Source organism: Saccoglossus kowalevskii, chromosome 17 (genome assembly GCF_978046115.1).
Source record: "Saccoglossus kowalevskii chromosome 17, keSacKowa6.1, whole genome shotgun sequence".
In the NCBI taxonomy this organism is placed as follows: Eukaryota; Metazoa; Hemichordata; class Enteropneusta; family Harrimaniidae; genus Saccoglossus; species Saccoglossus kowalevskii.
Window position 1 is genome coordinate 14,558,882 of NC_140657.1, and position 72,089 is coordinate 14,630,970.

The following is a 72,089-nucleotide window of genomic DNA, read 5'->3' on the forward strand; positions in this document are numbered from 1 at the left end:
TTAGGCATGTATGAGAAGGTGAATGAGGAGTCACTTGTTTCAATATTAGGCATGTATGAGAAGGTGAATGAGGAGGTACTTGGTTCAATGTTAGGCATGTATGGGTAGGTGAATAGGAAGACTCTTGATTCAATACTAGCTGTACTGAGAAGATGAATATGTAGTCACTTGGTTCAATATTAGGCATGTATGAGAAGGTGAATGGGGAGGTACTTGGTCCAATATTAGGCATGTATGGGAAGGTGAATGGGGAGGTACTTGGTCCAATATTAGGCATGTATGAGAACGTGAATGGGGAGTTACTTGGTCCAATATTAGGCATGTATGAGAATGTGAATTGGGGTTACTTGGTTCAATATTAGGCATGTATGAGAATGTGAATTGGGAATTACTTGGAGCAATATTAGGTATGTATGAGAAGAGGAATGGGGAGTCACATAGTTCAATATTAGGTATACTTGAGGGGTGAATTACTTGGTTCAATTTTAGGCATGTATGGGAAGGTGAATTGGGAGTTACTGGTTTCAATAATAGGCATGTATGAGAAGGTGAATGGGAAGACACTTGGTACAATACTAGGTATACATGAGGAGAAGAACAGGGAGTTACTTGGTTCAAAATTAGGCATGTATGATAATATAAATGGGGAGTCATTAATCCAGTATTCGATCTGTGTGAGATGATGAATGTTGAGTCACTTGGTGCAAGATTAGTTATGAATAATTATGTGAATGAGGAGTCAATTGATTTATTATTCGGTATGTATGAGAACGTGAATGGAAGACACTTGGTGTAATATCAGGTATGCACGAGTATGTGAATTGGCAGACACTTGATTCAGCCTTTGGTCTGTATGAGAAGATGAATGGGAGTCAATTGGTTCAATATTAGGTGTGCACGAGAAGCTGGATTTGGAGTCACTTTAACATTAACATTAGATATGTATGACATGTGAATGACCAATTGATCTGGTTGTTGATTTATTTTAAATAAATCCACACAAGTCACTTTATGCTAATTGTAAACCGGACACACTTATTTTCATGAGTAGAGTTTAATTTATACAGTTGTATTCATATGCTAAGTGTAATTACTACAACTGTGGCAAATGTTGTAAACCACTATAATTGTAGATCGGACTTTGCACCTAAGCTAGGAGTGAGAAGCTTTAGTCGCAGCGCAACGTTTAGAGTTGATGTTGATGTGACGTTTTCCTTAATTACTGAAAAAACAAAGTCTGCAGAGGCGGCGGCACTAAATTTTACATGGAGGGGCGAGATCTGCTCACCATCCCTAAGCGGCTCCGGGGGCATGTAGCCCTTAAACACTTTGAAATCTAGACTCTCTGACACGCCATTTCCTGCATTTTGAGGGGCAAATTTGCTGACAGAAAGGGTTTCAGCATCATTTTAGTGGGGGTGATTTTGGACCCCCCCCCCAACATTTTTGTGAGAGGCAATCGCCCCTTCTGAAACTGCAGGTCAAAATAGTTTTGATGTTGTGGACGTCCTTCTTTTCAGCCTCGTCCCTAAAAAGCATTTATTAAGCAATGGATGAGAACGAAACAACTTGTAACTAGCTGAACGACGAGAGTATTTTAATGAGTTTCATTGGCGAAACAAGTAAAAATGTGTAAGATGGAACACATCTGCGCAAGGTAGCAGTGAAGAGAATACAACCCCCTTGTATTTTCATTTTAGAACTTGGTAAATGACAATTCTACTGGCTCTGGTACTACCAATGTTGCAACACCATGACATTCATTGCACATCCAGTCGGAATATATAAACTTCGAATTTGTCAGTACCCTGGCATTTCTTATGGAAATTGTAGTAAGTTCGCGTCAGAATCAGAGATTGCACAAATTTATTCATGTTACTAAAATAAATTGAGATAAAACAGTAACCTTTTCAGGTTGGGTTAGCCCTGAGTGACATAACAGTCACATGGTGTGGCGCTGTTCCAAACCATGCAAGTGTTCTTCTGTATTCCCCTTGTCATCATTCAAGATGTTCATAGCATCTTTACAAAGAAGCCTGCTACCTGATTGGTGGAAACGGCTTGGCGAGTTAGTTTTTTTTTTAAATTGCACCTAATGATCAAAACTGAATGAATAAGATAGTGCCCGAATAGGAGACTCTTTCGAGGATATAAAATCCGAGCAAGGTTGAATAATAAGCTTCAGTGACGTCACAAAGACGTAAACGGACGAGCAATGTCATTCAAATAGAGAACTATTTGATCCGGTTGTGTAGTCTTTCGTCATTTACGTCATAGATGCAATTCGTCGCTAGAGGGCGCAACTCATAGGAACGATGAATTGCACGCTAGCTACGTACGGATCGAGCGAAAACCTTCCCATATTCTGTCTGGCAGACGCCGTTGTTTGTTATTATCTAAAGGTCCACTTGTGTCGAGACTGATTGTTTCACTGTGTTCCAAACCCCGCCAAACACTTTGCTTCATCGCCAAAATCCAGGACATCGCTTTTACTATTTTGGAACTTAAAGCGGGAGGGTAGTCACCTGCGCACGCGCGGGAATTGATTCCCAAGCGACAATAACAACACACGCTGAAAACGCAAAGGCTCATGGGTAGACGCTTGTTTGTAAACAATGACACGCCATGGCCATCTGACGCATGCGCAGGTGACGACTCCCCCGCTTTAAACAGGCCTAAGGTCGCTATTGCATGATTTCAGCATAAATAGTGTCTCGTTAACTGTGAGATAGTAAATTGATATATACATACGTGGTTTCTGCTTTAATAACCCGTATTGGTGTCAAATGTTATCACTGAGAGAACAGTGAGATCCGTTATTAAAGTTAATCATTCATAGAGCAGTATTGGGTAACGGCACTAATATATGAACTATTTGTGGGAATTGTGGGGAATCACTGGCTTCACCTTGAAACCCAATTACTGTAGGCCGCGGTATGCACGAATTGTAGGAAATCATTGAATTCACCTTGAAACCAATTACTGTAAGGCGCAGTAATTCGTAACAGGAGCGAATACTATTCAAGAAGTATTCATCTCAGACAGCCGATCTGAAACTGGGAATGGACTTTACCTGACATGACCCATTTTTTGTGCGCTACGTTTTTGTATTTTTTATGCAGTTATAGTTGTTGACAATTGAAATTTACTTGCAAAACTGATTTCCAACCGGTTTACATGAATTAATGAATGAAGTAAAATCACATAACATAAGAATACATGGGTACGTTTGGCTAACGTAAACCCATTTTCCAACCTTGACTGATGACTGCCATTGGTGGTTGGGTGTCCAGAATTAACGCGTTCAGTTTACAGAATGTTTTGAACCTAAACAAATGTGACAGCACCGAAAAGAGTATGACGTCATCGGTCCAACAATTTTCAACCTCCGTGTGAAACAGTAACGTCACAATAACATCATTAATCACAAATTTTGAGAAAAGTTGTATAGGAACCAGCAAGTCAAACATGTTTTAGGAAGTATTATATGTTTAAAACAAATTTAAGTGTTAGACTCCATTAGAATAAGAAATCCGAGTGTCTTTTATGTCATAGTAAAACATCTAAAGAATCCAATGTTAGTGTATTCAGTATGTACATGTATTTGTTAAGAAACTCTGTGTCATAATACCACTAATTTGGATTCTGGATACATGATGACGTCATAATAATCCGAAAATTACGTTTTTTTCGCATATTTATATATGGCATTTTATGAAAATAAAACATCATCGGAAGCCCATGAACCAACCAATGACGAATTTAACATTAGCAATTTCGACAGCAAATACAGTTACTTTGCCGGGTGATAGAATGTGTTTGTATTTTTGTGATTGGCCCGACTCCCTCGAACTCGCTACAACCATGGCACCCTCACCCTCCTAGTTATATGCCGTTATTATGTGTGTTTTTTGTTACTTTAAACTGAACTAAATGAATACGCGTAAATTTGCGTCAAAATAGCCAATATTGGTAGCCAATAACAAACCATTCCACTCTTATCTTAGCGAACATGTGGTTTTTTTTTATGGTGCCAGTTAGTTAAACAATAATGAGGGTGTTCAGACGACATTTTACAAGTCAGAGTAGATTCTCCATGGATACGGTGTAGCTGGTAACCACCGCATGAGGGCGTGCTTGACGGTGACTGAAAACTTATTTCGTCAGGTATCACAATCTCATCGATGACGGAAATGGCCCACATGTTCGCGTTCTCGCCCAAAAAATCACTTTCACACACGATCTATTGATTACCATGATTGCATACCGTATGTCCCATGCAAAGAAAAGTAAAGCCCCGTGTAAAGCGTTGATGTAAATCACATGGACCGCAACGTGGGGATTAAAAAGACTGTTGTCTGTTTTTTATTTTTATTTTTTTATTAATCTATTTATTCAGTGGTAATTTAATTTTATCTGTAATTATATATAATATTTGTTTCTGTATATATGCACACCCCCGATTTAAAATGGCCAACTCCTAATTCGAGGGAATAATAAACCAGAGGAAACAAATTACGAACAAACATCCGTAAACTAATTTTTCAAAATGGCGGCTATGACAGCAGAACTGAGTGAAGGGGGGTTTGTTTTTGATAATTGCAGACGGTAAGTACACTTTTTTTCAATAAAATAATCAGAAATTGTTTTAATTATAATGCAGAGATTTTCCAATGAAATTATTTTGTCAATTGCGCATAGTCTAACTGAACTGGCGGTATTTTAAATAATGTGGTTATCCTACCGTGCTGCATGGATGAGTTGCACTTTTTTCTTTTGACAAACTGTGGGGACAACCACCACATGGCGAAATATGCCCAGTGATCCATGGGTGAACGTGGTTGGTCGTTGAATTGTCGGGGTAGTACAGATAGATAATGAATCTTTGATACTCTGCGATATTATCTATGGTCTGAACGATTATTTCATTTAGCAACAACTATTCATCAACTAAAAATGATCATAAATGGTCGTGCAAAACAAAACAAAATAAAGCAAAAAACAGGTGGCGAGGGGGGATTTTAGCTTACATAAAACTAAATAAAAAAGAGAAAAATGAATTTGCTCTTTTAAATTATCTATCTTGCATGATTTTTTTTTTTGAATTCTACATCTATGTATTTATCAAGCCCTGTGGACTGATTCAGTGATTGTAATTTATTTCATCTCAACAGAAATGCTTTTTTAGCACAGAAAGGTTTACCACTCCCAAAAGCTAGAAAAACTGGGACTACGATTGTTGGAATTGTCTTCAAGGTTAGTATTTACAATCTGCAATCAATACAGACATATCTAGATTGTCTCGTGACAATTTCTGCCCCACTATTTCTTGGTTTGTTGGCAATTTTCACTTATTAACAACAAAATTCATGAATTGTTCAAGATAAAATCATACAACATAATTCACAAACATTTCTTGTGACACAATCTTTTTCATTGTTTTTTAATATCGGTATCAAAGAATATCGTTGCTTCTAATGTCACAGAAACTTCGTCTAAGACCTCTAATATGTGTCATTACTATAGCAGACTGACCAATAAGTAAGGCCAACCCACAGCCCTTCAAGCCGATTCACCAGTCTAGTATTACCGGTATACATAGATTCGTAGAAGTCTCACCATAATAGACTGCATCTTGTCTACTGTGAAGGTGACTCATTTGCATAAATTGCTGTAAAAATACCAAAACTTATTACATCTCATAAAAATCTTGTTTGTGCAAGCATTTTACTTTCGATTTGATATTATTCAAATTTGCACCACCATAAAATACCTGATATAAATAGTGTCAAAATTCTCTGTGGCTATTCAAGTAAATAAATTAAATGCTGTGAAAAAGCATCTTCAGAAGGAACTACTTTAGTACTTAATTTCATTCTCATATAACTGATATAGCTGATATAGACAGTAAACTGCAGTACATTTGTAACAACAAGAATTCATGATGACATCATTTAAACTGATACACTAAGAATGATGACATCACAGTATTATTATTATTATTATTTATATAGCGCACTACACTGCATGTCAGAGCGCTGTGTACCAGTAATTATGTTACATGTACATAGTGCTTCATTACTGTAGCTCTAGCTTGGGATCATCTACCGGTAGATATAATTGGACTCGCATCTATGTCTCATGAATTATTATGTGTGCAATTCATGTTCATAATGATAAAAGAATGTTGAAAATAAGCTGCACTGTTGTGGCTCTAATGTAAGCAGTATATAAATAACGCACTGAAATTGCCATCTAATTGGTGGGTTCATATTTAGAGGTGTGATCAATACAGAGAATTGCTAGCATATCTAAATGCAACTTGTATCATTGGGGGTGGCACATAGATTGGCTTATAGGTGCTGTGAAACGAGACTACCTAAGAGAGAATCAATCTAGTGTGTGTAGTAATTATATGGAAGAACGAACGATACTGATTTCACCTGAAATAATAGCGCAACATAAACCAAAAAGATTGTCAACATAGCAAACATTATTTTAAATGAGAAAATGTTTGATTATGGACATGTGAATGTAATATTAATAACATTTCATTTTTTGTGTACATGCAGGATGGTGTAGTACTTGGTGCTGATACTAGAGCCACAGAAGATACCATAGTAGCTGATAAAAACTGTTCAAAAATTCATTATATTGCTCCAAATATATAGTAAGTAGTAAGCCTTAAGACATATTACTATTCTTATAAGTGCCGTTAATAATGTCATCGATGAGCACTTATAATGGGCCAATGTTTAACCCTTTTCCGGTCAAGTCGGTGAAAAACCGCCATCAATATGGGTATGCTAGAATTTACCACTCCAGCTAGCTAACTGGTTAAGTCGTTGAAAAACGGCCTGCTATTTAGGTTGCTCAGACGGTCAAGCGTTTATAATACGTAATACGTTGTACGGAACCTGATACATGTATTTTACACTTTTTACAATTATGGAGGGAGAGAATTTGTTTTCGATTCCGTCAAGTCAAATAAATTAACCAAGTAATAAAGAATGTAATTCTATACACTTGTCTGCTCATTTCACTATTTTACCGTCACAACGCGACGTTTGCGACGACGTAAAAAAAAAACGCCTTGACCACATTGCAAACTGCAGCATTACAACCGTAGTTGAACGACACGATTCACGATTATAACGGTAGTAACGTATTTTGACCAGCTTGGCAAATAGTCCCAGCACTTAGAATAAATAGCATGACGGATTCCAACGGCTGAGCTTGGAATGTTGCCAATCACCAACATAAAATGACCGGGACAGCTGGTGGGAAATATTCAAGTCCACGTAATTTCACCGTCTGAGCTAGCATATGCAATTCTATGTGTATGCAAATTGTAACCAATCCGTATTCGAAAAAATAACATATTTATTTACATAACAATAAATAATCAAATTGTGGATAGATGCAGTCTTGTGGACATGTGGTCGTTCAGTATAAATCTGGCCGAAGAAAGTGAGATAAAGCCCAGACTCGCAGTGTGTCTACTTTCCGACACGTACGTTAATATGCCGTCCTATACAGATAGGAAGTGTTTTATGAAGGAAAGAAGGAAACTGAAAAAAACACGTCAATCGTGCAGTGGCACGGGGAGTGATAAGTTCGACATTCACATGACAGATTTTTCACCAGCAAAGCCTGGGAAAAGAAAGAAATCCAAAGCAAAGAAAACATTTGACGTCGGTCAGTTACCAGCCGAACGTACCACTGATAATAGTGTACTCAAGAAAAGGCATAAAGAACAAACGCAAGTCGGAGACTGTTTCCTCTGTCAATGAACATGCGATTACAGAAGAAAGCTGTTTGAAGGACTGCAGGGGCAAACTAGGGGGCAAACCAGGAGGCAAACGTAAATCGAAGACAAACCGTAAAGTGGTTGAATCACCAGTTGCCGACGATGCAGATGCCGAAGAAATGGGAGTTGGTCACGCTGAAATACAACGTGCCGATTCGGAACCGTCGACATCCGCCACAACTACCAACACAGAAAAGCTAAAGATTCGCATTCCAGCTCAGCAGCCAATCAGCGACGGCCTAACGCTTAGATGACAATTTCGGTTTCAAATACCCCGGCTTAGTGTTCTAGGTTCTTCGCGTAATTAGGTGTTCGTATGCAAGGGATTTTTCCACACAAAAACGATGAATTAGGCCGAATTTTGTTATCGGTTGGCTTAATATAAGCCCGACGAGTCGTATTTTTGTGAAAGATTGGTATTTTTGTCCTGATTTGTAGGAATCTGAAAAACGCGTTTCACAACTTGTCTCTTATTTAGTTTTATGCTTCATTCAAGATGGCGGCCCCCATATAGTAAATATCGTACTTATTTTGTTATTGCGTGTGCGCCAGCTGACTGTGTCCGGACCCCACACAAAGAAGTTCGCTGATTCTGTTCCAAACTTTTTGGATTTTGGCAATCCAATGATGTATACTCCCACTGCATTGTCTTTGTGCATTCTTTGAGGTATCCTTGTAATAACCTCATATTACACTGAAAATGTGGCAGAAGTATTGCCTTATTAAATCAACTACTGAAAGCCTCCATGAATAGTTACAATGAATGGGAATAAATGGTGTCAGCAGGTGATGTTAAGGGTTAAATGGAGTTTTAAGAACCCAATTATTGAACAAAAACAACTGTCCTGCTTACAACCTGTCACTTAATTTTATTTGACTATCCGTTTCAGTTGTTGTGGAGCGGGTACTGCCGCAGATACCGAGATGACAACACAGATGATATCTTCTCAACTAGAACTGCATCGTTTATCTACTGGAAGAACTGCTAGGGTCTGTGTAGCTAATAGAATGCTCAAACAAATGTTGTTTAGGTAAGGTTGTGTTTGGTCACCTAATATGATCTCCATGTATGCATGGAACTGCTAGGGTCTGTGTAGCTAATAGAATGCTCAAACAAATGTTGTTTAGGTAAGGTTGTGTTTGGTCACCTAATATGATCTCCATGTATGCATGGAACTGCTAGGGTCTGTGTAGCTAATAGAATGCTCAAACAAATGTTGTTTAGGTAAGGTTGTGTTTGGTCACCTAATATGATCTCCATGTATGCATGGAACTATATTGTAGTTTATGGTGTATGCAATTTTTTTATGTGTTTGGGTTGTTGAGATAAATGTGGATTACAAATTGTCTTGCTGATGTACAAAATGTGGTGAATTTGTGGTGCGTCATGTATTTGTATGTGTGTGTGCATGCATGTGTCTGTTCTTTTGCATGTCATACTTAAGTAGAATGCTTAATTATTGGTGGTCGTTGCGCTGCGCATGTGCAACATTTCTGTTGATAAACTGATTTTCCCACAATCCAAAGCTCTCTTCTTATGGAAATCACAAGTATGAGGTTTCACCTGGGCGCGACTTGCACTAATTACTTTTGGTGACTCCTTTGATACCTTTAAATCACTTAAAAATGCCCCATTAAAGCTTGGTAACGTCTCAGTTTGTACTCGTTGATCTGCGCGACAGTCAAAGTCGCCATCTTTGTTTATATGAGACCATAAATCTTGCACATGCGTGGCGCGACGACTACCGTCCTGGCAAGGTATACAATGTTTGTTGTTGTTGTTGTCATCGTCGTGATCATTGACCATCATTGTGTGGGCAGAATAACTCTAGTGATTTTTATTTAATCTTTTCCGAATATTGAAATATTCTCTATCAATGAATAATCTTAGTGTAGTCTAAGTTTGGTACGGCTGGCTCGTATATTTTTGGAAATATTGGTGAAAATTTAGTTTGGAGTAGTTTGTAATTGCAGAATGTCTCTTTCTGATTTGAAACATGAAACCAATTTTGGTGTGACTATCGTGTATAATTTTCAGGATATACATGGAAATTTAGACTTAAAAAAAAGTGCTGAAGTGAGGACATTTGCACTGGTGATCACAAAAATCAGACATCAGTACTACATTCTCAAAGATCTGTTACTTTTAGATCACATAGTAACCAGATATGTTTTCTTTATATGATCGAAGAAATTTCGGCTGGAACAAGTTTTGAGTATGCGTTGCTTTAAATCAATTAAAGGAATGTGTTTGTCCGAATATGACCAAACAGAACCAGCGTTATATGGAGTACTATTGCATGGCTCACTCCTCTGGTTTCTCGTAGCATAACAAGGCAGGGCAGTACGAGGTATTCGATGAACGAAATGAAATTTCATTTTTTCTGTATGCGTTTTAATTATCCACAACTGCTAAGTTTTACAAGTATCATGTATCACACTAATGATAATGATTGGTAATTGTAGGTACCAGGGATACATCTCAGCTGCTTTAGTACTAGGTGGCGTTGATTCAACTGGTCCACATTTATACAGTGTCTATCCGCATGGTTCTACTGATATGTTGCCATACGTCACAATGGGTTCAGGATCATTAGCGGCCATGGCTGTCTTTGAAGACGGTTTCAAACCTAATATGGAGGTATGCGTTATCCACTACCATTCTCCAATCATCAACTGTATGTTGGGATTCAGTGATTCTTAACTCTCAACCATGCAACCATCTTCAATAATCAGTCGCAGCTTTAAAAAAATTACTCAATATTTTACTTACCAAGACAAAAATAACATTTAAATAATAACACATGTTGGTGAGGGTAATATCACGATTTGTTGCCTACCCAAGGGATGATGACCATTATATTGATGATGCACATTTGTGTATTCTAAAAATTGTCATGCTTTATCCAGTTAATATACATTTTTATAACTATGTTTAACGATTGATAGTATCGTGAAATCTGTATTAGAAGCTGCAGCTTCTATTAAAATGGTACAATGGAACAGAGGGGATGCGGTTTCTATTACAGTATCTACACATATGAGAAACTGTGAATTTTGGGCTCTCAAATGTTCAAAAAGAGTGGGTGTGGCTTCTATTAGGGATGTGGCTTCTAATACAGATTTAACAGTAGTTTGCATGCTAGGACATTGCCTCAAACAAACGAATCAATAAATCCAAAATATAGATGTTTACCCCACTCTGATCAAGTTATCTCACTGCACAATCCTATATAACAAATATGTTATGTGTTGTTTTAATAGCGTGATGCGGCTGTGACTTTAGTACGCAATGCTATAGCTGCTGGTATATTTAATGACCTTGGTTCTGGAAGTAATGTTGATGTATGTGTTATCACAAAGGACAAAGTAGATTATATCAGACCCTATGATGAAGCTAATAAGAAAGGAGTCAGGTTAGTAATAAAAAAGGAAATTGCAGACTTCCAAATCATAGTAGCATTTTTCCCAAGGTTTCTTTCAAACTTTCACATAATAATTAACACCTCTTTCATACAAATTAGCCATATTGCTGAGGAAAACACTGACTACTGTAAAATGACTAATTTTCACTGGGTTTGAATTTCACTGATTTACCATTTCAGGCATATTCAGTGTGTTTTAAATTCACGGTTTCGTCATTTAGATAATGTGTATTATGCTAAATTTTACATATTCACTGTGTTTTAATTCAGCGCATTTTTCCAGTCAGCGAAATAAGCTAAATTAAAACCCAGTGAATAATTACCCCCTTTACAGTATATAATGAATTTCATTGAAATATTTCTATTTTAGCTGGAATTTATTTTTGTATAATGTACATTTTCTGGATTTTACTCCCACTAAAGCATCCTATCAGCAAAAATAACAGAAGTAAAAATGTTGTTAGTAGTATTTTAGAATAAATTTGGATATCTGGACATTTTAATTCTATATTTTAATGTCCCCTATATTTTGTTATCAGTCTTAATGTTAGCAACTTGCGTCCCACCCATTTATGTAACCCAACCTTCCCAGAACCATATTCTCGGGGCGGACATCTGGGCATTTTCACCGCCTGGCAACCCGCGGCGGTGAAAACAAAGGCCCAAAACTCGCAGAAAACGGTACTTTGGGGTGATTGTTGAGACTCCTCTGAACAGTGCAACAAGATTAGCCCTACGTGTGTAACATATATAAATTTGATTGTTCGGGATTACTTCAAAGTTGAGTTTGTGTTGTTTTCTCGAATTTTCACCGGCTCGACCGGCGTTCCACAGCAACGCGCACAGAGCCCATAGAAATGCATGGTACAGTGGTGCGCGTCTTAGCAACGTGGAGCGTCTGTGACGTAGCTCCGCCCCCGAGGATACTGTAAAACATGTTGAAAAAGTGACATGCTATTTTAGTGAATTGTGGTAAAATGACGTAATAGCGAAATTTTGATTTAGTGAATCTCTCTTGTCATTGTTGATTTCTTTGTTTGGCGGCCATTTTGAATTGATAATAAAGTCATTGGCGACATCTTGAATTAGCGAATCAGTTCTCTTAATTTGCGAAAAAGACATGTTTTACAGTAATTACGTCTATAATACATGAGGGTCTAACACTTTTGAAGCTAACACCCTCTTGTGGCAAGTTTTTTTGATGGGGGAAGTATGTTGGAAAAAACCCCCTATGATTGGTTTGAACAGATTGTCTTCGAATGTTTGGCTGAGACAGGATTCACCGTATTTTTAGTATTCTCCAGAAAGCATCAAGTGTGTACAAGCCTAACTTGTACATGTACAGATGTATGTTGACACTTTATATCTGTTGTATCATTACAGGCAAGGTAATTACAAATACAAGAAAGGCACCACTGCTGTGTTGACTACACACATCAAAAAACTAGACATGGAGGTGACGAGTGAAAGAGTGGAAGCAATGGAAACATAATGAAAATGTTGCATAGTTTGTTGATATGATTATCTTTTTGAGTTTCATGTTGCTTTATGTATTTAATGAAGAGTTATAAAGTCATCCGATATAAAAGTTGAAGGCCTTAACACAATGTTTATAATAGCTTAGTTTAAAATCTATTGTGGTTGTTTTGGGAGGAACTTGTTTTCAGGAAATGCTGTTTGTATGAAGAACTGTCTCTTGCCCCAAGATGTTACAATGTATCTGATGTGACTTAATGAATGTACCAGGGTATCCAATTGTAATTTGGGGATTCTGTTAAACAAATTTGGAGTCCACCAGTAATTAAATCAAATTTCTGAAGACAAAAAACCTGATTTCCGATAGTAAAACAAATAATTGTGTTAACATTAGAATGGTTGACCATTTTGTGTATTGGGGGGGGGGGCATACATTTCCTTAGATCATGTTCCATATCATCTTCAACTGCTGTTGTGATTTAAGCTCAAGGTTCATGGTTAAGGTCTACATAATAGATTTGTATTTGTATCTGTCAACTCTTTTCATTACTATGAATAAACTCAAGACATTTATTTGATATACTAGAAGTTTTTTTGTGTTTAATCTTGTTTACATCAATACATGTCGAATTACAGTAGAATGCTACTCAATAGTAAAAGTAATGTAGTTTTAAATATGTGACATTTTATGTCATAAGGATGAAGAAAATAACAAACAATTATGTGATTATAGCAAGTTTTGTCTGTTTTACTGCATTTTATCATTGTTTTCATATGGCGAGGATATATCTCAAAATGTTGTACTGTGACACACAGTAAAAACCATGTGTACCGGTAAGATAAATTACATGGACTTGTGGAAGTCAAAGTCAGACCAAAGGTTAAATGTTATCATTGGGAGGACTTGTATCCTGAATATGTTGGCTTTCTTTCTGCGCAAAATTTGTAATGTTGAAGGGGAGCCATGCATCTATCTCCAAATGGAATATGCTATAAAAATTTAAGAACATCACTACACAATCCGTGAATAAGTATATGCAAGAGTTGACCTTCCCAAAACTTCTTGAAATGAGGAACTTGCATGTATGAATATTCGTGATCATACTCTTATAATATAAATAATAGACCTCCAGATCCTTGGAGCTTAATGGGCAGCATGTCTGTCAAATCAAAGCACTTGAGTTCAACCTTGGCATTTGTAGTCACAACTTTCTACTTAGCACAGTAAAACTTGCTTGGTGTTTTATCATTGTTGTCATATGATCTGTATTCAAGTCGTAGAGTGCTTTACGAAACACAGGCTTATAAAATGTTCTGGTAAGTTTTATCTACAATTCCTAGAACAAAGATTTGACTTGAAACAAGATTTAGTGTACATAAATACAACAATCTACATATTAATACAGCCTTAGTAATTAACAATCTCCATATGAATACAACCATAGTGCATTACAGTCTACATACGAATAGAGTGGTTTAAATATTGACATCAAACATACAGAATTATTTGTTATCTTCAAAAAAATCTCATTCCCATTGCCTATGAATTTGCATCACATCTTTTATTTAGTGTATTATGAGAAAACACATTTTGGCTATTCAGTATGTTTTGACTATACTCAAATTGACATAATCGTATTACGTTTTTATATTTCCGCATTATAGATACCTTTTGTATTAATTTCAAAAAATGGAATATAAGTGAAGGACAAAAATAGTCCACAGTTTTCCTACGATCTCTGCACTCAGTGTTTCTAACTTTATTTTAATTTTCACGAAAAACGAATGTTTAAATATTTTGAGTAGTTTGTCGATAGAGGGCGGACACAGCTCGCAACGTATTGTGGGATAGCGGAAATAGACGTAGAGCTCATTGAAATATCTCAGCTGGACATATCGATGGTATATGTTTTGGGGGTAATTTGCACTGATACCAGCGTTGTTGAAGGTTGATAGCAGTGACCAACTATACGAAACAACATTACATATATTCCGCTCCCAGCAAATATTCAAGTCGGAGGATATATTATCGAGTTTGTTGGTAAGTTGAGATTTATTATAAACATCATGTTGGTTGTTTTTCCCAGGGCTTTCATCGCTCGTCGTCGCCATGGAAGAAATTTACAGATGTATATGTGGTTTATTTACAATGTAACAAAATATACAGATTACATCAACATGTTTTATCAAATGTCTCTGTGATTGTGTTGCTTATATTGGCCTGTCGCATGTCTCATTATCAGCAGGAAAAAAAAAAACGTTTATGATGAAGTGGCTGACAGTCAATCGATATATTATTATATTATTAATGAGCCAGGTACCTGTACGCGATCAGTGTCATACGCAACTGACTAGAAAATAACTACGGATTACAGTCGAATTGCTTTCGTACGAATAACTTAAACACAAATTGTATATTATCAGTTTTGGAATGCCTCGCAACACATACCGAAAGAACGAACATTTAAACATTTTTTGCCAAAATTGTAATGTTTGAACGCCGCTGTATTTTAGTACAACAGGTTGTTTATATCATTGACCGTGTAGTAGACCGTGTCGAAATCCACTCTGCTTAAAATACAGAATAAAGGAAATCTTGGGGAGGGGGGGGGGGTAAGACAAATCATATCCACGCACTTGATGCATAGTACATATATTTACTTTCTGAATCGATTCTTAGATTAGGAAAGTCCAAACAAAATTGCTTACATGGTGACAGTTTTGTGTGTGTGTGTGGGGGGGTGGGGGTGGCAAGGAGGAATACCTGGTGCAGGTAACAGGAAATAAAAAAAGGCATTTTACGTTTTTACAGGAAATAAAATGAAAGTTCCATTTACAGTAAAAAATAGGTTTTTACACTTTACAGATAATGCGAATTCCCAATTACATTTTAATGATATATTTGATAATTTGTGTTTAAAAATCAAAATTGGAAATTGCGTAACATCCAAATTCCACATTTAATGTTGAAAATGCAATATACGCTTACAAAAAATAAGATCTTTGTACAAATTACAGATGAATAAAATAGCTGATTACATTTAACACCTTACCCCTGTCTATGATTTTATTGTTTTTATTTATTTAAATTACATTACTAGTATTACGAAAATAAAAACAATTGATTATAGCTTACAAAAATACCCCTTTCAATTACTCTCCCCCATAATTTTCATTGGTCCTACCCTATGTTCTCATGACCTTTCATATTCTACATATTAATACAGCCTTAGTAATTAACAATCTCCATATGAATACAACCATAGTGCATTACAGTCTACATACGAATAGAGTGGTTTAAATATTGACATCAAACATACAGAATTATTTGTTATCTTCAAAAAAATCTCATTCCCATTGCCTATGAATTTGCATCACATCTTTTATTTAGTGTATTATGAGAAAACACATTTTGGCTATTCAGTATGTTTTGACTATACTCAAATTGACATAATCGTATTACGTTTTTATATTTCCGCATTATAGATACCTTTTGTATTAATTTCAAAAAATGGAATATAAGTGAAGGACAAAAATAGTCCACAGTTTTCCTACGATCTCTGCACTCAGTGTTTCTAACTTTATTTTAATTTTCACGAAAAACGAATGTTTAAATATTTTGAGTAGTTTGTCGATAGAGGGCGGACACAGCTCGCAACGTATTGTGGGATAGCGGAAATAGACGTAGAGCTCATTGAAATATCTCAGCTGGACATATCGATGGTATATGTTTTGGGGGTAATTTGCACTGATACCAGCGTTGTTGAAGGTTGATAGCAGTGACCAACTATACGAAACAACATTACATATATTCCGCTCCCAGCAAATATTCAAGTCGGAGGATATATTATCGAGTTTGTTGGTAAGTTGAGATTTATTATAAACATCATGTTGGTTGTTTTTCCCAGGGCTTTCATCGCTCGTCGTCGCCATGGAAGAAATTTACAGATGTATATGTGGTTTATTTACAATGTAACAAAATATACAGATTACATCAACATGTTTTATCAAATGTCTCTGTGATTGTGTTGCTTATATTGGCCTGTCGCATGTCTCATTATCAGCAGGAAAAAAAAAAACGTTTATGATGAAGTGGCTGACAGTCAATCGATATATTATTATATTATTAATGAGCCAGGTACCTGTACGCGATCAGTGTCATACGCAACTGACTAGAAAATAACTACGGATTACAGTCGAATTGCTTTCGTACGAATAACTTAAACACAAATTGTATATTATCAGTTTTGGAATGCCTCGCAACACATACCGAAAGAACGAACATTTAAACATTTTTTGCCAAAATTGTAATGTTTGAACGCCGCTGTATTTTAGTACAACAGGTTGTTTATATCATTGACCGTGTAGTAGACCGTGTCGAAATCCACTCTGCTTAAAATACAGAATAAAGGAAATCTTGGGGAGGGGGGGGGGGGGTAAGACAAATCATATCCACGCACTTGATGCATAGTACATATATTTACTTTCTGAATCGATTCTTAGATTAGGAAAGTCCAAACAAAATTGCTTACATGGTGACAGTTTTGTGTGTGTGTGTGGGGGGGTGGGGGTGGCAAGGAGGAATACCTGGTGCAGGTAACAGGAAATAAAAAAAGGCATTTTACGTTTTTACAGGAAATAAAATGAAAGTTCCATTTACAGTAAAAAATAGGTTTTTACACTTTACAGATAATGCGAATTCCCAATTACATTTTAATGATATATTTGATAATTTGTGTTTAAAAATCAAAATTGGAAATTGCGTAACATCCAAATTCCACATTTAATGTTGAAAATGCAATATACGCTTACAAAAAATAAGATCTTTGTACAAATTACAGATGAATAAAATAGCTGATTACATTTAACACCTTACCCCTGTCTATGATTTTATTGTTTTTATTTATTTAAATTACATTACTAGTATTACGAAAATAAAAACAATTGATTATAGCTTACAAAAATACCCCTTTCAATTACTCTCCCCCATAATTTTCATTGGTCCTACCCTATGTTCTCATGACCTTTCATAGAGCCAGCTGACATTGTTGGTTACACCCTTTCAGTCCCGCCCCATTTACGTGGGATGTATGGGCCAAACTAACACACCCTTTTACAATGTACAAAAAATGTAGCCTTAAAGTAGCATCTGACGACAAACTATTGAATTCTTTCATTCATTGAAAAGCCAATATTAGGTTTGCAGACAGAGTTTAAGAAAGGAAATCCCTCCCCAAAGAATGTCATGTTTTGTATTCTATTGTTTATTTCAAACTGCATTCCTTCTTTGGTCACCTCAGAAAAATTGATGTGTGGTTACCATCTGAGGATAAATATGGTTTAGCTAATTCATTTTGAATTATGGGAATATTTAAGGTTTAAAAAAAAATATTCCAAAAATAATCTTGCATGTACCTGTGAAAAACTAACTTTATTTCCTCCCCATGATTTTAAATTGTCCGTCCCTTACTGAAAAATTCATGTCTGTTTCAAATTTGATTTCTTGAAATTAAAATTTTCATTTACACTACAGAAATTCAAATTTATGGACAATAAGGCCAGACTTTTATTATCCCTTGTTTCGCGAACCCGCCAAATGAACAGGAGCCGAAAATGAAATAAAAATATAATTTTATTTCAGCTTAATTTCTCGTACCCGCCGACTTGTAAGCGCAAAAAAATGATGATAAAATATTATTTTTATCTTCATTTTTTTTTTGCCCGCCACATAACAATTTTAAGTTGCATTTTCGTGGGAGTGTCATGATCAAAGTACCGAAGTCTCGCGCAGATGAGAAACAAGGTTATACATGGAATAAAATTTAATTTGATTTCTTCTTTCCGATCAATGATTTCACTGACAATTCTTTGAGAATCACACAAATCTAATGAAAAAAAAAAAAAAATTTTTTTTTTTTCGCCCTCCCCCCAAAAAATTTATAAAAGCTCGCGAAACAAGGAATAAAAAAAAGTCTGGCCTTATGAGCTTAAAACGTGCGGAACATTGTGGAATTATTTTCATTTTTTATTTGGGAATGGTTTTTAATCTACAAGAAAAGAACAAGCAGAGTGATGACTCTGTTCAAAATTTCTTTTAGTCAACAGAGCGAAGCAGTTTATATTACTAATTGTCTGGTGGTGAAAACTTTACATTTTCGACTTCTTCTTGAAAAGAGCTAATTACTTACTTTGATACTTAGTGTATATGTACCTTGAGTGGACCTCTCTCAGATTTTGTGATGATATCTTCAATCTCTAATTTTGATAAATATTTTAGTCATTTTTGGTAAAAAGTGCTATTTTTGACTTCTTTTTGAAAAGCCTGATTGCTTTGATATTGTGTATATATGGTCATTTTGTGATAAGTTTAATTTTCGAGTTTTCGTAAATATTTGTTCAACTAGGTATACAGCTGATCTATATCAGCTGACAGTCTGCTTGTCTCTTTTATTTGGTTTCATTTTATTCAGGTTTCACTGTCTAATAGAGTATATGCTAAAATATGAAAATAATATAAGCTGCATGTACTATACTTAAGTTAACCATTTATTAGTCAGTAACATATACTGTAGAATACTTTATTTTTGCTTGGAATTTATTTTCGCTGAAGGGATGATTCTGTGAAAATAAAATCCAGCAAATATACTTTTTTTCCTATATTTCACATTAAACTCATCAAAAAACAGTGAAAATAAATTCCATACAAAACGCCCAAAAAGCCTTTTGGCGAAAATTTATTGCAACGAAAATAAAGTATTCCACAGTATTTTAACACTGAGATGTGAATAATTATTATTATACATGTATCACGTGTGTAAGTTTGTCACACTAGTGGCGTTCACGATAGAGATCTTGGCACATGCCGAAACTTGTGTGCGAATGGTCGGGACCGAGTCGGCACGTGCCAAAAAAAAACTTGATCTCGGTCACAATAGATGCTTGTGGTCGAAACTCGTTACGTAAATTTAAGAGAACGTATGCTGATTCATACTAGTATGAAATGGCGATGACAGGAAATGCAGGTATACTCGTATATGTTTGTGTGCTGTAGTAATGAATGAAATGAATGCAAACCGTCGTCAGCGCCGCATATTTTTGTGCTGCTGCAATGTTACATTGACGTGAACAAATAATTGTTTTTTGAATCTTCTTTGCCGTTCGTGTGCATGATGACTCGTAATAAGTACCATAACAACAAATGGATATAATTTCAATATAGCAATTATTATTATCATCGTATGCGTATCGTTTTTTTATGTTTGGACCAAATAACATATTGATGAATGAGAGCAGAATTTCTACACGAGCCGAGTCGGTCCTACATGTAAGTGGGTTCCGAATAACGTGAACACAACTGCTGTAATCCCTCTGCAAATGTCGGCACGTGCCAAGATCCCCTAACGTGAACATAGTATATGATTGGTCATGTGGTGGTGAATAAAATCCATTATTGACTCAGATTCAAGTGACCTTGATTTCATTTTTACACATGCATAGTAGAAATTTGCAACAAACGTTGAATTTATGTTGTGTTAATTTATTTGATAAAAAATAACATACAGTTACGTCAGTGTCAGTCAATATACAGTTTTCATGACCCATACCCTGATGACCCGTACTGTAATTTTCTCTTCGGGTAATTAATACTGAATATTGATTTCCTCTTCAGGTTTGTTTTTAGCTCCGCTGTCGACTTTGTCGAGCGGAGCTTATCATATGAGTGATTGTCCGTCGTCGTCCGTTGTCGTCGTCGTCCGTCGTCGTCGTCCGTGTCAGTGTTTTACTTTTTCGACTTCTTCTTGAAAACTACAAGCCTGAATGCTTTGATACTTGGTGTATATGTACCTTGGGTAGACCTCTCTCAGATTTGTTCATTTCATGATGATATCTTCAATTCTCTAATTTTGGTGAATATTTTTGTCATTTTTAGTAAAAAGTGATATTTTCGACTTCTTGTTGAAAACCGCAAGTGCAATTGCTTTGATATTACATATATAGGTACTACATGTGGACCTCTCTCAGATTTGTTCATTTTGTAATGATATCTTTAATTCTCTAATTTTGGTGAATATTTTTGTCATTTTTGGTAAAAAGTGATATTTTCGACTTCTTGTTGAAAACCGCAAGTCCAATTGCTTTGATATTACATATATAAGTACTACATGTCGACCTCTCTCAGATTTGTTCATTTTGTAATGATATCTTCAATTCTCTAATTTTGGTGAATATTTTTGTAATTTTTGATAAAAAGTGATATTTTCGACTTCTTGTTGAAAACCGCAAGTCCAATTGCTTTGATATTACATATATAGGTACTACATGTGACCTCTCTCAGATTTGTTCATTTTGTAATGATATCTTTAATTCTCTAATTTTGGTGAATATTTTTGTAATTTTTGGTAAAAAGTGATATTTTCGACTTCTTTTTGAAAACCGCAAGTCCAATTGCTTTGATATTACATATATAGGTACTACATGTGGACCTCTCTCAGATTTGTTCATTTTGTAATGATATCTTTAATTCTCTAATTTTGATGAATATTTTTGTAATTTTTGGTAAAAAGTGATATTTTCGACTTCTTGTTGAAAACCGCAAGTCCAATTGCTTTGATATTACATATATAGGTACTACATGTGGACCTCTCTCAGATTTGTTCATTTCATAATGATATCTTTAATTTTCTAATTTTGATGAATATTTTTGTAATTTTTGGTAAAAAGTGATATTTTCGACTTCAAGTCCAATTGCTTTGATATATTATACATATAGGTACTACATGTGGACCTCTCTCAGATTTGTTCATTTTCTAATGATATCTTCTGTTCTTTAATTGCCATGTGCATTGCTAACAGCAGAGCTATCTCAGCCGACAGGCTGCTTGTTTATACATTTAATCCTAAAAAGGTTTACCATTCTGTAAAAAGCTGTATCTTCATTATAAAATTCACTATTTTTGTATTTTTCCTAGTATGAAGTAAAATATATCACCAACATTGAACATTTTTCAGGTTATTAACTTTTTTGAACAGTGGGGGTTACTACCGGTAATACAAAATTTCTCCCCTTCAGAAATAGATAACAAATGCACATTCCATTCATAATGAAGGAAATACCAAATTGCTTTCTTTATTGAACTTTATTACATGATGCACTAAATTGATTTGCAGTGCTCTATTCATTGCTAAAAATGGGATATTCACAGCCTTCATTGTGGATATGCAGTGTTGCAATTAATTATTCAATCTCAGTCGTTTTTATTAGTAAACTGTCATCTTTTGAGTATCAGAACAGATGCTAAATTAATTGAATCATTCTGGGTTTTTGCCAATCTGATTAAAATCAGATCTTATTGGCTTATTCTTTTTTCGTTTTATTCATTTTTTTTTATTTTACTCATATTTTTTCAATTTTATTTTTCTTAGTTTATTTTTCTGATTGTGAATGCCCAAGCTCTGAACAACCTCCACAGAAGATCTCGCTTGTGAGATTAGTCAACCAATCAGAGAAGGCGTATCAAAGTCCAAAACTGGCTATAATAAAAGGCTTCTCTAACTGGTTATTTATAAAGTTTGCGAAAGTACAATGAAAATCTCTTATGGAGGTTTGGCTTTCGCAATCAGACAAGTGCATAAAGAATTTAAATTTAAATCAAACACCAAAAATGGAATAATTATAATGAAAAGAATAATGTAAAAAAAAAAAAATTATGTCTTATTTTCCTACTAAAGCTTTATAACAAACTGATAATAATTTTTCGGAAAAAAACAACAAAAAAACACAATATAACAGTACCACAAATTTTATTGGTATGAATCTGTAAAATATCTTGATGTTTTATCGTTATCTTCTCCGTTGCTAAGCAATTTGGTCATTTAGATACCATGGCTACATAAATTTTACCCTTTATTAGTAGCTCAGATTCTTGTCGATAACTTAAAGCGAAGGGGTTGTCACCTGTAGACATGCAGGAATTGAGTCCCAAACGACAGTAACAATGCATGCTAAAAACGCAAAGGCTCATGGGTAGACGCTTGTTTGTAAAGAATGACACGCTATGGCCATCTAACTCACGTGCAGATGACGACTCCCCCGCTTTAAGTTACTGTATTTGCTCTGTTAGTAACGCATGCGATTTAAATTACAGGTGTGTCTATGGTCAAAATATGTAATATTTGGACGATTCAGTACACAACAAATGTACCAGTAATTTTTGTTTTATGCTTCTATTGGAGATGTGCTACTAATAAATCAATTACTGTAAAATACTTTATTTTCGATTGGAATTTATTTTCGCTATTTTCGCTGAAGGGGTGATTCCGTGAAAATAAAATCCAGCGAATATACTTTTTTTTCCTATATTTCACATTAAACTCATCAAAAATAAGTGAAAATAAATTCTATACAAAACACTCAAAAAGTCTTTTCAGCGAAAATTAATTCCAGCTAAAATAAATTATTTTACAGTAGAGTGTATTTAATTTAATGGCTGTCCAATGAATAGGGTTCCTTGTTTCCAACTTTTGATGAAGATCGCTTTCCAGGTTACAGCGGTTAAAGCAGCAAGTGGGTGTGTCAAGAGACACTGGTATACAAGTAGTGATGTCCTTGGGTGATTGAAAAAGATTGTCAACGTATTTCTTTGTTTAATAGACACTCGTCTGCTTGTCATTTTTAAAAATAACAAATCTGTGTATTACTGGTCTTGGTGTTTATAATACATCTATTGATGTGTTGTAAATTGACTGTGATTTCAAAAGGGTGTTTATATGTCTAAAATTGCATTGTACATAAAAGTTGAAATATTAATGACAAATTAGTGTATAGTTGAATGACAGCTTTTCAATTGTCAAAATAAGTGTCATGCTGCTGAAATTATGAAAAACTTGCACAGTTTGTAAAACCAATTACCGGTACTGTAAAATACTTTATTTTCGCTTGGAATTAATTTTCGCTATTTTCGCTGACGGAATGATTTAGTGAAAATAAAATCCAGCGAATATACCTTTTTTCCTATATTTTATACACAGTATTCAACTTTTCAAAAATCAGTGAAAATAAATTCCATACAAAACACCCCAAAAAAATAAAGTATTCTACAGTAGTTGATTTCAAAAACAAAGTACTATTATTTCTTAAATTTCTAGTAGTCCTGGTTGGCTACAAATTTGGGAAAAAAGTAGTCCCACGACAAGATTTGGTCTGTGTGACAGTGCGCCCTCTAACAGAACTCATTTTGTAGGGACCCCCCCCCCTCCCCAATATCAAGTTGAATCAGTCTTCAAGAAAAAAAAATTGTATGTTGTAGTTTTGCATACAACACATGAATTTACAAATTCCTTATAACTATAGCAACACAGGTTTTTCAAGATCACTATTTCAATGTACGATTATCTATTGTGTCATTTATGCGGCAGTGAATTACCACAACTAGTTGCGTTATAACAAATCTTTTCGTGTCAATGACATGTCATATTGACTTTGAGGGCACACTGCTGTACACCCTAGACTACTGGTAATTTTGAGCCTTGTATCATATACAATGGTTTACAATTGGTGTGATATGCAATAGATCATTGATTTGAAAGATGAGCATGGAATTACCAAACAAACACTTCAAGCCTTTTCACCAGAAGACTTTTTCGCCCAAATTTCTCTGCAGTCTTTTCTTGCATATTCTTCAATATTTCTGGAAATGAGCCATAATTTTAGGGCCAACAGACAAAATTTTAGTCAATTTTCAGTTTTTACACAGCAAATTTGGCTATTTTTTGTCACAATCTTCTGAGTTTGTGATGTAAAGAGGAAACTTGTGGCTAGAAATGTTAATGCAAATGAGTCTCTGAAAAAATTAATTAATTACTGTTTTTTTCAAGGCTGTACACAATATATTACTGTAGAATTTCACAGTACAATAATTTTGAGTATCTTCATCCACTAATTATGTAAATTAAGACAATTAGTTATTTGTTTCTCTGTCTGTCCTCGGTCATGTCATTAAGTTAAAACATAAATGAAATTCTCATTCTTACCGAAAACTAAAATTCAGTCTTCAAATACACCCAAACTAAAGTACTATAACATTTTACATTGAAATACTATTATTAAAATCAGAATTGTGAATGAATGTATTGTATTATGTGTGGTATAAATTGTCAAAGTTTATTTTGAATGGTCGATGGAAGGTGATTTAAAAATGGATTAGCCACTCGTCATTTTAGGGTTTGTTTACTAGAGAATACCCTGATGCTCTGTTGCTTTTCATATATTTTGCCATTTTCTTTATTGTGAATGCTATAATGTGAATGGCGATCTACAAAACTACCAAGGAACATTAAAATACGCATCTTCAACACAGTTGTCAAGCCGGTCCTCCTATATGGTGCAGAAATATGGAGAACTACTGTTGCCATTATTAGGAAAATACAGATCTTCATCAATACTTGTCTTAGGCGTATCCTCAGAATTTTCTGGCCTGAGGTAATTAGTAACCAAGACTTGTGGGAGATTGCTCATCAGCAACCCATTGAGGCAGAGCTTTTGCAGAGACGATGGCGGTGGATTGGCCACACCCTACGGAAACCAATGCCTAATATTACTAGACAGGCATTGACTTGGAATCCTCAAGGAAAAAGAAAGAGGGGAAAGCCTCTTAACTCATGGCGCAGAGACATGGAGGCAGATGTTAAGAAGATGGGCCGCACATGGAAAGAACTGGAGACGCTGGCTCAGGACCGCTCTGCCTGGAGGAACCTGGTTGACGGCCTATGTCCCAGGAGGGGCGATAGGCTTAAATAAAATAAAATATATAATGTGAATATTTTTTAATATAGAATATCTGTGAACATATCCCCCTACAGCATGTACCGTATACAAAATGGTGTTGATTGGATCAGTAAGTTATTTGGGGGGATTATGTTCAACATGGAGTGCCATCATGTGTGCAACTAGGTGACTTGGCATGGCAGTGATTGACTTTTTATTGGTCATGGTATTATAGTGCTGGAAATTGAGTAATTTATCATTGGTTGCTGTGGTAAAAAGCTCATATCTCAAAAGCTTGTGGTATATGTGTCTTGGTGTGGTATAGGCGTGGTGTGGATTACATATAAATATATAAATAAATGAAATTAATTCCTTCTATAGATATATTATAAAAGAGAAATCCAAAAGGTTGTAAGATCTATGTGGTGTAGATTACAAATAAATATTTTAAAGGTATTTTTAAAAAAAATTATATTTTTTGGTTCAAATTCTACAAAAAAATAGGATAGATTTTTCTGCATCCAATTTCTTATAAAATCATACGATAAGAGAAGGTTTGAAGTACTACTTACCTTGTAGTATCTTAATTGCTGACAGAGAATAAATCATCTATATTTTCTCTTCCACGTTTTGTCATCTAGCAAGTTGTCTCGTGTCTGTATTTTTCTGTACTTACCTTTTTTTGCCGATTCTGAAGTTTTAATATTTTTTATCTATTTGGAAGGATGACAAGGTAAACTTGGATGTGATAATTGTCTATTTAACAAATATCAACTTTAGAATTAAAAACAGTTTTAAATTAACATTTTGCTATTTGCACCTTCTTACCGTAGTCATGAAAGAAATTGTCAGTTTATTGAATAGCTCGTTAGATCCCATGAAGTTTCACTGTAGGTAAATGTCGAGTGAACAATAAATGCAGGCTAGCAAAATTTCAATAACCAGAGCAGACAAGATTCTGAGCTGTTCATTATTGAAATTGCAACTATTTAAATGAATGCAGTGCTGTTTTATACAAACACCATAGCTGCTGATCAATGAATAATTAAATGCATCACAAAACATTTAACGAAATTATCCCAAATTGTTTATAAAGTTCATTTAACTACCATATGTATGTTAGTTTTTTAACGAATAATTAACTTAATTAATTAATTTATGAAAGTGTACATAATATGAGCCAACGTGTAAATATTGACACTGTATCTTAAAAAGAAAATTGTATTTGCAACATTCAAGTACCGATAACATACTCATTATCCCATGTAATTGGCAGCAGTCTGTGAAGATGTCTTATGAGTTTTTAAAACATATATTCTGTCCTACTGAATTAAACAAATTTGTATTCCCTGAATATTCCCCCACTAAACTTGTGTACATACTTCAATCATAGAGTCAATACAATATTGTGAGGTCTATGCTTTTAATGTATTAATTCATAATAAATGATATAAATAACTTTTTCCAAAGAACTCTGTATTTGCACCTTGTTAAATATTTATTTGACACATCTTAATAATTCTTTCTAGTGATTATAACGATTGTTCAATAAAATGTGAAACTTGCATCAGAACCGGAAAATTAATATTAATAAATAAATGCATTTTTCGGCATTATGTTTAGGATTTAAAGTGGAGGAGTCGTCATCTGCGCATGCGTCAGATGGCCATAGCGTGTCATTGTTTACAAACAAGCGTCTACCCATGTTCCCATGAGCGTGTGTTGTTATCATCATAGGAGACTCAATTACGCAGGTGACGACCCTCCCTCTTTAAGTTGATATACAGTATACCTTTATCCTAATCCTGAAGACGTTAAAGTTTAATTTCATTGAATATTAGCTTGATACAGACTGTCAGTTTATTTATAAAACTGTAATTATATTGCATTCTGATATGGGATTGCAATTTAATTGAGTTGCTCCACAGGTTCCAACTACATGTTTCTATAGACAACATGTTGTAACAATATAACATGTACTGGTAATATCAAATGTTATTCATTCTCACGGTTCAGTGAATCATCCTATTAAACTGTTAATTTACGAACTTCATTTGTCTAGCGGAAAAAAATGAATCCTCTGATTATTGTCCTCCTAATCCAAATGTATAATTGAAAAATGCCTTTGTTATAAACTCACAATTCACTTGAAGGGAATCGTAAAGTGTATGACCACACACATTTACACACACATGTTGGATCACAATAGTTTTTGTTGATTGGAGAATCCTTATAAATAGCGCAGAACGACAATGTCAACTTCTGTCTCCTTCCACAAAATAAGACATCATATCTTTTTCCATATTTTTCATTAAATTTCTCATGAATAGAATATTATGCCCATTCAAATTAACAAGAAAATTATAATTACAAAGATTCAAATTGTGAATTACTGTGTTGCAGTAATTTGAGATCCAGACAAATCCATTGTTTTTCAACAATTCATGTACATGGGTTTTTCTTGAAAAAAATAACAAAAGGGAGCACACACAGACGAGGGAGCGGAGCGACCAAATGGGAGGCTATATCGGAAGGTTTCTGCACCATTTTAACGGTGTATCTATCGCCTTTGAAATATTTTTGGAATAATTTTAGTGTATTTGGTATCCAGACACATTATCAGTTGGTGTTGCTGGGAAGTTTTCACAGAGAAAAATATATTTGAGAAAGATTTCATGTTGTACGGCAGCATGGAAGTGTGCGGCTCATGAAATATATGACGTGAAAGTTCAATCGGCAATTCAGTAAGAGGGCACCAGCCAAGAGTATCAGGGCGCTGCACCCCTGTTTAGAAAAACCATGGATGTATGATCAAGCATTTCACAATAATCCTAAAGCTCAATCAAAGCTGAAGCCTGGCTTTATTCATGGACAAGGTATTTATTGCGGAGTTTAATAAATTTCTGAATATTCTACTCTATCATAAGGTAACCTTTCAACTTTGAAGCCATCAAGACAATGGATGAAGACCAGCCAATGGAGATTCAGCCGAGCACTGCTGGCAACGATGTCTATGGATGCCTCGCCAATTTTAATATTGAGAAAAAGATCGGACGTGGGCAATTCAGTGTGGTGTACAGAGCTACGCACAACATTGAAAACACAGTAGTGGCTCTGAAAAAAGTACAGGTAAAATGATTACACAATTTTCAAAAGGTAAACTGAAGGTGGAGGAAGTATTTAAACCTTTCACGGTCGCCAACTGGTTATGTCGAAAAATAGTTTACTCGTTCACACCCCATTCATGATAGTCTCAATGGACACAATTATTCGGAAAAGTAAAACGATGTTCTATGACCAGGTTGCGCAGCGATCACATTTTTGGCGTTTTGAAAACTACTACTTAAAAGAAATATGGATTACTTCAGTATTCGGGGTTCATCCTGAGTAAATAACAGAATAGAAAATGTCTGAACCATGTTCCATACGTTTGTAAGTTTTCTCGTAAAAGCAGGAACCAAACTACATGTACCTTACCAGTCGCGATTTTTATGCAGTGAAATACACTTTTTACATGCATGTCGTTGACACTCGGTAAAAACACCCTGGGCCTATACTTGGGATGCCCTCAAAGGGGTTTATGATCGGGAAGTACGGTAATAAACTCTCTTTCGTAATTATGCATGATTTTAGTTTGAATTATACACATCATTAGAGTATTGTGTTATACCCAATTTGTATTTTATGTATGGAGCTCTAGATATTGTATTAAAACGTATATTTAACATGTATGCAAATATCGAATATGAGTATTTTTATTAGCTAGAATTTAATTTTAGTGAAAAACCACTACATTTTGGCTGAGATGTATAATTGTCAATTTCTTACATGAATCTGGTAACCACAAAGAAAAGAGTACCGGTAATTCAATTTACTTGTAAAATACTTTATTTTAGCTGGCTTTAATTTTCACTGTATATACTTTTTTGGGGATTTGTATGTAATTTATTTTCGCTGGTTTTCACTGATTTTTGAAGTTGAATGTAAAATATAGAAAAAAAGGACGTATATTCGCTGGATTTTATTTTTACTGAATCATTCCTTCAGTGGAAATAGCTAAAATTAATTTCAAGCAAAAATAAAGTATTCTACAGTATATGTTTGAACTGGTTGAATTTTAAAAATAAAAAATCAGTGATTTGATTACATCTAAAAACATAGTCAGAACAAACAAAAAATCATCAGTTTAATTTATATCATCACAATAGCTGTTACCGGGGGGGGGGGGGGGGGTAACACTTTTTCAGTAGTTGTTTTACCTTTAAAAATATGTTAAGGACCTCTGTAAAAAAAAAAAAAAACTTCATGCAGTGAAATCGACACCAATGGATCATGCTGCAACTTTGATAATACTGGTAATAAATTTAATTTCTGCAATGCGTTATGCAGTTGTAAATATTTGAAAACTGACTGATTGTGGTTTATGGCATTCATGACCTATCAGGTCAAGGATCATCATGGTAGATTAACTAGTGAACCACAAAAACATGGCGGACGCAGAATCGATCAAGTGTTCTACAACATTTGTTCATGTATTTGTTACCAAACTGAAAAAAGAATAAAAAATTGTTGGTATCAAAGCATGACTGAATATTAAACTGTCACCATGGTAACAAGTGCAGTGCTGGTGCAGATGTTGTACCAGTAGTGGTGTTAATGCTACACGAAAGACGGGTTAAGATTTAAGCTGATCTCTTATATTTATATATCAGATAGACCCAATTGCATTCATGCACAGGAGGAAACAGTGATTAGCACAGGCTAAAGAATGCCCAAACTTATTAATTAATATTATTAATTATTAATTAAGAAAATACAAAACAAATTCAGAAAGTGTAAATTGTAGAATTACAGGAAGAAGCTAGAGTCTCATTGTCAGTTCATTTTTTCTTGAGAACGATATCTCCTGATGTGTGCACATTGATTATCATGTCGGAATTGGCATACTGAAAGGAATAGTAATAAATCTAATTATCGTAAATGGCATTATAGGTGCTTAGCCCGAGCTAAGTTTTCACGCACACTTAGTCCGTACCAAGGATCTGGGACAGGTCTTAAAAACAACCCGGATTTACTGTCACTGCCATATTGTTACGAATACCAAAACATCAACATTGCCAGTTAAGTTGCTGACTGGTTTGTTATGTCAGTCTCGAGATCGATGCATGATAAGAACTGGTTAGTTCAAACCACTCACGAGGGTGCGCCGTTCAACTAAAATGACATGCACTTAACATACATGTACCATCGCCAGTGTCCAGACATTTCATACTGTGTAAATACATAACTTTGTCATATATTATATAGAAATGTATAAGATTGAATAAAATATATTGAAACTAATCACATCATGATCTTCTATTTATATTCCGATGTGTCTAAGTCCTACACTATTAGTTTGACGTCTTCTGTTGAAGTTGCGTGGTTTGACCCAACTTGTTCTAATCGCGTATAACAATCTTCAGGCAGGCTTATAGCAAACCAGTCAGCAACTTAGCTGGCAATGTTGCTATTTTGGTGTTCAGAGCAATATAGCGGTGACAGAAATCCATACTTAGTGATTCTTGTAGCCTGTGCTAAGCCTTCAAGCATGTTTTTTTTAGCACAGGTTAAGGTATTTGACCTTTTCCTGTGCTGTCCTGTCCTGTGCTGTGTCTGGCAATGCTACTATTGAAATCTTGTATGAAGTCTATGTACATACAGTATATACTAACAAATGTACTTGTTTGAACCAGTGTTTAATCATGCATGCTGATTGTCTTAGACACAGTTATTTGATTTGTGTTACATTGCAAGAATTATCTTACTGGGCGTGAGGTATGTTCCTGCTTGGTTAAATATTCTAAGGTAATGGCATTCGTACATTCTGTTTGTCTTCCAGATATTTGAGATGATGGATGCCAAAGCACGACAAGACTGCATTAAAGAAATTGATTTACTTAAGGTATGTGGTATTTGGTTTTGTTAAATGAGGCATAGAAACATGTATTGGGGCTGTTTTTATGGATGGTTGTTTGAAAGTGTGTTACTGTTATTGGTGTGTCCATTCTCAGGGTTTCCGCAAAAGTCTTACCGGTAAATCAAATGTCTTAAAAATGTCTTTTTCCAACTTTGCTATATATATATATTTCTTGAAAAAGTCAGAAATATGAGGAGCTTTTTGGTGTAGTTTGGAAAAGCTGACGCTTCATCTTTTGAAAATGTTATTCCTGCACTCTGCAATTGTTTAATGTGTTGTGTAATGAATATCCAACGTATGTATTCTTTGCTTTTACTTATTTTAGCTTCGCTGCCAATTGAGCTTATCATATGAGTGATTGTCCATCGTCCACATCAACTTGTTACTTTTTCGACTTCTTCTTGAAAACTACAATTCTTATTGCTTTGATACTTGGTTTATATGTACCTTGGGCAGACCTCTCTCAGATTTGTTCATTTCATTATGATATCTTCAATTCTCTAATTTTGGTGGATATTTTTGTCATTTTTGGTAAAAAGTGATATTTTCGACTTCTTGTTAAAAAACCGCAAGTCCAATTCCTTTGATAATACATTTATAGGTACTACATGTGGACCTTTCTCAGATTTGTTCATTTTGTGATGATATCTTCAATTCTTTAATTTTGATGAATATTTTTGTCATTTTTGGTAAAAAATTCTTGTTGAAATGTGTGCATTGCTCACAGCGAAGCACTCTCAGCCGACAGACTACATGTACTTGTTATGTTACTGTGAGTTTATTGCTAAAACCGTTCTTAAATTCACTAAAAATTGATCTCAAATAGATCTTGAAGTTGTGACGTGGTGGTCTATAACTTAAAATACGCAACTAGGTATTTTTGAGAATCATCATTTAAACTTTTGACACTTAATTGCATTACTGGTATCTTAAAAACCTTACATGATGCATACCAGATAATTACTAAATACACGCTGGTTACAATATGACTAAGTTAGGAATATTTCGTAATGAATGAAAATTTACCCTTTCATGTGCGCTTCATGTTCATGCATTAACAGCCAAGAAATTGAATTTCCATCAGCAGCATTCAATATGAAGCCATGCAATTCTACAATTTATAAAGTTTTGGTTAATTAATGTGACATGTGTAATTATCAGTAAATTTAACTTGCATTAATTTTGATCCAATTTGACAAACTATTACTTGATGAAAATTTCTGTTAACAGCATTTTCATTCACTAGTTTCTTTAAACATTTAAAAACACCTTAACAATTGGCACATTTTTATTTATTTTTGAATAATATCTTTATTTTTTTTAGACCAAACATACATAATTTCCCATTTGCTACAAGTGTTGTTCTAAATTTTTGTAAAATTATGGGGGGAAAAATGCAGGTTTTTTGTAAAAAGTTGCTCTGTATAAATGCAGTACTGTTTATAGATGGCACAACAGTCAGTCTCCGGGACACTGGTTTTTATACAGTTACAAAGTCTGAATGTATTTTAAATGTGACCACAATTTAATAAGAGAGAGACGTAATTTTACGCATTATATCTGCCAGTTTGTGTCTGTGTATGTTTTCTTGAGTTACAATAAAAAAAAAAAATATACAATGATGCAGGTAAAACACTGAACAGTAGCTTCCATGGCAACATGTATGATAAATAGAAAATAATGGTTTCCCAGGAAACAAGCTTGAGCGTTCCTTTTCATATTTTTGTTCATTACTAATTTACTTCAATATAAAAGCTGAGCACAGCATAAAATATCTGTTGGCCTGCTTATTTTAACTAAATTTCTTTTTTTATTTGATTTGATTACAGCAATTGAATCATCCAAATGTTATTAAATACCTAGCTTCTTTTATTGAAGATAATGAATTAAATATTGTATTAGAATTGGCAGATGCAGGCGATCTGTCCAGAATGATTAAGGTAACTGTAGTTCATACACTGCGTCTATTGACTATTCTGTCAACAAACATGTGCGCAAAAACTTAAGTACTTTTTTTCTGATTCCTGTATTTATTTTGAACCATACCAACATGATTTGTTACCTTTGCTAATTATTATCGACAGTGTTAAGAATTTACACCACTTTGGGAGACATACAATTGTTTCTTATAGTGAAGTGTTTACTATAATATTAAAGCATACTGTAGAATACTTTATTTTAGCTGGAATTAATTTTCGCTGAAAAGACATTTTAGGTGTTTTGTATGTAATTTATTTTCACTGATTGTTGACGAGTTGAATGTAAAATATAGGAAAAAGGGTATATACACTGGATTTTATTTTCACTGAATTATTCCTTCAGCAAAAATAGCGAAAATTAATTCCAAGCGAAAATAAAGTATTCTACAGTATAATGCATTGTGTTCGTCATGAGCTGAAGACATGCAATGTGTTCAGTATACTGTAGAATACTTTTTTTTCGCTTGGAATTTATTTTTGCTATTTTCGCTGAAGGGATGATTCCGTAAAAATAAAATCCAACGAATATACTTTTTTTCGTATATTTCACATTAAACTCATCAAAAATCAGTGAAAATAAATTCCATACAAAACGTCCAAAAAGCCTTTCCAGTGAAAATTAATTTCAGTGAAAATAAAGTATTCCACAGTATATCAGTAAATTGGTTATAGTTTCAGGGTGACTATTTCTCAAGAGTACTTTTCTGTGTCGAATATATTTCAGCATTTTAAAAAACAAAAGCGATTGATACCAGAGAGAACAATATGGAAATATTTTGTGCAGTTGTGTAGTGCGTTGGATCACATGCACTCCAGACGGGTAATGCATCGAGGTAGGTTGCTATCATTCGATCAGAGTTTCTGTTTCCTATGTCAGCATGTCCATGCTAATTCCTCTCTAATCTAGCACCTCAGTTGAACGTTTACGCATCAAGTTCATTGTACTATACTCGTAGGTGATCAGATGTTTCGAATTATTGTCCATTTTGTCTGAAATTACTGTAAAATACTTTATTTTCACTTGGAATTAATTTTCGCTAATTTTGCTGAAGAATGATTCAGTGAAAATAAAATCTAGCAAATATATCATTTTTTCTATATTTTACATTCAACTTGCCAAAAAATCAGTGAAAATAAATTTCATACAAAACACCCAAAATTCTTTTCAACGAAAATTAATTCCAGCTAAGATAAAGTATTTTACAGTATAACATATCCTGAATCGCTTTTTTGAGATGATTTGATAACATTTTCTGTAAAATCTAAAAATAACAGTTTGTAAATATGTTCTGGACCATTCTGGATTGCACATACCAGGGTAATAAGTTATTGGTGCACCTCTACCCCCCCCCCCCTCGAATTTAAACAAAAATAACCAACTGGCAGTCATTTAATAACTCTGAGATATTTCTTTTCAGACATCAAGCCAGCCAATGTGTTCATTACAGCAGCGGGTGTGGTTAAACTTGGTGACCTCGGCCTCGGACGTTTCTTCAGTTCCAAGACAACAGCTGCACATTCTCTAGTGGGGACGCCTTATTACATGTCGCCAGAACGAATACACGAGAACGGTTACAATTTCAAATCAGATATGTGGTCTTTGGGCTGTCTTCTCTACGAGGTATGTCTATGTTTTCGGCAACATAGTTGATTACTTTGCTTTTAAATAATTGTTTCAAAAAAGGAAAGTCAAGTATTATTTATTTATCTTGGGGTTAATTTAATTTAATTATTTAATTGAAGTTAATTTAATTATTATTAACAATGCAATTCAATTTACCTTCCATGAATTGTTGCACTTACTCAACATATAGTGGATTTCACCATGGCAACCACATTGTATGTTTAGTACTATGCAACATGATCAGTACTGATCTACTGCAACTATTTATGCATATCTAGTGGTATGTCTTTTATGCAACAGAAAATTGATGTTAGGATCTTGAAAAATCTTATTTACGAATTTTTTAATTAAAATTAAATTGTTCCTGTTAGAGGCACACTGTCGGTCAACCTCAATTATGCATTAGTAAATGTATCTTCATTAGTTGCTGTGGCCTCCCCATTGAGTCTGTGGCACACTCACCTAGGATCGGTTTTGGGGGTTCAGCCCTGGATGGGATTTGAAATTGCTCGACACTTTAAATCATTTTTTTATTCTCAGATGGCTGCTCTGCAGTCTCCATTCTATGGAGATAAAATGAATCTGTATTCACTGTGTAAGAAAATAGAACAATGTGACTACCCTCCACTGCCAGCTGAGCATTACTCTGAGGAGGTAAGTGAATCAGACTTCAGATTCAGATTGTTTGTTTTTTTATTCATATACGGTTGATTCATTCCCCAAGAGAATATTATATTCATGATTGGTATATGTAGACTAATCTTATACTGGATGATGTCATGATTCTGTGCTGTCATTGGTCAGTTAACAATCACATGGGTTTGAACAATCAGTTTTAAAAAATCTATAATTTTACATTCTCTTTATACCGTAGCTATTATACTTGTTGAAAGAAAAGATTTTTTTCATATTTTTTCTGGCGCTTACATATTCATCTTTTGACACAAATGCCATGAGATAACCCTGAGACTTGTTGTCACTCAAGTAGTGCTCCATTCTCTCCTGTCTTCCCATTCACCGTTTTCGTAATCTATGTAACCATGGTAACTGTAACCATGGTAGTAACAGTGGATGCAATGAAAGGAGATAATGGAACACTATTTAATTTTTCTGACTTTCTTGTTCTCAACAACATTTCTCTGTTTTCACTACAAAGTACTGTGAAATACTTTATTTTAGCTGGAATTAATTTGGGCTGAAAAGACTTTTTGGGTGTTTTGTATGGATTTTATTTTCACTGATTTTTTACGAGTTAAATGTAAAATATAGGAAAAAAAGAATATTCGCTTGATTTTATTTTCACTGAATCATTCTTTCAGCAAAAATAGCGAAAATTAATTCCAAGCCAAAATAAAGTATTTTACAGTATATTTTACTGTAAACTGTTGAAATTTATTTGGGAAAATCATGTAATTTACAAATAGGTTAAGTGTGATGACATCGCTATTTTATTTATTAAATTATTTCAGCTGAGAAGTCTTGTGGCAATGTGTATCAATCCTGATCCTGAGCAAAGACCTGATGTTTCTCATGTGTACGAAGTGGCCAAAAAAATGCACATGCAGAGCTTGCAGCAACAATCAAGCTAGAGTCAGCCTTCCACTCCTGCCTTATTATCGCTTTGAAAACACAATCACCAGATTACAATGCAATGATCATGTGACTAAATCAGGTGATCAGTGTTCTCAGAAACGTTTCACGCTCACAATCAACTATGTTGCATAGTTTCAGGATGCAAATCTACTTAAATACTGAATTTATAGACATTGAGAAAACTAAGCATCTTAGATAAAAAAAAAAAAAAGAGTAGTAAGTATAAATTCCTCACATGATCCAGGCAACACAGTTGCTAGTTTTATGAATGCAATATATTTTTCACATGGTTGGTATTTCTTGTTATATCAATTCTGATTGGATGCTGCTAAATGAATGATGTATCACAGCATTTGATTGGTCAGTACGCAGCTGTGCTGTGTTTTCCTTTTATTTCACTAATTCTTATTGGGTTATTTGTGTAATAAATTTTGAATTATTTATTCAGTTTATAAATATTTAATTGTACATATCAATAACCATCAAGTTCCTTATTAATACTTGTCTACTTTTCCTTGATGTTTATGTGGTGAGATTTCCTACTTTCAGGTATACTGACTGAATCTTGTATTTGTAAATTTCTTCAATTCTAATTGTATTTTAAGCACACTATCACTTTTAGCACAGACTGCTTGAACTTTTGTCATTTTAAAAAAATAACGCATTTCTGTTTAAAGGGCGGCAGTCGTCGTGCCGCGTCCTGTTCGATATGGGACTCGTAACGACGTATACTACGCGTGTAAAATACATTGTTTATTTACATGAAATTCCAACACGCGCTGCGCGACGACCACCACGCTTTAAAGATTTTGGAAAATGATGCCTATCTACAGCGTTCTCTCCTAGAAATTAACATACCATCATTTACATGACAATGTAATATGTTAATCAGTTTGTATATTGTTATGATAGTGGAACTCTATTGATTCTTCAAATTACAGAGTTGGGGTCTCTACTCTATAATAAACTAGGACGCCCATTATCTAGTCCAAAATGAAAAAATGGAATTTTTGGAAAAATATCTAGCAACAAAATTTTGATGTGAAAAATTCTGGAGTTTCAAAGTGAACAGGAAGTATTATACTCAGACATTCCACAAAATAATAATATTTGAGAAAAAGTCCTAAGATAACTATTCCTAATTAATTCCTACTGGTACCAGTAACAATTTGTGTCAAGTAGGTTTGGGAATTAGCACTTAACTCGTTTCCATGGAAATTGTATTTTGAAATGAACGCTCTGGGCATTCATGCAGCAAAATAATTTGTGACCCTCCACTTTGATTGGATGATTTCACCACTCTGATTGGGCCATTTAAAAATAGCATTATGACATGTACAGATTCAGGCTGAATTAAAGATTGTATGTAATTTCATAGGATACCAAAAAAAGAAAGAAAAAAATGGGGTCATCGGGAAAGTTTTGAGAATTTGCCCTTTCGCACTGATATTTTGGGGGAAATGCCATGTCAGGCATCCAGTACTTGTATATTATTGCAAAAAATTGAGATATAGCTCCAAAAATGTTTCATTATTTTATTTGGAGTGTTATCATTTATTTAATCACAAAAATTTACAAGTCTACTAAATTTAATTTAATAAATCAAAAATACCAAGATTATAGTTTAATAACTAGTTACAGACTCCAGGACGTTGATCTCTTACCGGTACTTAATCATTTTACTCAATTTTTGTCGTCATTTTGGGTATTGTGCTTTGTGTGTCTTGTTTAAAATTTTTGAAATCATGATTGCCCATGGTAAAATTAAAAATAATGTTTTTTTTTTGTATTTTCTGAAAGTTGTGAAAATGTTGTGCTAGTTGAGTAAAACTCAGTTGTTTTTGTTGTTGAGGGAAAGTAATACAATTTAGTATGGCTCCCTACCAGAACATTCTGATATTGATGATTGTCGAGATTAGTTGTTTCACTCCCGCAACTTTGTTTCCTTTTTCTGAGCTGGTAAAAAATCCATCTAAAGGTTCAATGAATTTGAAACATGTCTAACTTCTCTCAGTGTTTTCTGAATTTGTTGAAGCAGATTAATTCTGAACCTTGATTGGCAAACAGGATCCATGTGCATTCCCTATATTCCAGTCTCTAGCGACATAGTGCTTCTGTTACATAAAAAATTACTTGAATGGGTCATGTTGTTCAGTGCTGCCTCTGTGTAGTAGTTTGTGATTTAAATATGACAAATCCCACGAAAAAATACTGTTGACATACTGTTGACCTTGAACAGCTCCCCCCCCCCCCCGATTTACATAGCTGAAACGCTTCACCACTGGAGGGTGCAACTTGCAGGAAATTATGTATTGTAAACATATCAACGTCCACACGAACAAATCTGAATGCAAATTAAAGGATGATAGTTGAGGTCGTAGTCAACCGTGTATGTACATGTTTTGTGTTGATAAACATTGATTTATAGATCTGTACAACGCTCACAAGTCACCATCTTTTTTTGTATGTGACCCATATGTTGAACATATGTGGTTAGATGACCCACCGTCCCTCAACACAGGTGTTGAGGGACGGTGGATGACCACAGCCATTTAATCGGTGATTCATCGTCATTGAGATTCACAATCCATGGACGTTATATGTATTATTCAACGTTGTACACAGTATTAATAGGTGATTTTCCGTACAACTGCTATATCTCGCGAGATGCATGAAAGACGCGCGTCAAACGTCTGCCGCAAAAATCGAACGATTTGATTTTGAACTCGAATTTCTTTATTTCGTAGCTCACATCGACCGGCCGATCTTTGACAGAGGAATATTGCATTTGAATATCCTCTTTTAATCGAAATTGTCTATCATCAAATGTGTACAGCACATTATTGACATGGAAATGTCCCCCAAAATACTTTGGCGTTTGTCGAATCTCACGCGATGTTTGACGCCACTACGACCTTTGTTTGTCCTGTTTTTACATTCGATTTTAAGCATAACGCGTGATTCTCGCAGTGAACGGAAAATGGTCTATTATCTCAGTGTTTGGAATAATTCTGCATAGTAGCAATTCTCGCAGCCGTCCAGTTTTCAAATTCAAACAACTCTAATACTTTTATATAAATATCTGTTAATTAGTGTTTGTTGTATTGCTCTTTGAAATATTGCAGTTTTGTATTTTAAATTTTAAAATCTATACACATCTATTTGTAAAATATAAATGCATTTACTTTCTGTTAATAAACAGTGCACATTTCTGCGACCAGTCATATAATTGTGCTGTTCATCCGGATACATGATCTCCTTCAGTGCAGCAATTAAACTGACCTGGACAGTGTATGTGGCTCGAGAGTAGGCTGAAAAATGTGTCAGTTTATGCGTTCATACAGGTTTGACCATATTTGATTGACGGGATTTCCAAGAATCACAGTCAATGCCTCATTTCTATCAAAAGAAGCTCATCGTCTTATTTATCTCGTGAAATGTCAAAAGTTATACTAATACAATTATTGTAATGTTCAAGCATTTGTAACCATGGTGATGCAATGTGCACCAATGAAAGTCATTCATTCACTTTGCATTGCCAACTCCAAGGAGTAACTGTATTTTATAAATTATGTGATTATTGTCTAAACTTACATTATAGTTGTAATAATTCCAATCAGTCTTGCACTGATTTACTTAAAGGGCGGTAGTCGTCGCGCCATGCATGCGCAAGATATATGGGTCACATATAAACAAAGATGGCAACTTTGACTGTTGGGCAGAATACAAACTGAGACGTTGCCAAGCTTTATTTTTTAGGTAATGGGAAGGTATCGAAGGAGTCTCCGGCGGTAATCAGTGCAAGTCGCGCCTAGGTCAAACCTCATACTTGTGATTTCCATTAGAAGAGCGCATTGGATTGTGGGAAAATCAATGTTTATCAACACAAATGTCGCACATGCGCAGCGCGATGACTACCGCTCTTTAAACATTGGTCGCTATTCATCTTAATTTGTTGTCTATTTTGTAGTCAGGGTTTTTGTGTTTCCTGCCAACGGGGCAATCTGTTGCTCACACTGTCATAACCTTTGTTTTCATGGTGTTTTAATTCACTACAAATCTGTAACAATTTACTGTATTTGTAAGTGTGTTTTGAATTGTGTCTGAAATACTCTGTTGTATGTGTGTCTGATATCTGCACTACAATATCCTGCAGTGTTCTTTTTTTTTTATTGATAAACGTGTTTGACAATTTTACCAGGAATTTTTTTTTGTGAGACCTATCGCTGATCATTTTAATCCTTTGAACTCAAAATAATAAACCTACTTATTTTTTTTTCTCTCCATTTTTTGAAAATATTGATGAAAGTCTGTTGGCAATAAACAATGATATTCATCTGGTAAAATTTCAACAACAAAATTGTTAGCAAATTTGCAAAATAATGCACCAACGTTTTTAGGTGAAAACATGACAGTATTTAAAAGAGATGAAGCTATCAGAAAATATTTTATTTGTGTACGGTTAGAAGGTTTATTTCCCATATATTGTGCACGGCATGGGTATTACTATATACTGGGCGGGATTTAAAGCGGGAGGGGTCGTCACCTGCGCACATGCGGGAATTGAGTCCCAATCGACGTTAACAATACACGCTAAAAATGCAAAGGCTCATGGGTAGACGCTCGTTTGTAAACAATGACACACTATGGCCATCTAACGCATGCGCAGGTGACGTCTCCCACGCTTCAATATTTTAGTTCTTGATATTAAAAAAAATGTTTTGACTGTAATAATGTCAAATAGTATTTTCTTGCAGCCGTGTGTGCTGGGTGTATGAACACCTTGTTATCTTTTGTATGTATAAATATATATTTTAGGCTGGTTTTATTTGTTTTAGATTTTATCTGTTCAATAAAAAAGAGTCTGAAAAAGTATATTTCTTGTTTTTGTTTTGTTTTCCTGTGAATGCAAGATGTAGCTGAAGACGCAGTGTGTATGTCTTTATTCTGAAGTGTCTACACACTTCACGAAATAAACTATACCGTAATACTTTTTTCTATAATAAAAACATCACTTTCAGAGCAAACTAAAAACATAAAATATGTTCCTAACTTTCCTACATATTTTATTTTGAGAATACGGAGAGACTCTGTTTTTGGATAATGGTGTATATTCGTATGGATCTGTCAGCAATGTGACATTTTGTCCAAAATTAGGAAATACAGTTGCATTACATTAGAAGTCCTATTAAAGGGTGGTAGGTAATCAACGCGCCACGCATGGGCGAGATATAGGTATCTAGCATAAACAAAGATAGCCACTTTGACTGTTGCCCAGATCAACGAGTACAGAGACGTTACCAAGCTTTAATGAGGTATTTTTAGGTGATTGGAAGGTATCGAAGAAGTCACCGGCGGTAATTAGTGCAAGTTGCGCTCAGGTCAAACCTCATAGCGCATTGGATTATGGGAAAACCAATGTTCATCAACACAAATGTCGCACACGCGCAGCGCAACAACCACCGCCCTTTAACATTTTCGTAAGAAAAATTTGTTAGTGTTCCAAATCACCATGCAATTGCTCATTGTGTCTAATCGAGCATACAAGTATAAAAACACAAAGTATATTTTGGTATGCATAAATGTGTATATCCACGATGTACGACGACCACTGGCCATTTCTGAAGTCACCAATAACAGAGGCTGAAGCCCGTCACTTGTCCAAACAAAAGGGGTATATGTATCTGTAGTTGGGGGCGTATAAGGTGAATTTAGCAGGCACAGGATCACGCCCTCCACCCTTTCAAACCACCAACCATGGACCTTCAAAATGTGCCATCTAACCTTGTGTTATTTTGATAGTAATAAGGATCATTCACGATGTGTAATCAAGAATTAAAGTCGAGAGTTGTAAAGCTATAACGTAAACACCAAATAAACTGTTGATAACGAGTCTTGTTATGTTCGAACCTTGGTAGGTCTATGTGTTATGTAATAGGGGTGGTAAAGGGGTATACGTTACACTGAAATAAAAACGGCATTTTACGTTTTTATAGGAAGTAAGATGAAAGTTCCATTTGCAGTAAAAAAAAATGGGTTTTTACACTTCACAAAAAGAGCAAATTCCTAATTACATTCTTATACTATTGTTGATAATTTTTGTTTAAGAATCAGAATTGGAAATTGTGTATGAATTACAAAAATGCTTTATACGCTTACAAAAAATAATATCTTTGTACAAATTACTGATGAATAAAATAGCTGATTACATTTTACACCTTTCCCATGTCTACGAATTTTCGTGGTATGGGGTGGGTAGATTCTATAGTAATCTGGGGAAGAAAGAAAAAAAAAGTTGTTATTTTAAACATTTTAACATCTCATTCATAAATATAATATTTGTGTATGTATATATAAACGTAAAAAATAACGATGTGGTACAAATATATCAATCGAAGTGCGACGAAGAAGCCAGGCATACGACAAAGAATACTATAAAACCATTTATTTTCACTGACATTTAATTTCGATATTTTTGCCGAGGAGTAAAATCCGATAAGTTACTTAAATCCATCTGAACAATGAAAATACAAGTAGAACTCTTTGTTTCCTGCCAAGTTCGTGACCTGAAAAGCAAGTGAAATTGCTCAAATTGTCAGTCAAAATAAATGGCTTCATAGTATAACTCGGTAAAAACCATGGAGGTAAAAAGATCTCCATGGTAAAAACCAATGACCAGAATGTGGACCGAGCAGTGAGCCCGATTTTCAACGGTCGATGGCCACGACCGAAAACTCCATCCACCTCCTTAAGCTAGAACGCGGACGAGAACGACATATTCTACCACAGTCCCGCTATTTATAGAGGGCCTGTGATTCTACGTACGGTACAGAACATGAAGTAAATCAATGATGGGACTTAAAGTTATCAGTTTTAAAAAGTTCTGAAAATGAACTCGTGGCACTGGGCCCGAGGCAAGACAAAGAGTGTGAGGTGCACATCCGGGAAATTTATATACACATTCTTATTTTATTTACACACAAGGACAGACAATCGGATTAATACCTTCGCCCCTCCCCACAGTCAACTTTCACGGAGCTAACACAATTCTTTGCCTACTAACTACAGTTTTAACTTACTGTCCGTATTTGACACCACATGTTTATACATACATGCACGATACACAAATAAATTATGCATACCAGACACACTAGTAGAAATGTGAGGAAATTCGATTCAGACAAAACCCTTATAAGTATGGTAATCTCGAGTTTGTTAATTTAAAATCGCCTTCTATCGAGCATTCAACATAAATTTCTACAATTGATAACACACATAATGAAGTGTACATACACATAAAAACAATTCTGATTAAGTGCAAAATGTTTAAAGCGGGAGGGTCGTTACCTACGCACGCGCGGGATTTGACTCCTAAGCGATGATAACAACACACGCTAAAAACGCAAAGGCACATGAGAAGACGCTTGTTTGTAAACAATGATACGCTATGGCCATCTGACGCATGCGCAGGTGACGACCCTCCCGCTTTAAGTTTGAGCGTATTTGAAGACTGAATGTATTTTTCTGTCACTATTAAAATAACGTTTTTGTTTATGTTTGAGCTTTGAGATTGTCTGTTTATGTTTAGAAACGTCAAGGACTTGAAACGGAACTCGGACCAGACGTTATTAAGACAACAAATTGGACATAATGCTGTTTGTGTTATTATTTGGCAGTTGTTATTTTCAATCAGCGTGTATTTTAAAAAGAAAAGAATGTCCTTGTTTTGTTAAAGACAATGTCCAACATTATAATACCATGAACAAACATACAAGACATTCACTGCCAAGTCAGCAATCTGCATACACGCAGCTACACACTACACGCAACCACAATCTCTGATAGGAGGGGGGAAGTGTAGAGGGATAGTTGGTACAGGTTACAGGAAATAAAGACGGCATTTTACGTTTTTACATGAAATAAAATGCAAATTCCATTTACAGTAAAAAAAAAATAGGTTTTTACACTTTACAGATAAAGCATATTCCTAATTACATTTTTATAATATATTTGATAATTTGTGTTTAAGATCCAAAATTGAAAATTGCGTACAAATTACGACATTTAATGTGAAAAATGCGTTGTACGCTTACAAAAAATAAAATCTTTGTACAAATTACGGACAAATAAACTAGCTGATTACATTTTACACCTTGCCCAAGTCTACGGATTTACGTTTTCTATTTATTTAAATTACATTATTACGAAAATAAAAACAATTTATTTACAGCTTTCGAAAATACCCCTTGCCGACCCTCTGATGGGAGACTGTGAAACAAACCACGGAATAACTTACTGAACCAAACAATACCGTTCTGTACACATGCATTAGCGGGAGAATATGTTCACAAATATTCTATTGGGGACCGTGGTTGAAGCACAGGGAGTTGGATTAACTCGATTGAAAAAATGAGCTAGACACGGAAGTAATTGCAAACAAATAGGGGAATGCATATTTAATGGTATAGTGTATTTAATAACCAGTCATATATATACTATATATATAACGTAACATAAGCCGTATAATACACTAGAGGGCCGAAACCTCCGCCCTGTATCGCCCAATTCTGGGTCACTCTGGAGCAATTCATTCTTTCTTTCATTCATTCATTCATTCATTCATTCATTCATTCATTCATTCATTCATTCATTCATTCATTCGATGGATGGATGGATGGATGGATGGATTGATTGATTGATTGATTGATTGGTTGATTGATTGATTGATTGATTTATTTATTTATTTATTTATTTATTTATTTATTTATTTATTTATTTATTTATTTATTTATTTATTTATTTATTTATTTATTTATTTATTTATTATACTTGATTATAAAGTGACCAGGAAAAAATAACAGATAATACTAATTTTTCTATATTATTGTAGACGGAAACTGCCTTGCTAATAATGCGTTCTTTTATTCATACCGGCAACTGCAATGGGTAACATCGGGATTCGACCATTTATCACTAAGGCGGGACGTGCCATCCAGTAGCATCCCACATTCACGTTGACCGCACTTCAAGCCGAATTGTAATGGTTTGTAGACAGTTCCCTATATTGCAGTTGGTTCCACGTTCTTTACAAAGACCTCAGCTGGAGTTCTGAATGACGTATTTATGTTAAGTTACACCCGTCACGTGCGTTGACACACTGAAATGAACACGCATAACTCTCTATTGTTATTCTAATTATAAACGTCGCGTATATAAATAGACTTCCTTCGCCCAGCTCTTTCAGTTACACGACGAAGGCATCGGTCTTTCAATCTGCAATAAGTAACTTTATAAACTCTACAGATTGGACGCTTTACAGCCCTTGCCATGAAAATACTAGTTGCAGTGTTTGTTGTCGCCGTTATCGGCATGGTTATGGCGGAAGATGCTTCTAAAGACGCCAAACAACCCAAGGTGAGTGCGCTACTACAACAAGAAGCTGTCTTTCAAAATGGCGTACGACTGTTTCTTTCTTCTTGGTTTTCCATTTCTTTGTTTATACCTGTAAATACAGTAATCAACTTCGAAGCAAAGTGCATTGAGGACGCTGACTTAAATGTTTTTTGAGACGAATCGTGTTTTTCTCACTGCCCCAATTTTCCTCTAAAAACATAGTAACCATTGCTGTGGACTTGGCATTTGAAGTGGATGGAGTTATTGTTCGCATTATGAAGACATGGCGACTGTTTATATTTAGGTCAAATGCGTACACAGAATAACAATGCAGCTACGAAATCTATTCGTTGTTCCACGTTACAACCAACTTGTTGATTTCTTTGTTGTGACAATCTTGCTAGAAGGCATAGTTACAGTGCAATTTTCGGTGTAAATGTCGTGCTTTGACCGATGGCGGTTCTTTTTAGTTTCATTTCGTTCCACGGGCATTTAAAAAATAATTCTTTGTCATACAAAATTATTTGCGTAATCATGGTGGATTGGGTGGGTCTGTATCTTAACACTGTAGGGAACATTTCACCGCTTTTCGGAAGGTCACATTTCACATTATTGCACACTTGTATACATGGTTAATTGAATTGCGGAACACTATCCGATCGAATCCACTTTCAGTCGGTCCAGTCGTAGAGGCAATTGCAAGAATTGCAAGTGCAGTGCAGTGTAGTGTAGTGTAGTTTTATTGTTGCACGCTTATTTAATTTCCACTTCGGTTGTTCGTCCTGACAGGTTTGTTATTCTACTGCACCGAATGTTCATGCACATCAATTGTTTTGTTCAAAAGTCTGACGAACTGTCTCTCTCCTTCCATAGGCGGCATCGGTTACAGACCTGAAGAAGTCTCATCCAATTAGACCCATTGAAAAGGCTAGAAAAATGGCACACAAAGCGACGCAAGTGAAACTTCGCCCAGAAATTGAAGAGAAACGTCGCATGATGCGGGAACGAAAGGAAGAAATAATGAGCATAAAGAAATCCGACCTCCCATTGGAAGAGAAGAGAGCCAAGATGGCGAACCTAAAGGCAGAGTTCAAGCAGCAGAAGATGAGCCTGGGATTGGAAGGTGGTCGCAAGACCCCAGAGGAACGCAGAGCAATGGTTCAGGAACGAAAACTAGCACGCCAAAATCACGAAGAAAAGGCAATTCGTCGTATGCCTAAAATTGGTCAGAAAGGCGGAAGGAAACTGGGTATGAGGCTCGATAAGCGGGAGCGTCAATAAATATTACAAAGGTCATTTTGCCTTTCTAAAATCAGATCGCTGAACTTTTTTAACTTTCAGTATATACACTTCTTTCTTCATACTGCTGTATTCGATTTTACTATTCTTACAATATATTTTACCTGAAATGGGTATTTTGTCGAGCCTTTCAATGAACTTGTGACCATAATGACAATAATGCGTCTCGCTCGATATGTTTTTTAAACGTATTTTTACTGTGTTTTTTTATTACATTTTTAGTTTCAAGCCATTTAGTAATGACCTGGTGTCATTCGTTCACAAGGTTATAAATAAAGTTTACATAAAACTGGGCATTTTGCGTGTTGGCTAATACTCCCTTCAAAAGGACTTGTCATAATTAGTGACGGACAAGTGCAACGTCGCCCTCTAGCGTTACGTATTGTGTGATAAAGGAGATCGTACAGTTCATGGGTTTTCCTCAAACTGAACCATTTTCGAGACTTGGGATATAAAAACTCCAGTGTTAAACGTAGTTTAAATTAAACGGCACTTGTTCCGTCCAATTTCTCGTTGAATAACTGTCCTCAAACTACAATCTATGGTGTATTGCCTGATTATACTTTGGCGTCATTATGGACATCGAAATACTAAATAGTCAAACGTGCAATTATATTTTTTATTCCAATTTTACCAAACGTCAGCTTGGGCACTATTATCGGAATGTCGCAAGAATAAAAACAAAATTCGAAGGTGTTTGCACTCTGACCCGACGGCCACCAGTTGTGTAATTGTTTACCAATTACGATAATTGAGTGTAATCAACACGCAATCGTGATTGGTTGATCATAAATGCACAATTCCCTGGATTTGTCAGATTTCTGTTCACATGATTTACAGTATTTTACAGTACAATTTTCTATAATAGTACTATTTAATCAGCCAGAGCATCTACTACCATTTATAAGCACTTGGTGTTTTATCAATTACTGGCCATTGTGAATTTAAACTTTCATTTGACAGGAAAGTTAACTAAAAAATGTGTATTCGTGCTTATTCATGCTTAACCTATGCCTCGAATTTAGAACCCATTTAGTGATTATCGATCACTGCAGGTCTGTATTCACACTAAATGTCGCTTTGTTCCCATAAATTGTCCCGACTGTTATACGCTGTTGTTCTCATAAATGTTCACACTGACTTCTATAGTACCATAAATATCATGGGACTTCACCCGGCACTGTTCTCATAAATCCGTCCGTGGAGTTTTTTTATGCAGACCACGTGACATGCAATGCAACACTAACCACGTTGTACTGTGCTAAGAATAAACCAAAACATAATATTTGTTCGAACTCTGGACTCTCACAGCGGTCTGACATGCTGTAAATTAAGCTGACTGGAATACGATGTTGGTCATTGGCATTATATTGGATTATTCGATTTAGATTTTGTGGCTGGGCTTCAAAAGTATTAACAATTCCAGGAATATAAGATGGTTCGAGGCAGTGTTATTTTTTTTAAATCAGGTAAAGCCATCCTACTCACCCTCTTCTGAGATTTAAACTACCGCCATATAAAAGGTATCGGTCTGGGGCCTCTACATTATAACTAGGTTCCGACTTTATATTTCAGAAGATACCTCGTACGTTTGTGTGTGTTTTGGTATAGACCAGACCTATGGGGTGAGATCACCGCCAAAATAGAATTATTTCACTATTATTTCAATATCTTTCAATTATTTCACCATTATTTAAATATCTTTCAATTATCACACCATTATTTTTATTTAAATTTCTTTCCACGTCGATTCAATCCAGAATTCAAGTGTATATGGACGAAAGTTTTTGGGTCCGAGGTAGCGTGTGATGTGGATTCATGTTCCGGGGCCTAGCCCCCACTGTTCTTTGCGCACCAAAGATGAAACAAGATTAGTTGAACTAACGCGATCGTCATCCCTTCCCATTCCTGGTCATCGTGGCCGTGATCGTGGTCCATCGCTGACATCAAGTCCTGCCATCGCGCAGCAATACATGCAAACATGCAATCGAGATATCAACAACGGTTTAGCTACCAGGACAAGACACTGTAGTCGTCGTCGTGGTTCAAAAAAACACCTTGATCCAATTTCCAATTTCCACCTGTTAAACATAAATTGACTTTTATTAATTGCTTTAACCATAGACCTTAGAAAACAAAGTCTATGCTTTAACATATTTGTAATTAACACTTTCATTATACACATTGTGATTACAATAATACGTACGAATGTACTCGAGTGATTACATGTAGTTAGGTTCGCACTTAACAGTTTAACAAAACATAAAATTGAGACGTTATATTTTCATCGACATTCTTCCTCCCATTAACTGCGGATTGATGGAATAAATGGTAGTAATCATTTTCAAACAGTTTTAAGTGTACAATGAGTATTTTTTGTAATATTAAATACGGATTCACGTTTATACGTTTAGTTATACTGTTTCACCTCCCTCGTTATGGTATCAATGTAATAATAATTAAAATTTTGATATTTCCACGACTTGGCCGACAGCAATGTGAAAGGCATTATGTGCATCGGCAAACTTGTCGTAAGATGCATCGTAAACCGATGATAAAATACATTGTATTTTTCTTCTTCTTCATTGTTACGTTACGCGAGTGATGAATCCGTATTTAATATTACAAAAAATACTCATTGTACACTTAAAACTGTTTGAAAATGATTACTACCATTTATTCCATCAATCCGCAGTTAATGGGAGGAAGAATGTCGATGAAAATATAACGTCTCAATTTTATGTTTTGTTAAACTGTTAAGGATGTAGTAGAGATTTATTCTTTGAAAATATCAAATTTACTTTTTTTTCCATATTCTCTTATATATATACGAATATATGAAGCATGCATTTAACTAAAAACAACAATTGTAGAGATGGTTTAAGAGGGTAATACATTTTGAATAATTCTGAGATACATTGTGTTTTATATTTTTTGTGATTTTTCACGCTTAAGTAAACATCGATATTTGGGGGTAGTCTAGAGAGTTGATCTCGACTCCCAGCTGCTCCACGATGGCATAGGTATTCTCTGATAGCTGCTAATAAAATCTGGCAAAGATAGTTTGTCTACCACTTTGACTTTAGAAAATACGACACAACTCTCCCCTATGTGAACTCTGAAACAGGGTACCATATTTCAAAACAACGTTGACGATGTTTTTAAAAAGTGTTATGAGGTAAAAATCTAGTCAGGCAACAGTAGACGAACTGGGAAATTAAATTCAAACCTTCTATAGTATCTCTGAATTCTGCAAACATCATTTCTGTGGTCTTATTTTGGTTTCTTCAAAAATAACACCTCTCTATTTGCACAGTGATTACGTGATTACACGGTACCATTTTTTTGTTGGAATATTAATTTCATATTATTTGAATAATAAGCTTTTTAAAAATATATAGCTTGATGGGATTCAAAGAATATGTTACTTCAGAAATGTGCTATGGAATTGCAATAGCAATAACCTCTACTACATCCTTAAGTGCGAACCTAACTACATGTAATCACTCAAGTACATTTGTACGTATTATTGTAATCACAATGTGTATAATTACAAATAATTACAAATATATTATGGCAATTAATAAAAGTCAATTATGTTTAAAAGGTGGATATTGGAAATTGGATCTAGGTGATTTTTGCACCACCACGACGACGACTACAGCGTCTTGTCCTGGTAGCTAAACCGTTGTTGATATCTCGATTGCATGTTTGCATGTATTGCTGCGCGATGGCAGGACTTGATGTCAGCGATGGACCACGATCACGGCCACGTTGACCAGCAACACTGTCGTCTACGCTCGACGTGTTTCTGGCGACTCGACGTCGCAGGAACGGGAAGGGATGACGATCTCGTTGGTTCAACTAATCCTGAGGCTGGATCCACGGCTTCGCGGAGGCTTCCACTACGCGCACAACTTATTCCCTGTGTAACCTTTCCGCCATCGTGTTTCATCTTTGGTGCGCAAAGAACAGTGGGGCTAGGCCCCGGAATATGAATCCACATCACGCGCTACCTCGGACCCAAAACCTTTCGTCCATAGACACTGGAATTCTGGATTGAATCGATGTATAATGGCTAGTTCTTCTCTACAATATATGAGAGGAATCTCCTAACCCGAACGATATACCCAGGACGATGATCTTCACAAAGCACAATATCCAAAATAGTGCATGCCGGGAATGTGCCCCGTAACATGAGTGGAAAGAAATTTTAATAAAAATAATGGTGAGATAATTGAAAGATATTGAAATAATTGAAAGATATTGAAATAATGGTGAGATATTTGAAAGATTTTGAAATAAAGGTGAAATAATTGTGAAATAATTGAAAGATAATGAAATAATAGTGAGATAATTGAAAGATATTGAAATAATGGTAAAATAATTGAAAGATAATGAAATAATGATGACATAATGGTAAAATAATTGAAAGATATTGAAATAATGATAAAATAATGATGAAATAATTGAAAGATATTGAAATAATGGTGAAATAATTGAAAGATATTAAAATAATGATGAAATAATTGAAAGATATTGAAATAATGATAAAATAATGATGAAATAATTGAAAGATATTAAAATAATGGTGAAATAATTGAAAGATATTGAAATAATGATGAAATAATGGTGAAATAATTGAAAGATATTGAAATAATGATGACATAATGGTGAAATAATTGAAAGATATTGAAATAATGTTGAAATAATTGAAAGATATTGAAATATCAGTGAAATAATTGAAAGATATTGAAATAATGGTAAAATAATTGAAAGATAATGAAATAATGATATAATGGTAAAATAATTGAAATATATTGAAATAATGATAAAATAATGATGAAATAATTGAAAGATATTGAAATATCAGTGAAATAATTGAAAGATATTGAAATAATGGTAAAATAATTGAAAGATAATGAAATAATGATATCATAATGGTAAAATAATTGAAATATATTGAAATAATGGTGAAATAATGGTGAAATAATTGAAAGATATTGAAATAATTCTATTTTGGCGGTGATCTCACCCCATACAGACCCAATGAAAAACATGTTCAACGAATTCGTTAAACTGAAAAATCAGGCGACGAAGAACAAAACACTCAACCAATAATCCACTTGCTAGGGGTTTTAGATTACTTACGTACATAGTTTATAACACTGTTTATAATTTCGGTATACTTGAACGCGCGAACTCAGATTGCGTATTTAAATATATCGGAACAGCGCCACCACATGCCAATTTATACAAAATATACCAGCGAAAAAATAAATAATTGTAAATTTTACAAATTTTACGGCGAATCTTCGGAGAAAGTAATTTATAGGTCTGGTGTCCTCATATTGACAGAGAATCATGTACACGTTGCTTTCCCACGATGATTGTTAAGCAATGAATCGTCAACAGAAGGTATAATATGGGCGTATATTCTGCCGAATGGTAAACACATAATATGTTTATAAATAAACTGTAGTAAGCATTTGCATGACTATTTACTCCCCCCCCCCCCCCGAGAGTCGAGACCTAGAAACTACGTCATGTTAATGGCTTGCAGCTATTGGTGGATAACACACGCCGCGGTATTTAACAGAGGCATAAGCTGGAAGTTGTAACCAGGCACCTTGTCCGACTGACTAGTAATAAAGTGGTTTATCTGTGATTTCTTCAAATGTGTATTCCTTCGGGTCAAACCCAGTATCTCTACAGCGTAAGAGTTATCTGCCAAGCACGTTGAAATTCCCTGAACACAACTCTCCTGTCGTGGTACGTAGTGGAGAGTTAAAACGGGAGGGTCGACTTCTGCGCACGCGCGGGAATTGAGTCCAAAGCGACGATAACAACACTCGCTAAAAGCGCAAAGGCTCATGGGTAGACGCTTGTTGTAAACAATGGCACGCTATGGCCAACTGACGCATGCGCAGGTGACGACTCCCGCACTTTAAAGGGAACCTCAATCCAAACAACATAATGACCCCTAAAGAAAAAGCTTCACAAATGTAGGAGAATGCAATTTACACTTTTTTTTTATATCAGTTTTCATTCTCTAGATATTCAACTTTTCATCGTTATTATGTAGTCAGCCATCTTGATTCTCAAGCAAAGGATTATGGGTAAAGTATGACATCATAGAATCTGTTGTCAGAAATTGAGAAAATTATTTCATCTATAACATGAGAAATACTGATGCGAATTAGTTCAAATTTTCGTTGTGCATATTACTCATGTATATAATTATAGTAATGGAAATTGGAATTTTACAAATACACATAAAGTGAAGATATTGTTAAAAACGTTAAAAAAATAAAAATCAATATTTTAGTTGTGAAATATAGAATGTCACTTTTTTGTCCCCTTTTTGTGCTCAACATGTGATATATCACCTATATAACCTACTCACGTTGGTAAATTGTATACAATATAGGGAAATTTTAGCATTTGGTAGAAAAACATAAAAATAAATATTTTCAGTTCTGTTTCCATGACAACTATTTTATAAGCATGGATGGTACCAGTACATGTATGCTACCAATTTCTAAACTTTCAGCCAATTTGAAGTTCAACTTTTGAAGTTATAGATGAAATCATTTTCTCAATTTCTGACAACAGATTCTATGATGTCATACTTTACCCATAATCCTTTGCTTGAAAATCAAGATGGCTGACTACGTAATACTGATGAAAAGTGGAATATCTAGAGAATGAAAAGTGATACAACAAAACTGTAAATTGCATTCTCCTACATTTATGGAGCTTTTTCTTGGGAGTTCATTGTGTTGTTTGGATTGAGGTTCCCTTTAAGTCCCCACTCTTCGCTCCCACTCGTACATATGGCGAAGACCCGAAATACTTCTACACTCCCAACCGCAACGTTGGTCCCACAGTACGGGGAATCGAATTAGATCATCTATGAACTCGAAATACGACAATCGCATTATTTGCCTTGTTAATAGTTTTTTTTATCTATATAGAAATTTTATATTATGTGCAATGTGCAATCCATCAGTAGGCAACACCCATGCTGGAATTGTTGCATATACAACGGAGTCACATACACATCATAAATAGCACAGTAAGTGACGCGTGAATTATTCACTGTGCTGCGAGAATAGAAATATACAATACATCGTAACCTGCATAATCTGTACGTGTATTCAGGAGTAGGTGAGTGAAGGGGGATAACTAATGAACACGTTAGCAGTCAGTGAAACTCTAGGAAGCTGGAATAATTTAATTTTTTTACCCAGTTTATTTGGCGTTTACGTCATAGAATCACAAATCTCGAATTCATACAAACTCTACAGAGGTTATGATAAATATTTCTGATAGCATACTAAAAGGAGTTGAAAGGATGGAACAAATATCTACTGGTATATATATATATATATATATATTAATTTTTTGCTGTGGCGAAACATACATCATTCGTGCTCCTTATTAGTCTGATTCGTTCGATCTGCTGGCAAAATGTATTCGTTATCTGATTGCAAACATACACAATCTGCGTATGGACTATTTTTCCAGAATCAAATTCTTCAATATTTAGAGTCTTGCAGTTTTGCAACTAATGATAATTATAAAGCAAAATAAGCAAACATTTTGGAACATTCCAGTTATTATATGACGAGCAGTACCTATAACTTGGTAGAAGTGACGCCCTCTATCGACGAAGCACATATACTATTTGTTCTGGGCAAACAACATCCGGCTTTCAGATAAAAGAGCTCCATAAATGCAAACGAATGCATTTATAGCTGTTATAATCACTTTTCATTCTATATTATGTTATAATAATTATTGATGTGGATAATTTATTATACAAAACTTAATGATTATTATAGATGGTATGACATCTTCGTTTTTGCAATGTCATTGAATTGATCAATTCAGTGATATCATGTAAACTGACAATGCCGATATAGACCACCAATGTTAATTTATCAAAATTGTGCAATATTATGTGATTTAAGAAAATGTAACGAATTTATTTTTTTGGTAAAATAATTTCAAATTGTTTGTAAAACGCTTGCTTCCCCCGATGTCCAAAATCACTTATTAGTATGTGAATATTATCATAATTTATATATCTAAGCATATAATAAATATTGTAATAAAAAAACGAGTTTCAAAGTTGCTTTCAGTCGTTTACTGCATTTCACAACACGGCTCCTTATTTGTCTCATTTGCATACAAGTACTCCCCTGTTGATGTCACCAGGGGACATGGCTGCACGACCGTGACGTAGGCATGGCAGTTGGCTGTGGTTCTGGAGAATGCCCCACTTTCAAATAATCAAAAATAAATGATTTTTAGAACAATTGTCGGACGACAAGTATTACGATGTACCCTTAGTACAATAAAAACGTGACTCATTGACGGTAATTCAAACCCATTGCTGTCCTCATGGCTTCCAGTTTTATCTCTGCTTAATACACATAACGAAATAATCTACGGCAATGGAAAACGAAGAAAAAAACAACCACGTGTTTCATGTTGCACAGTACGAATTGTCCAGTTACAATCATTTACTGCTTTCACATGCAAGCATTATACTCTTAATAATTCAACTAAACTATAGTAAGTAAAATTAATTTACCCACGGTATAAATGCATCTAAAAATATGTGACAGTAATAACAATTATTAAATTTCCTTTGAGACAATGTTTTGATCGTAACTTTTCACCTGCCACCACTAGAACATGTATAGGACCTTCATCGAGCACGGCCGCCACAGTACATGTACCATATACGACGCATTCAATGACTTGTTTTGTCAATGCTAGTTTTTCATTGTTTGATCCCGTTTCGTATACAATTCGTAAGATCACAAGCTTCTTTCGTCTAATTAGGTCGGGTATGTATTTTTGTTTGCTTAGACAGTTATCGTTGATATCGTCTATTATTAAAACAGACAAACATGGAATAGCATAAATATCCATTTGTTAGCAATGTTACCGGGCTTTGTCTTTGTAATTTGTGTTCAATTTCATCCGCCAACGCTACTTCGCGGAGATCGTATTTTAGTGATCGCGTATTGTGTCACTGACTGTGTATAGGTGTACATTATAATGCCACCAGAAGACTGATTATTTGATAGCATTTTCCCCCCGGAAATAAAATAAAATGAGAGACTTTTACTTCGTATTCAATGGGTCGTCAAATATTTAATTAATTCCAGACTCACAACCACCTTTGGTATGCTATAACTGCAAAGGTCGAAGAATAAAATCCGCTGAATTTAATGAACATGTAAAATAATAATTGCAATAACAATGAGAATAACAACAGTGAGAATAAATAGTTTTTCAATAATTCACACACTTACAAAAAAAAAATTGTTTAACAACAATTGTTTAACAAAAATTGTTTCGATTCAGCGTATGGCATCGCCGCAAATTTCAAGGTGGCGCAGTTTCACAACGGGAGAAAATCAATCGTGGGACTGCCTTCGACCTCGGGATGGGCTTTCAAGTATTCCTTTTGCGAAAGCCGGAAACAGTCGACTGCGACAGGAGAAGGCGTGACTACAACTCAGATTTCTTTTCAATTTTAATCGATAATTTTTTTTTTACAAATGACCATATCAGAGCAACAGAAACCAAACACAAATGTGTAGGTGGGGCAATTCACAGTCTCTTTAATTATTTGCTGTACCAAATACTGATTATTTTTTATTTGATATTTATAAATTGTATTATATCAATAAATTAGCCCCGTTTTCAAGTTGTCGTAGGGCTTACACATTACCATGGAAACTCACTTGGGAAAAATTGCAGTGAAAACACGTTGATTGTAGTCCCACATTAAGAACTATTCCGATTATATGCAAATTAACGATAAGCAAATATATATATATATATATTTGCCAATATTTTTGTGAATTGTGATATTTCAACTAGTAACCATTACATGTTCATGATTCAAGTCGTCTGGTACATTTGCGAAGCGTAGCAAAAATAAATTTCATATACTTATAAAATGTAGAAGAAATGTTAACAATATGTAAATGAAGATATTTTGCACAACATGACACGTATTTTACTTTGGTCGAGGTTTCCATAATTGCAGTTGAATCGAGCGATATATACAAGGCAGAATTTGATATGTTTTAAAAAAACTGTCAACAAACAAGCTATCTGATTGGTCTGACTGTTAGGTGTTAGGGTTGGGTAGCCAATCAGACACACTCTTATAAGTAGCTTACTGTTTGGCAGGTCGGTGACACATGCCACGCGATATTCGCAATTATTCTGAAATTAAATCCCCCCCCCCCAACTGCTGTCACGATGTATTCGTTGTCCGATTGGTTAGCATACATAATCGGCATATGTGAGTGTCATCTAATTGTCAACGCGCATTTTTATTCAAAGTGCCACTGGGTATATAACTCTTCGTGTTGATTGCTGAGTGCAAGTTTGACAACGTGTTTTCACTGCAACTATGAATGTCTCTATAGTTTTTCTTGTATTTACCGTCATTGGCGCTACTTTGGCTGAAGATGTTGGCAAAGAAGAAACTAAAACTAGGGTAAGTTACGTGGTTGAAATCACTTGCATACAATATTTTAATAGATTCGTCATTATGATCACGGCTACTCAGATCTACGTAATTTGGACGAGAATCTGGTAGAACTACAAATAACCATTCGCCCCCCAATTTGATTACTCGTAGAACTGGATTACTCGTGTTTGCATGTCATAAAACGCTGTCTGCAAACCACCAGTTGGCGTGGTAGCGTTGATGTACACGATGCGTGTGGAGATTGGTGTACTTGTACGTCGCCATTATAATAATGTCTCAAACCCTTAACCGTGCCGAAATTTAACTAAAGGTTTCAACTGTAAGAATTCCCAAATACATTCTTTCTCTCGATTCTCATTGTGTCTTGCACAACTGAACATGGCGAGACTATAGTTCGCCACTGTACTGCGCTTGTTTGTCTTGATATTTATTTTTTGTATTGCGTAGCTTAATTAACCTGTATTCAATGATGTACGTTTTGCCAACAGGTGGACAAACCTGTTGAAAAGCCGTTGCCACACACGTCTTCGGAACAGAAATCCGACATGGTAAATCTCCGAAAGGAACATTTGAACACTAGGCCTGAAGTTAAAAGCAGTGCAGACCTGATGAAACAGAAGCAGAAGTTGCTAAGAGACGAGAAAGAAAAGATAGCAGAGATAAGAAAATCGGACATCTCTCCAGAAGAGAAGTCTTTAAAAATGGAAAGCCTGAGGAGTGAATACAGAAGTGAAATCACGGATCTAGCAAAACAGGCCAAATCAGCTATCGAGCTGGAGGCCGTGCGTCGACGCACTTTAGAAAAAAAGAAAGAAGCGCGCAAATCTGAAAAAAAGCAAACCAGTACACCCTAAAATGGGTATACCGAAAGAGAAAATTCATTGAAACATCTTCGCGCCAACATTTCGTATATCGTATTTTTTCACTATAATGTACTGTATTTTTTCACTCTAGTATGCTCGTTGAAATATTAATTTAAAATATTGTTTTCTCTCGTTCTTCAAATAAATTATTGCAATATCAACTGGTGTTTATTTTATGGGATAGAGTGCGAGGGTTATTGTGCAATATAAATTCTGTCAGACGTTTCATTATGAGAGTGAACTACGACTGGCATATATTTGCTATGCAATCTATCTGTACACTGATATTTTAGGGGAGGGGACTTGATACTGCAAATTAAAAATTAAATTTGTAATGGGCTTGGACACTTCATTAATCATGACGTGAAAATAAAATAATGCGCATTAATAGTTAAGGTTCTTCATCTAACTAATACTGCATTGAAATAGGTGATTTTCCGTACAATTGCGAGATGCATGAAAGACGCGCGTCGAACGTCTGCCGCAAAAATCGAACGATTTGATTTTGAACTCGAATTTCCTTATTTCGTAGCTCACACCGACCGGCCGATCTTCGACAGAGGAATATTGCTTCCGAATACCCTCACTTAATCGAAATTGCCTATCATCAAATGCAGACAGCACATTATTAAGCATGAAAATGTCCCCAAATTACTTTCGCGTTTGTCGAATCCCACGCGATGTTTGACGCCACTACGACGCTATGACCTTTGTTTGTCCTGTTTTTACGTTCGATTTCACGCATAACGCGTGATCCTCGCAGTGTACGGAAAATCACCTATTGAGGGCCCCGTTTCGAAAGCCCTTGTTACATTACTCTCGCTACATTTTTTATTCACAACAAATATTCAAATTCTGAACTTGATATTGACGTCCCTTAAAAAAAATCCGAATAACCTGGACATTTATACTGTCAGATGATCAACTAATTCACCCTTTCGTTGTACAAAGATGCTCGCCAATCGCGGATTGTGTATCAACGGCCATCTAACCAATGATGACATGCATGGAACATGAAAATAAACTCGTAATCTATCACATGACAGAGTAAGAGACTTGGTTATTTATTGAACGACTTGTACTTCATGGCGTTAAATTGAAATAGAACTGCTTAAAAATCAGACAAGGGTTTCGACCAACAACAGTATTTCAAATTGCGTTGTCAGCTTTGCTTAATAGAGAGTTTAAGATTTGCGTACGTAACGGGAACGTAACGTGTTGTTCTAATTTCGTTTGCGTTACGTTCTCGGGTGTCGGAAAACGATTAAGTACAAGCGTCCACAACGAGAACGTAACTGAAACAGAACCATGTCAATCCATCTCTCATTTGGCAACCATTTATCCAATAAAATTTGTTATGTCATTTCACGTCCGGAAACTGAATTAGTAGTTAGTTCCAAGACATTTGACAGAGCTCTCGCTATTTCCACCCACTCTGCTGAGGTCCTAGGCCTGTTTGCCGAATCCTCTTTCAGCAGATCAATGTCATGCGTTTTCAGTGGGTATAAATATCAGCTAAAATACATCCAATATTTCTTATTTCATCATAAATATACAAAATCACTCCAATATAAAACGTTGTATCAATGTCAGTGAAAATTAATCAAAATTGACAGCGAGAAAAGCTTTCGGAAATCAACTACGAGTCAGTCACCTTTATCACGTTCAAAACGACTGCCGTACGACCAGGCAACCGATGACGTCATTAGTTCGCGCGGAGAACATGCACAAAGCAGTGACGTATCCGTTCTCGTTCCGTTCTCGTATGCGCATCTTATACAGATGTCACAAAACCGCCCAAAAAAGATGCCCGACAACACTATTCCTATAAATTGCGCCAATAATGACAACTATGATGAAGGCAATGTTGTTTAAATCAACCACTGTTTGTGTAGTCGTTCATCTTATATTACCAACTCTCAAAATGGATCTTCATCGATGGACTAGATCAAAACGATATCGACGATTGGAACGGCCTTTGTGTCGCCCATTTATACAAGTGTCATAAAAGCCTGTTGTCGCTAGAGGGAGATTCGACTGTTAAAAATGGTTTATGATAGAGAACCATTGCGTCATTGCGTTTATTGTGCCGGTTCACTTTTTAGTTTTAGCTCATTTGTCACGCGTCGTGCCATTGGACAGTATACTGGGTGTCTCGGCCGATTTTGCTAATGTTGTCAAATCAGAGAACGCTTTACAGAGCCATTTCATGTATGCACATGTATCGATTTGATTGTACGCTGGTGATCTCGCACACTCACTAGCCTGGGATACACCCAATTGCCTTCTGGAGGAAGTATTTCGCTAGTGTACTGAATGTTTTCTTATCGCGACTGATGTTGAATTTCAGTTTTTTAAACTGATGCAGGTCATCCAAAAATAGCGTTGATGAGTACCACAGTTTTTATCCTTTGGATTTTCTTTCGGTATTAATGAATAATTCATATTTTGACTTTTGCACGAGTAGGATGATATGGCGCCCCCAATCGGCGGGATTTTAACACATCTGGTAACATCTCGCGTAATTTTTCAATATTCCAGATAAATTGCATTACATATTGCTTACTATCAAAATATATGATAAGCTTATTTAAGACCAGAGTACCAGCCGTGTACTCTGCATCTCCCCCACAGATTAAATACAATGGTCTATTTGTTTTCAACATATCCAATGAAGATAAGTGATGCCGGTATGGCAATCCTACTTCTGCAATATCCGTGTTGTCTGCTTTGATTGAACAACGGGTGAATTAGAGAATGTAATAAACCAATTGTATTACAAGTTAGAACCTGGCACTAAATCCAGTAAAGAAGCGTTCTGATTGGCTAGCCAATGAGTGCAGGTTTCACCACATCTGCTGTGAGTCGCAATGTATTCGTTATCTGATTGGTCAGTATACACATTCTGCGTATGTAATGCACCAATGAGTGCTTGCTACGACATGAAATGGTCTTGTTCAACGTGCTGTTGCATATAAATCCTCGTGTTTGCCTATTGTTGTTCTAAAATCGTCGACTGCATGTAAGCTTTTCGAAGTGTTCTCAACGCAACAATGAAACTCCACGTAGTTGTATTCCTGTTTGCCGTCATTGGCGCTGCTGTGACTGAAGATGTTGACAGGGAAGACGAGAAAACCGGAGTAAGTGATTTTTTTTTTATTCGTAACGTAGTTCTGGTTCTGGTGTTCATCTTGGTAAACTGTCCTAATATCGCTCAATAATCGTTTTTTTTTCATTGGTACAAGCAATTCACGAATCTTTGCCACTTGTTTGTCGAATGGGATTTGTAATCTTCTAATAAATCTATGCACCTTTCATCAACAGACGAATAAACCTGTCGAGAGAGAGCTACATCACCTGTCGCATAAAAGCAAATCGGAACTGGAAAATCGCAGAAAAGAACATTTGAAAGCCCATCCCGATGTCGAAGGCAGTCCCAAGATTGTAGTGGAAGGACGTAAATTGCCGAGACATAAAGAGGAGAAGATGATGGAAATTAGAAATTCCGAGCTCTCTCCTGAAGAGAAAGCTCTAAAATTGGAAAACGTGAAGCAATACTTCAGAAGCCAAATGAAATCTCTAGTGAAGGAGGCAAATAGCCACGCCAAGCTTGCTGCCGAGCGTCGACGTACGTTGGAACAGAGGAAAGAAGAACGTAAACATGCAGTATCTGCACGTAAACCAGAGAAGCAAAACAATCGAAGACATCCCAAGTTTAGAGACTGGAAAGTGGAAAATTAATGAGAATTATTCTTGAAATGTTATGTTTATTAGTAGAATATTATCGAATAAATTATTTACAGTGAATTTGAAAGTATTGTGATGGGTCTGGAGTTGTGGCTCGAGTGTGATTCGACTATCTCCTCTAACGACTGAAGACGGACACGAGGGTTTGGAACCGAACCTTGCCAATATCATCACATTTGGATTGGCGCGTGTTCTGAAATGGCGTGAGCAACTGCTTTATGATTAATTTGTAAATAAAGATTAGCTGAACAAAGTAAATACACTATTCTGTGTACATTTAGATTAGGAGCAAATTTCAAATGGTCGTGTTAATTTGGCTGCATCCCTATCAAGAACAATGGTGTGACTTTGAAGTTTAGCAGGTGCTGGATGAGGGATTCCTTTTAGAACTTTGAACCCAAATACACCCCCGCCACAATGTAATTTACAAGCAGGTAGGATTTTAATTGTGGGAGAGACCCTTGAGTAACTGTCATTGGTCTCCAGTGTTTCACAGAACACAATATTATTCCTCTCCCCTTAGGTAACTTACTGTGTTGCCCTCGCGATTTACCAGTATTAGACTGTGCTTGCATTTTAAATAAATTAGAAAATCATCCGAAAGTGGAGGAGTTCCTTTTGCACCCCTCGCCCAGCCCCCTAATTTAATTGGAAATGTCCCTTTCTAAGGCATGGGATGAAAAAAGGCACTATTTCCAAATTGATGTGTTGCCAAAAATTGTATAATTTTTTAAATGACGTAAGCCTGAAGTGCCAATTATGGAAACCTCAACCAACGTGAATTGCGTGTCATGTTGCGCAAATTATCTTCATTTGCATATTAACATTTCTACATTATAATATATATTACATTTATTTTTGTATTTACATGTATTTGCATATCGTTAATTAATTTGCATATTATCGGATAGTTCTTATGTGAGGTTAGTCAACGTTTTCACTTCAATTTATCTGAAGCGAGTTTCCATGGTAACGTGTAAACCATACGACAAAACGGAACTAATTTATTGATATAATACAATTTATAATTATCAAATAAAAAATAATCAATAATTGGTACAGCAAATAATTAAAGAGACTGAATTGCCCCACCTACACATTTATGTGTTTGATTTCTGTTGCTCTGATATGGTCATTTGTGAAAAAAAAATTGTCGAGTAAAATTGAAAAGAAATCTGAGTTGTAGTCACGCCCTCTCCTGCCGCAGTCGACTGTTTCCGGCTTTCGCAAAAGGAATACTTTAAAGAAGCCCATCTCGAGGTCGAAGGCAGTCTCAAGATTGATTTTCTCCCTTGGTGAAACTGCGCCACTGAATTTGCAATGTCATACACTAAATCGAAAAATATTGTTAAACCATTTTTTTTGGTGAGTTTATGAATTATTGAAAAACTATTTATTGTCATTGTTATTGCTATTATTTCTTTGCATGTTCATTAAATTCAGCGGATTCAGTTTTATTCTCCGCCCTTTGCAGTTATAGTATGCCAATGGAGTCTAGGAATTAATAAAATATTTGAAGATCGATTCAATATGAAGTAAAAGTCTCTCATTTAATTTTATTTCCCCGAGAGTAAAATATTATCAAATAATCAATCTTCTGGTGGTATTATACTGTACACCTATACACAGTCAGTGACCCAACACGCAATCACTAAAATACGATCTCCGCGAAGTAGCGTTGGCGGGTGAAATTGAATACTAGTTACAAAGACAAAGCCCGGTAACACCACTAACAAATGGATTTCCATGCTATTCCGTGTTTGTCTGTTTCAATAATAGACGACATCAACGAAAACTACTTAAAGGGGAACCTTTTAAACCCAGGGATTGCATCAAAGAATCATGGGACACTATTGTTTATGTCGTTTACAAAGTTAATCTATATTTTGTTATCCACTGTAATTTTAATCCAGAAAGTAAATTTGTTGTGAAATTAGGCTTAACTGAAAGCAAATAAATATATATACCTATATTTGACGAAAGAAGCTTGCGATCGTACGAATTATATAAAAAACGGGGTCCAACAACAGATGTCAAACAATAACAAAGATGCATTGACGAAAAGAGTCATTGAATGCGTTATCTGCCTACTGGGCATCTACTTAGCTCATTTAGTTGAGTGATCATGTTGATTCGAGTCCGAGGTGTTACTACTAAAAAAAATCCCACTATGAAATTTGAGGAAGGACGCCACTTGAATCATTTGAGAACAATCAAAAAATCTGTCAATTACGCAGTTACAAACTTACTATCAATAAATTATATGAGTATTATTAAATGAAATATCTGGGTTATCTTTTACTGGAGAATCGAGCTTGTGGACTAATTATTTCTGATGAAATATCTATAGAATGAAAAGTGATTATAACAACTGTAAATTGCATTCCCTGCATTTATGGGGGTCTTTTATCTGAAAGCCTGATGTTGTTTGTGCCCAGAACAAACAGTGAGAATGGAGGGCAGACTCGGTATACGTGCTTCGTCGATAGAGGGCGTCACCTCTAACAAATATTTAGGTACTGCACGTAATATAGATATAATAGCTGGAATTAAAAATATAGAACAAAAAGAGTAATAGCTTTAACAAAGTAAAAATTGTTTCCCAGATTCGTCAAATATGTTCCAAAATGTGTCCTTATTTTGCTTTATAATTCAGAGATTCTGCAAAACTTTAATTTATACAAAATTTATTCTGAAAAATTGGCCCATATGCAGAATATGTATGTTTGCAATCAGATAACGAATACATTTTGCCATCAGATGGCACGAATCACACTAATAAGGAGCACGATCAGAAATATTTATCGTGATCTCTGTAGAATTTGTATAAATTCGAAATTTGTGAATCTATGACGTAAACGCCAAATAAACTGATGATAACGAGCCTTGGTTACGTAAGAGCTTCGAGATAAGTAGTAGGTAAAAAAAAAATATTCCAGCTTCCTGAAGTTTCACTGACTGCCAACACATGAAGACAATTCAGGCCCATGCTAATGTGTTCATCAGTTATCCACATTCATCCATCCACTCATGAATACACATACAGATTATGCAGGTTATGGTGTATTGTATATTTCTATTCTCGCAGCACAGTGAATAACTCACGCGTCACTTACTATGTTATTTACCTATGCTGTGTATGTGACACCGTTGTATATGCAACAATTCCAGCATGGGTGTTGCCTACTGATGGACTGCAAAATCCACTTATACACATAATATAAAAATTCTATATAGATAAAAAACAAAATGCGATTGTCGTTCTTCGAGTTCATAGATTATCTAATTCGATTCCCCGTACTGTGGGACCAGTGATGCGGTTGGGAGTGTAGAAGTATTTCGGGTCTTCACCATATGTATGAGTAGGAGCGAAGAGTAGGGACTTAAAGTGGGTGAGTCGTCACCTGCGCATGCGTCAGTTGGCCATAGCGTGCCATTGTTAAAATCAAGCGTCTACCCATGAGCCTTTGCGTTTTTAGCGTGTGTTGTTATCGTCGCTTGGGACTCAATTCCCGCGCGTGCGCAGGGGTCAACCCTTCCGCTTTAACTCTCCACTATGTACCACGACAGGAGAGTTGTGTTCAGGGAATTTCAACGTTCTTGGCGGATATCTCTTACGCTGTAGAGATACTGGGTTTGACCCAAATACACTTGAAGAAACCACTTTATTAATAGTCAGTCGGACAAGGAGCCTGGTTTCAACTTCCAACTCCAATTAAAATTGCTTATGCCTCTGTTATATAGTTAGGCGTACTAGTATGTTATCCACCAATATCTGCTGGCCATTGACGGATGACGTAGTTTCTAGGTCTCGGCTCTCAAAGGGGGGGGGGGGTAAATAGTCTTGCAAATGCTTACTACAGTATACGTATTATGTGTTTACCATTCGGCAGCTGGGGGTATACGCCCGTAATATGGTTTCTGTTGACGATTCATTGTTTACAGCGAGCGCAAGATATTTACATACACCTAACTCCCGCGCCCGGTAGGTAATTACCGAGGGACTTTGCAACATCCCCAGACACTTTCCTAGACACTCCAGTGATCGTTGTAGACACAATAAAGTTACATACACGCCTACGTGACAGTTAATCAAAACAACGGTCCAGGGTTTCAGATGCGTTCAACTATTAAAACGTGTAAAGCGTCCAGTCAAACATTCATCAAACAATCATGTTTTACTCATTAATGTTGTACGTAGTCGTCCACAACCTGTAGTTGCAAGATTTCTTCGATATAAGCAACGAGAAAAAGTCCTTCGAGCATCGAGTGTGCTAAAGGGTACGAAATATTGGATACGCGAGGATTATACCCCCAGAATTAGGAACCTGCGTGGGAAACTTGGAAAATATGTTATGGAGGCCAGGGAAGAAGGCAAATCAGCAAAACTACTTAATGACAAAATTAAAATTGACAACACTGTGTACAAGTATGATGAAGCAACAGAAACTATCAAGCCGTTGGAAACCAGTGACTCACTACGAAAGCAGCAAGGGACACACAATAGAGTATCTGTAGTGGCCATGCCAACTCCTACTGCGTCCAATAATTCAAATACTGTTAATGACTAGGAATTTGGCCATGGACTTAATAGCATGGGGAGTGACGCTGAACTAAAGTTTTTAGTATGGAATGTAAATGGCTTAATAGGAAAGTTGGCTGATCATGATTTTGTAGATTATTTAAAATCATTTGACTGTGTTTGTTTGGTAGAAACTTGGGTGAGTACCATATTTGATTTTAAGATTGAAGGGTATGAGGAACTACATGTTAGTGGTCTAAAAAAGAAAAAATATGGAAGAGCCTCTGGTGGAATTTCTGTGTTTTTTCGTAAAAAGAACATGGTCAATTTAAAATTAAGCATATTTCTAAAGATCCATACTGTGTTTGGTCTAGGATTATAAGCAATGATCACACAATACTTGTATTTGCAACAGTGTACAGACCTCCCGAGGGTTCAATATTTGCACATGAAAAATACTTTGATCAATTAGAAAAAGATCTGATTGTATATTCTGCAAAATTTGGTTGTAATGTCATAATTGTAGGCGACTTAAATAGTAGAACTGGTAACTATGGTGATAGTGTTGATCTAAATACAATGCATTTGCCAATAGATGATTTAGAGCAAAGTAATGATATACATTTAATGGAGTCGATGGATAATTAGATCAATAAATATGGTAGTGAACTTCTGGATTTTTGCATTAGCACTGGCCTCAGAATTGTGAATGGTAGGGTTTATAAAAACACTGGTAGTGGAAATTTTACTTTTATTTCAGAGGTTGGGACAAGTGTTGTTGACTATGTTTTGTCATTTCCAAATACGTTTCCATTGTTCAATGTATTTACAGTTGGAGCTCGGGTTGATTCTGATCATATGCCACTTGAATTTGCTATATCACTTGCTTATGTTTCCAATTCTGCGAATGTCAATGACTTTCAACATAGTGTCAATTATTCTACTCCTAAACTAAGGTGGGACACCAAGGGAAAACCAAAGTATTATAATAATATTAATTTACAACACGTTGAGGGGATGCGCCATGATTTTCATGATAATATTAGGCAGGGAAATGTAAGTAAAGCTGCAAATAATTTAGTTGATATTATATATGCTTGTAACACACATATGATGCACAAACCTAATTATGTTGGCAAGTCATATTTTAACTCCTGGTTTGACAAGGAATGTTGTACTACTAAAAGAGAAGTAAATCAAGCATTGAATCGTTTCAGAAATTGTAGAAGTCAGGCTACCTTAGACTATTATTTGCAGTCTAAATACTCATACAGGCAACTAGTTCGTGATAAGAAAAATAATTATCAAAGAAAAAAACGTGATGAATTTTTAAAAATGGCGATACAACCTAATTCAAAACAATTTTGGAAGAGTTTGAAATCTAATAGGCCCAATGTGCCAGACAGTATATCAGAGGTTGAATGGTTTAACTATTTTAATGATTTATTTAACCCTCTAACCTTGATGGAGGACGAAAATCAAAAAGAGTTTTTCGCATCAATCAAAAACTACATGGATGATTTAGAAGATAATGCGGTGTTAAATAACGAATTAAATGTTTCTGAATTTGATAGGCCTATTTCTTTGGATGAAATTAGGGAAAATTTAAGTAAATTAAAGACAAATAAAGCCCCAGGACCAGATGGCATACCCACAGAATTTCGGAAAAATGCTCCCATAGAAATCCATGAAATGTTATTTGTTTTATACAACAAGGTATTTGACCAGGGAATCTTTCCTGATGAATGAGGTAGGGGATTAATATCGCCTGTATACAAGAAGGGAAATAAGGATGACCCCGGTAATTATAGGAGTATTATGTTATTAAACGCCATAAGTAAAATTTATACAAGTATATTAAGTAATAGATTAAAAACCTGGTTAAAACATTATAATGAAATTGTGAAAGAACAAAGTGGTTTCCAGAAACATAGAAGCACATTAGATAATGTTTTCATTTTACGTACTCTTGTGGAAAAATATGTCTTTCAGTTAAAAGGTCGTTTCTATTGTGCATTTGTGGACTATGAGAAGGCCTTCGATAGGGTACATCATTGCTCATTGTTTTACAAATTATCGAAGACCGGTCTCAAAGGCAAATTATTTAATTCCTTATATTCAATGTACCAGCATGTAAAGGCAGCAGTGAAAACTCCCTGGGGGGTAACTAACTACTTTAATATTAGTATGGGTTTGCAACAGGGCTCTGTGATTTCACCTCTTTTATTTTGTTTCTACATTAATGATCTTCATAGAACTTTTCAACGAGGTCATGAAACTGTAGTTTACCTGTGTGCTTTGAAATTGTGTTACCTATTGTATGCAGATGACCTGGCTCTGTTTAGTAGGACACCTATTCGTTTACAACGATTATTGAATTTGGCAGACTATTGTTCAAAGTGGAGACTTACAGTGAACCTTAAGAAAACTAAAATTATTGTTTTTCGGAAAGGGGGTCGCTTAAAAAACAGTGAAAAATGGTTTTGGAAGGGTAAAAGCATTGAAACTGTTTCAAAATATAATTATTTGGGGGTTATACTTTCCAGTTCTGGAAAGTGGTACCAGGCACAAAAATATGTTTCTCAACAGGCTAGTAAAGCACTTTTTTGTTTGGAAAACAAGTTACAGAATCTGGGTGGTGTGCCGCCTGATGTTGCTTTTCGTATATTTGATTGTAAAATCCTCCCAATTCTCCTCTACGGTAGTGCTATTTGGGGCACACATTCTGATATTAATGATGTGGAGAGAGTACACAATAAATTTTGCAAATTTTTACTAAGTGTTAGTTTGGTTGCCACTAATTCCGCTGTTAGGGGAGAATTGGGTCGGCATTATCTTAGAGTGTATGTAAATGTTGAAATTATTCGTTTTTGGTTAAAACTAATACGTGATGTTTCTCCACATATTTTAAAAGAATCGTATAAATTTCAACTTAATATGGCAGGAGCAGGTACTATCTGCTGGGCTTTGACAGTTAAAAATCTTCTCTATAAATATGGTTTTGGACATATTTGGATTGACCAATATGCAAGCAATTCTATTGCATTCCTGGAACTATTTAAACAGAGGTGCTTTGATATTTCCAGACAAGATTGGAGCTCTGAAATTAATAGAAGTCTCAAACTAGTAACTTATTGTAAGGTGAAACATGAATTAACATGTGAGAAATATCTTACAAATATTGGTCAGTCTTATGCAATATACAGAAATGCTTTATGTAGATTAAGGATCTCGTCCCATGTACTACAAATTGAAAAGGTTAGGGCCAGTGGTACTCCACGTAATCAGAGGTTGTGTCCTTTTGGCTGTATGGAATTGAGGACGAATACCACTTTACATTAGTTTGTCCCAAATATAACTCCCCAAGGTTGAAGTTTATTGCACAGTATTACTACTCCCCACCTACAGAGATAAAGTTTATTTCATTATTTCAGAATCAAACCCCATATATACAATTAAACCTTAGTAAATTTATATTTTATAGTTTTCAAGTACGTCAGCTTATGCTTGAAGAGAACACTTAATTATGCAAATGTTATGTATTATGATTTTATATTTGTTTTTCTTTACTTTTTTCTGCGACCATTCCAATCTAATTTATTATGTATTTATTTGTATCAGTACATAAGGCCAATGGCCACAGTACGAAATAAAGATATATATATATATATATATATATATATATATATATATATATATATATATATATATATATATATATATATATATATATATATATATATATATATATATATATATATATATATATATATATATATATATATATATATATATATATATATATACTCATTAATGTTGATATCGGACACTTTATTATTTCATGCATACATATGCTCGTTCATTTAATAAATTCTATTTTGAACGTTTCGCGAAAATAATAAACCTAGTTGATACATATAATGAAATTACACTCGTGAGAACAGTTTTACTAGTTTTGAATGCAGTTTCTGATTTTGAACAATTAGTGCTATTAAGTCAAAGCGATTAGACGAAGATGGAGATACGACGGAGGAACTTAGACTAGCGACGACAGTTCAAGGGATTGTGCGGCATTTCTGTCGCATCGGTTGGATACGTTCCGAGACGAGTAGGGGGCGTAGCGTGGAGGTGAAACTAAGTAGAAGAAACGAGACGAAACGAAACGAAACGGAACGAAACGAAACGAAACGGGATGACAAACATAATAAAAACAAGAGAACTGGTGATGGTTATAGAACCATAACTGCCTCAGCTCAAAGACTGTTATGTAATACAAGGGAATGTAAAGGGAAATGTATTGTAATGTTACCTCTGTGTAATTTACAATATATCCGCATTAACCTTCACTATTAAGGACAATATGGGAGTAGAAGCAAGGCTACGCAAATTTGCGAAATAGTAGTTAGTTAGAATTACCAGACATTGTGGGATATAAAGAAGTGGCATATTAACCCAACAAACATACTCGCACATATCCATACATGTCTTATTGGGGGAAAGCTGTCATGTACACATTCATAATAACTGGAAATGGTTTCACAACAGAAAACAAGTGTTATTGCTGTAAATAATTATGAACAATAAAAACTGAAATTTAGAAAAACTATGAACAAAAAATAATGAAAGTCTGTGATTTTCTGCACAGTTTCCAGGAAATTATTGACCGAACCATAACATTTATAAAAAGCACAGTGCTGAGATTCACTTCGAGTATATCAGAAATATAATCTTACAATTGCATACGAGTCTTCAAAACGTACAGTTTGGTGACATAATTCAAATTTTGTATAGTTCAATTTGCATACAACCACCCATGTACTAGTACATTTTGACAATAAACCCCTCTTTCACATTGTGCAAATACAAACAAGACATTAAACCTTCCTGACAGTAACATGTAAGCGTTGTATTAACCCGAATGAATAGTCTCGAGTCACGGCGAATACTTCTATCGAGTCGCCCATTTAAAAACCGCTTCAACTAGCCAAGGGCAATCAATAATGTGCGGGGTCATTAATTAAATAATATTAATTTTATTAACACTTACACATTCTCTGGAGGGATTGGCAATGGCTATAAATGTTTAAGAAAGAATAAAAGGTTAACAA

The 72,089-nt window shown here is 35.2% G+C and overlaps 5 protein-coding genes across 5 annotated transcripts; all 5 read left to right on the plus strand.

Annotated features, from left to right (window-relative positions):
• The first annotated feature begins 4,531 nt into the window (after positions 1-4,531).
• On the plus strand, positions 4,532-13,063 carry LOC100370401 (proteasome subunit beta type-7-like). The gene is made up of 7 exons (XM_002732999.4): positions 4,532-4,608; positions 5,175-5,256; positions 6,573-6,670; positions 8,701-8,841; positions 10,277-10,451; positions 11,075-11,226; positions 12,619-13,063. Exons 1-7 carry the CDS (start codon positions 4,550-4,552, stop codon positions 12,725-12,727), a joined length of 816 nt encoding a protein of 271 aa, XP_002733045.1. The 5' UTR covers positions 4,532-4,549; the 3' UTR covers positions 12,728-13,063.
• A 3,281-nt stretch (positions 13,064-16,344) lies between these two features.
• On the plus strand, positions 16,345-41,504 carry LOC100371148 (serine/threonine-protein kinase Nek7-like). The gene is made up of 8 exons (XM_002733004.4): positions 16,345-16,573; positions 28,402-28,603; positions 31,356-31,418; positions 33,263-33,373; positions 34,137-34,245; positions 34,831-35,033; positions 35,577-35,690; positions 36,506-41,504. The coding sequence occupies exons 2-8, from the start codon at positions 28,433-28,435 to the stop codon at positions 36,623-36,625; spliced, it is 891 nt and encodes a 296-aa protein (XP_002733050.1). The 5' UTR covers positions 16,345-16,573; positions 28,402-28,432; the 3' UTR covers positions 36,626-41,504.
• A 4,338-nt stretch (positions 41,505-45,842) lies between these two features.
• LOC100370548 (uncharacterized) lies at positions 45,843-47,615 on the plus strand. The gene is made up of 2 exons (XM_002733000.3): positions 45,843-46,043; positions 46,896-47,615. Exons 1-2 carry the CDS (start codon positions 45,957-45,959, stop codon positions 47,301-47,303), a joined length of 495 nt encoding a protein of 164 aa, XP_002733046.1. The 5' UTR covers positions 45,843-45,956; the 3' UTR covers positions 47,304-47,615.
• Positions 47,616-57,648: 10,033 nt separating this feature from the next.
• LOC144348378 (uncharacterized) lies at positions 57,649-58,873 on the plus strand. The gene is made up of 2 exons (XM_078007766.2): positions 57,649-57,855; positions 58,338-58,873. Exons 1-2 carry the CDS (start codon positions 57,769-57,771, stop codon positions 58,701-58,703), a joined length of 453 nt encoding a protein of 150 aa, XP_077863892.1. The 5' UTR covers positions 57,649-57,768; the 3' UTR covers positions 58,704-58,873.
• A 2,818-nt stretch (positions 58,874-61,691) lies between these two features.
• LOC100370320 (uncharacterized) lies at positions 61,692-62,526 on the plus strand. The gene is made up of 2 exons (XM_002738236.4): positions 61,692-61,852; positions 62,037-62,526. The coding sequence occupies exons 1-2, from the start codon at positions 61,766-61,768 to the stop codon at positions 62,451-62,453; spliced, it is 504 nt and encodes a 167-aa protein (XP_002738282.1). The 5' UTR covers positions 61,692-61,765; the 3' UTR covers positions 62,454-62,526.
• The last annotated feature ends 9,563 nt before the right edge of the window (positions 62,527-72,089 follow it).

What these genes read in the sequence shown, in the direction of transcription:
- LOC100370548 (XM_002733000.3), top strand. Translation starts at nt 45,957, where the DNA reads ATGAAAATACTAGTTGCAGTGTTTGTTGTCGCCGTTATCGGCATGGTT. An exon ending in AAGACGCCAAACAACCCAAG is followed by an intron (nt 46,044 to 46,895) that starts GTGAGTGCGCTA and finishes CTCCTTCCATAG; the next exon opens with GCGGCATCGGTTACAGACCT.
- LOC100370401 (XM_002732999.4), top strand. Translation starts at nt 4,550, where the DNA reads ATGGCGGCTATGACAGCAGAACTGAGTGAAGGGGGGTTTGTTTTTGAT. An exon ending in TTGTTGGAATTGTCTTCAAG is followed by an intron (nt 5,257 to 6,572) that starts GTTAGTATTTAC and finishes GTGTACATGCAG; the next exon opens with GATGGTGTAGTACTTGGTGC. An exon ending in GTTTCAAACCTAATATGGAG is followed by an intron (nt 10,452 to 11,074) that starts GTATGCGTTATC and finishes TTGTTTTAATAG; the next exon opens with CGTGATGCGGCTGTGACTTT.
- LOC100371148 (XM_002733004.4), top strand. Translation starts at nt 28,433, where the DNA reads ATGGATGAAGACCAGCCAATGGAGATTCAGCCGAGCACTGCTGGCAAC. An exon ending in TGGCTCTGAAAAAAGTACAG is followed by an intron (nt 28,604 to 31,355) that starts GTAAAATGATTA and finishes TTTGTCTTCCAG; the next exon opens with ATATTTGAGATGATGGATGC. An exon ending in AAGAAATTGATTTACTTAAG is followed by an intron (nt 31,419 to 33,262) that starts GTATGTGGTATT and finishes ATTTGATTACAG; the next exon opens with CAATTGAATCATCCAAATGT.
- LOC100370320 (XM_002738236.4), top strand. Translation starts at nt 61,766, where the DNA reads ATGAAACTCCACGTAGTTGTATTCCTGTTTGCCGTCATTGGCGCTGCT. An exon ending in GGGAAGACGAGAAAACCGGA is followed by an intron (nt 61,853 to 62,036) that starts GTAAGTGATTTT and finishes TTTCATCAACAG; the next exon opens with ACGAATAAACCTGTCGAGAG.
- LOC144348378 (XM_078007766.2), top strand. Translation starts at nt 57,769, where the DNA reads ATGAATGTCTCTATAGTTTTTCTTGTATTTACCGTCATTGGCGCTACT. An exon ending in AAGAAGAAACTAAAACTAGG is followed by an intron (nt 57,856 to 58,337) that starts GTAAGTTACGTG and finishes TTTTGCCAACAG; the next exon opens with GTGGACAAACCTGTTGAAAA.